We start from the raw sequence: 60948 nt of genomic DNA on the forward strand, positions 1-60948 counted from the left end.
CCCCTACAAATGCAAATCAACACCTGCTCTGCAAATGAGAGATTTACAGTTGTCTGAGGCACTGAGAGTTTAAGTGTCTTGTCCAAGGTCATCCAGCCAGTTTGTGCCTAAGGAGACTTGAAACCAGGACCTCTTAATTCCAAGGCCAGTTCATTACTTTATCCCATATGCCACACTACTTCTTTTGGGTTTCAAAAGGTGATAATAGTAGCTTACATTTATGCAGTGCTTTACAAGGTATTTTCCTTACAACATTGTGTTATTACCTCAATTTTACAAATGAGGAAACTGAGGTTCTTGACTTGTTCACGGATACCAGCTTGTAAATGTCAGAACCAGGACCAAATCTAGGCCTTTTGACTCCAAGTTCACTGCTCCTTCTAATAAATAAACGCACCCACACACCCACACAACACATTTGTACAGCTAGGTGACACAGTGGATAGAGCACCAGGCCTGGAGTCAGGAAGACCTGAGTTCAAACTCATCCTGAGACACTACAGGGTGACCACAAACTAGCTGTGTGACCCTGGGCAAGTCACTTAATCCTGTTTGTCTTAGTTTCCTCATCCGTAAAATGAGTTGGAGAAGAAAATGGCAAACCACTCCAGCATCTTTGGGGTCATGAAGAATCAGATATGACTCAAACAACTCAACAACAACAACACACACACAATATCTTAAAGGTATACTCTGTTTCCAGAGTATCTCAGAATCAAAACATCAACTAAGCTGACAGTAAATAATGAGAGATTTCAGGGAAATTATATAATAAATTCTCCCCAGTTGTGTTAAAAGCACCCGGTGATACAGTTTGGGGTTGCTGGGCACCCTGAAATGTCAGGGTATGGGGGGGGGGGTCTGCCTGGAATGAATTCATGAACTCAAACCTTCTTCCAGTCAAAATGGCAAGGTTTACTGTAACATCAATAGGAGCAGTGAAATACTGGGGTTAAGACTGATGCTTATATACAAAAAAAGGACAATGAAAAGATCTGGGTGGGATTAAGGAGTGGTAGATAGTCTGGGGTGGTTCAGATGTGACAGTGGAAGGACTATTAAGTGTCTGAGGTGGGTCAAGAGCCATTGTGAAAGGACTGTCAAGTATCTAGGTGGGCTGGAATGGGCCAGATGCCTTGGTTGAGATGCCAGTGATTTGGGCTGCTGATATACGTGGAAAAATTCAGGGACTGGGCTGCTTTCAAAGACATGGTCTTCTCCTTTTAGGGGTCCAGGTCCCATCACCCCATCACCTAGTATTAAGATGCCAGAAACTTGTTTGCTTACACTTGGTCAATAACTCTTCCAGATTAGTGACCTGGTGGTCAAGTCTCTAGCGTTCAGGGTGCTGGGACCCTAAAATAGCGACGCAGGTCCTGCCTTGAAAGAATTTGACCCAAGCGTTCTTTCAGCCAAAGACAAGGTTTATTAGAATACCAATCAAGGTGAGCATGATTCTAAAAATCTGTCATATTGACCAGACTCTTAAGGAATCTAAGCAATTTAATGGGGGTCTAGATGAACCTTATACACAGAAAGATTGTGGGAAGGATTGAGGAATGGCATTAGGCTGGGTGACTGGTTGGTAACAGAAAAGGACCAGGAAGGGCCAGGTGAGCAAGGCAAATGCTGAAGGGGTCTAGATGGAATTAAGGATGGGAAATGGCTAGGGCCATGGGGAGGTAACAATGGAGGGCTGGGCTATGTTAGAGGTAACAGAATTGGGAGATTGGGTATAGTCACAATGAAAGGTCAGTTGGATTGATGGATACCTCAGCCAAACGCCAGAGACTTGACCATGTGGGAAAGTTCAAGGAAGCTGGGGAGAGGGGTTCCAGGGTCTATACCCTGTCAGGGTCCCACAGCTACAAAGTGACAGAATTGGCCTTGGTTTCCTACTGGACAGCACCAGGGCAGCAGCAATGAGAATTACCCAGATGAGGCAAATAAACTAAAGGACAGAACCTTCTACCCTCATCCCTGAATAGAAATTTTCATTTTGCCAGAAAATGTGAAATTAAAGCAAATTGAGTGAACTGTTTGCTAAATTTAAGCTCTTATCTATCTTAGGATCAAACTTCTGTTGGCCCTGGTCTCTACTTCTGGTTAGCCTCCTCAGACTTGGTGGATCTTGATTTTGACCCTACTTCTGACTCAAAAGAATGCTTTCCATCTCCATTACCTAAGACACTGTTACTGACCTGGGCTTTAATCAGGGGTGGGGGTGGGGAGGTATGCTGGAACAAACACAAGCTGAGCTGGTTGTTAAATTTTCAGCGTGAGCATTTACAAATGGGAAATTGGCAAACACTACAAATCAGGGCTTGATTTATTGTTTTGTTGATTATCTAACCTTTAGAAAGCAGAGAAGAAAATGTTAATAATGAGCTTAAAAATGTGTCTAGCTTGCGCCAACCTGTGTAGGCTGTTTTTGGCTGAAGCATGCCTCTGCTCTCACAAACCAGGTTTGAGCCAGCACCAAGGTGAGCTGATCCTTTCAAGGTGAGCTGAGGGGAGAATGCAGTTAGGACTGGAACAATCAATCCATCCTACTCCATCTGGCTGCCAACAACCAACACCAACAGCCTGAAGAATCAAAGGAGCAGGGCCTGGGAATTGAGATTCAGCCTCTCACCAGCCTGTAGCCTGAGGACTTCCAGGTAGTATGCCCCTGCCAAATAGCACAGCTGGGTCACTTCCTCTTGATCCTTGTTGACCTGACCCCAAGTAGCTTCTTTTGCTTTCTCAATTGCAAATCTTGTTCTGTTTCTGACTTCCTGGAGATTACAAAGACCAATTTGCATTGTCCGGCCTTTTCCAAAGAGAAGCTGGATAGCAGCCAAGACTTAAGGAACAGACCATTCATTTCAATTTGTCATTAAACTTTCATTTAATGGAATATCAGCGTTTCAGGGCACTTGATCATCAGGGGGCCCTGATAAATTGAGCCCTACCCTGAATCCAATGGAAGAAATTATGGGACTTAAGGCCCTTTTAGACTTTACCCTTTTTTACACCTTAAGTGGGCACCCTGAGAGGCCTATTCTCAGATTATAAAGGTCAAGAAACGTGGAGTGGTCCATTTGCAGATGAAAAGGTCAGGAAGTGGCTGAGATGAAGCAGACAGTTTCCTTTGCCCACTTACTGACTGAGATAACAGGACAGAGGAGGGTTTAAAAGCAAAGGGGCCAGTCTTGCTCAGCTGCCAAGTTCCTTGGCTTTCTTTATGTCTCAGACAAAATCTTACCTGCTGGAAGAAGCCTTTGCTAGACCTCCCTGATCTTAGTGCCTCCCCTCTGAGATTACTGCAGTTTTTTCCCAATCTATATCTTGTCTGTACCTAGTTGTTTGCAGGGACTGTCATTTGCCTTTGTATTCCCAGTGACTGGCACACAGTAGGTCCTTAATAAATTTTAGTTTTTTGACTGAGTCAAGGTTAGTTGTCTGCCTCGTAGATGGCAGACCCCAGAGCTGAGACTCCTGTTGGCCCCTAGAGTATGGGCTGTAGTTCTTTTGAAAAGGACATGGTAGTTCCCTAGGCCAGGATGGCAGCTGAGACCAAAGCTCCAGCTGATGCCGATTAGAGCTAAGAATTAAAGCAGCATCCATTGGACCAGCATCTAGCAGCAAATGCTAAAGCGGAGTGTGATGGAGAATGCAAGGCCAGTGCTGAAGGCAGCTGTGTGAAATGCATCAGTGCCCCTGAAGCCCTGCAGTGTATTCAGGAGTAGAATTGCATTTCTTTGCAGGTACCTTGACCTCATGTTCCTTCCTTCTGTGACTCTACTTGTGAACTCTCTGTTTTCACTCTTCCCACTGCCTTTATATGTATTTCAACTCTAGGTAAATGAAGAAGATGTTACATTGTTTTAGTAAATGTCTTTGCTTTGAGTTAATTGTATCCTCTGGCTGAATAGAAAAAAGGTAAACACACCAGTGGGGGCTTTTGAGGTATACTTTTAGGCGTGTAGACCTAGAATACTTGGGGTATTTGGTGTAGATATTTCTCAGGGGACCAAACCTAAAATTGAGCTAGAGCTGGGTGGCTCAGAAGTATACTACATCAGTTAATGCTTCTCTCTGACTCTCACATTCATAGGTACATTCAAGGGAAGTTCTGTGAAGGCTAGTTAGATTTAAGGGAGGTGACAGGGCCACCTAAAAACACAAGCTGGGCCAGCAGGGATATCTGGGTTGTTTCCGTGGCTACTTTTCTTGTGGTGCTGCTAGGTTTCCAACAATATGGTCATATTCTCTTACTGAGTATCCCTTATAAGTAATGGCACAAAATTATAAAACATTTGACAGGAGCTAGGGATCGATTTGTGGCTATTAAATAGAGTAAATCATGGCAGATCACACAGGGACTGAACCATGACTTGACAGCATTTTTATGATGTAGTGGAAAAACAAACCAAGACTATCCCATGCCCAAATTTCTGTAGCTATAGAGATACCTCCAGTTTAACTGAAGTCAAGTAAATGAACCTAATTTAAATAGGTTTAAAATTAAATTTTTTATTTAAGTTTAAAAAATAAAATAGAATAGCTAGTTTTTATGTTAATTTATTTAAGAAGAAACTATTGTCCCAAAATTAAAGCCTTGCAAATGTACTTCACTATGACGATGAGGTGGAATGGCAAATGCTAATGGGGACATGAACACTCTAGGCAGGGCATCTTTAAGTTTTTCCACTCCAGACCCTTTGAGTACTTCTTAAACTGTGGGTCATGACCCCAATATGGAGTCACAACCCACAGTTTAAGAAGGGCTGCTAGGGCATCCAAATAGGGTGTTGACTTCATGGGAGGAGGTGTTATAATGAAATTACAAGTTTTTAAAGGGGCCCTTGGGGGAGGGAAGAGGGAGGGAGGGGAAGAGAAAGAGAAAGAGAGAGAGAGAGAGAGAGAGAGAGAGAGAGAGAGAGAGAGAGAGAGAGAGAGAGAGAGGGAGAGAGAGAGAGAGAGAGAGAGAGAGAGAGACAGACAGACAGACAGACAGACAGACAGAGAGACAGACAGACAGAGAGAGACAGACAGACAGAGAGAGAGAGAGGGAGAGAGAGAGAGAGAGAGAGAGAGAGAGAGAGAGAGAGAGAGAGGAAGGGAGTAATCAGTAGAAAGGAGTCCAGGATGGCACAGTTATGGAGCCCAGAATCTCAATTGTAAGGGACATGAATCCAAAACAAACCATACCAGAGTAAGAATCTCCTCTACATCATGGTGGACAAGAAGTCCTTAGCCTTTGACTGAAGATATCCAATGAAGGGAAAGCCATTATCTCTTAACATACCCTATTCCACTTTTGGATAGTTGTAATAATTAGGGTGTTTTTTCCCCCCAGATGTTGTTGTTCAGGCAAGTCCAACTCTTCATGACCCCATCTGGAGTTTTCTTGGCAATGGTACTGGAGTGGTTTGCCATTGCCTTCTCCAACTTATTTTACAGATGAGGAAACTGAGGTAAACAGGGTTAAGTGACTTTCCCAGGGTCACAAAGCTAGTGGGTGTCTGGGACTGGATTTAAATTCGGAAGTAAGTCTTCTTGATTCCAGGCCAGGTACTCTATCCATTTTACCACCCAACTGCCCCAATACAGATCCTAAATTTACCTTACCCACTTCTCCAGTTCTCCTCTCCTGGGACAAATAGAAAAAATCCAATCTCTCTTAGGAGATAGCCCTTCAAATGCTTGAAGACCAGTTATTTTGTTATCCCTAACTCTTCAACAGGTCAAATATCTCCAGTTTCTTTAACATACCTTCCTAAGTCATGATCTCCATCTAGGCCTTTTACTATCCTTGTTGCCCACCTTTGGACACTCTCCTCCTTCTAATGCCTTTCCTAAAATATTGTGTTCTGAACACAAGCTGAAAACGAACTGAACAGGATAATTCAGATAGATCTGGTCTGGGTAACGATACTATCACTTGCCTGGTCCTAAACCACAGCTTCTTAATATATCCAAGATTGCCTTTACTTTTGGGGCCGCCTTTGCTGACTCATAATGAAAATATGCATAAAATCACCAGATCCCTTTCTAACCATGCCTCTCCCTCATCTAGTATTTATGAAGTTGATTTTGGGTAGGGGCACTCAAGTATAATTGTCCCACATTTCCAGGTTGTGGAGATCTTTTTTGGCTCCTTCCTCACTGTCATCCAATGTCTTACCTATTCCTCCTAGCTTTGTGTTGTCAGCAAATTTTAGAAGTGTGCCCCTGTGGTTTAGGATCACCTGCTGGGAGCAAGGGCCTCTTGAGCCAAGGACAAGGCACAGAAGCCCCCAGGACAGTCCTGAGGAAACCCTCATTAAAAGCCCCAGAATGAAGGGTGAGAAAGATCTGAGAGGGCAAGTCCCAGAACAACTGGATTATAAGCTCTATCAACTAAGGGTTATTTTGTGAACTTTGTGATAAGTCTTTGGGAAGAGCTGGCTATAACATGAACCAATAGCTAGAGGAAGAATAAAAATAAGACAGCTTAGAAGACATTGTTTAATAATTCAAACCTGTGCCAAGCTGAGTAAAAGAAGACCATGTCCCTATACTTTGCTGAAGCCATGGAGATTCCTTCATACTGTAGTAAAATAATTCCCTTACATGGAGCACATTTGTGCTATACTACAGTGGACACTGTGAAAGGAATAGGCACATCAAAGAAAAGAGAGAATTATAAATCTCAGGGCTTAGTGACGTAGCAGCAGAAAGTTCTGCAAAGATAATCAAGCATTATTAAGTGCTTCCTGTGTGTCAGGCAACTGTACTAGGTCCTGGGGATACAGTCACTATCAAGGAGCTAGCCAAGTTGCTCTTCCCATTTAGGGCCTTTCTTGGAAATACCTATTTCATTACAGGCTCTCTGGTCAACCAAGCTATGAAAATATCTATTCAAAGTACAGAACTCCAAAGTTCATTCAAATCTGTAGATCTTCCTAGAGGGTTACCTCAAAAATTAGATTAATTGGATGCTTTAATATTGGGTTAGTAAAGCATTAGTCAAGAATACTAGGCAATGGGGCAAAGCCAAGATGGCAGAGCAAAGGCAGGACCTTGCCTGAGCTCTCCCAAATTCCCCTCCAGGCAGTTTTAAAATAATACCTCAAAATGAATTCTAGAGTGGCTGAACCAAACAAAAAGTTGGGATGAAACAATTTTCTAGAAGGTCAGCAGGAAAAGTCTGTCTCCCTACAGTGAGAGTGGAGAGTAGTCCAGTGCAGGCTGGCCCAAGCAAGCCAACAGCTGGCCTTGGGGGTGACTGAATAGATAGCTGCAACTTCCAGAGATCTCAGACCACAGATGGTAAAAGGGTTGGACAACTGGTCGGAAGGAGATTACAGGAGACCCTTTGCTGGCACCAGGTACAGGACTCTGTTGTGTTGCCCATGTACAGTTCCTGGTGGCAGTCCCAGGGTGAGAAGGAACACTAGCACACTACAGCCTGTGGCCACAGGGGAGCAGGAACCTTGATCACAGTTCCAGAGCAGAAAAGAGTGCTTGTGGTTGCTCACAGACCAGAGCATAGACCAGGAGAGCAGTAACCACACCTGTCTTTGAAAGAACTGAAAACTTACCGAACCCTTAAACTAGCTCAGAAAACAGCAGCACAAAAAACCTGAATCTTGGGACAGTGAGGTTAAAAGTCAAGAAATATGCTGGGGAAAATGAGCAAACAACAAAAAAGGAACCACACCAAAGAAAGTTATTATGGTGACAGGGAAAGTCAAGACACAAATTCAGAAGAAGACTACAAAGTCAAAACAGCTGCAATCAAAGCTTCAAAGAAAAACGTGAATTGCTCTCAGGCCCAAAAAGAATTCCTAGAAGAGCGCCAAAAAAAAAATTAAAAATCAAATAAGAGAGGTAGAGGAAAATTAGGAAAAGGAATGAGAATGATACAAGAAAATCATGAAAAAAAGAGTCAACAGCTTGGCAAAGGAGACACAAAAAATACTGAAGAAAATAACACCTTGAAAAACAGAATAGGTCAAATTGTAAAAGAGGCACTGAAGAGAAAAAAATCCACTGAAGAGAGCTCCTTAAACAATAGAATTGACCAAATGTAAAAAAGATGTACAAAAATCCACTGAAGAGAAGGACTCCTCAGAAAACAGAAATAGCCAAATAGAAAAAGAGGTACAAAAATTCCCAGAAGAAAAGAACTCCTTAAAAAGTAGAATTGTCCAAATGGAAAAGGAAGTACAAAATCTTACTGAAGAAAATAATTCCTTAAAAATTAGAATTGGGCAAATGGAAGCTAATGACTCCACGAGATGTCAAGAAACAATCAAACCAAATCAAAAGAATGAAAAAATAGAAGAAAATGTGAAATATCTTATTGGAAAAACAACTGACTTGGAAAATAGATTGAGAGGTAATTGAAGAATTGTCGTACTACCCAAAAGCCATGATCAAAGGAGCTTACACATCATATTTCAAGGAATTACCAAGGAAAAACTGCCCTGATATTCTAGAACCAGAGGATTTAAAATAAAAATTGAAAGAATCCACCAATCACCTCCTTGAAAGAGACAACAATGAAAACTTCCAGGAATATTATAATCAAATTCCAAAGCTCCCAAGTCAAGGAGAACTATTGTAAGCAGCCAAAAAGAAACAATTCCAATATCTTGGAACCACAGCTTCACAGACTTGGAATACGATATTCCAGAAGGCAAAGGATCTAGGATAAGAACCAAGAATCACCTATTCAACAAAACTGAGTGTAACCCTTCGGGGGGGAAAATGGATATTCAATGAAATAGAGGACTTTCAAACATTCCTGATGAAAAGACCAGAGCTGAATAGAAAACTGGGCTTTCAAATGTAAGGCTCAAGAGAAGTGTATAAAGGTAAACAGGAAAGAGAAATCATAAGGGATTCAATAAGGTAAAACTGTTTATATATTCCTACATGGGAAGATGATGCTTGTAACTCCTAAGAGCTTTATCATTATTAGGACAGTTAGAAGAACTATACATAGACAGAGGGCACAAGTGTGAGTTGACTACGCTGGGATGATTATCTAAAAAAATAAAATTAAGGGATGAGAAAGAGGAATGCACTGGGAGAAGGGGAAAGAGAGAGGTAAAATGGGGTAAATTATCTGACACAAAAGAGATGTGAAAGAGCTTTTACAGTGGAGGGGAAGATTGAGGGGTGAAGGTGGCAGGCAACCCTTGAACCTTACTCTCATTGGAATTGTCTCAAAGACAGAAAAACATACACACTGTTGGATATAAAAATCTATCTTACCCTATCATGAAGCAGGAGGGGAGGGTGGAAGAGAAGGAGGAAGTGATAAAAAGGAGGGCAGATTGGGGGAGGTGGTGGTCAGCAGCAAAACAATTTTGACAAGGGACAGGGTGAAAGGAGAGAGGATAAATGAGAAAAAATAGGATGGAGGAAATACATAGTCATCATACCTGTGAAAAATATTTTAGAGCAAGTTTCTCTGATAAAGGCCTCATTTTTCAAATATATAGAGGTCTGAGTCAAATTTATCAGAATACGAGTCATTTCTCAATTGATAAATGGTTAAAGGATATGAACAGTTTTCAGACAAAGAAATCAAAGCTATTTATAGTCATGTGAAAAGATGCCTAAGTCTCTATTGATCAGAGCAATGCAAATTAAAACAACTCTGAGGTTCCACTTCACACCTATTAGACTGGCTAACATAACAGAAAAGGAAAATGACAAATGCTGGAGGGTATGTGGGAAAATTGGGACACTAAAGCACTGGTGGTGGAGTTGTGAACTGATCTAACCACTCTGAAGAACAATTTAGAACTATCCCCAAAGGGCTATAAAACTGTACATACCTTTTGACCCAGCAACAGCATCAACAGGTTTGTATCTCGAAGAGATTTAAAAAAAAAAGGAAAAGTACAATATGTACTTTATGTACAAACATGTACTATATGTACAAAAATATTTATAGGGGCTCTTTCTGTGCTGCCAAAGAATTGAAAACTGAGGGGATGCTGATCAATTGGGGAATGGCTGAACAAGTTGTGGTATATGATTGTGATAGAATATTACTGTGCTATAACAAATGATGAGCAGGATACTTTCAGAAAAACCTGGAAGGACTTATATGAACTGATGCAAAGTCAAGTGAGCAGAACCAGAAGAACATTATACATAGTAACAGCAATATTATACAATGATGAACTATGAATGACTTAGCGATTCTCAGAAATACAATGATCCAAGATAATTTTGAAGGACTTATGATGAAAAATGCTGTCTGCCTCCAGAGAAAAAACTGATGATGTCTGAATGCAAATTTATGCATACTTAAAAAAACAGTTTATTATTCTTTTTTTTTTCTTTTGGGAGGGGTGTATGTTTGCTTTCACAACGTGACTAATATGGAAATGTTTTGTATGACTACACATGTATAACCTATATCAAATTGCTTGCCTTCTCAATGAGGGGGGAGAGGAAGGAGGGAGAGAATTTAGAACTCAAAGTTAAAAAATAAAACAAATGTTAGAGATTGTTTTTTATATGTAATTGGAAAAAATACACACACACACACACACACACACACACACACACAAAGAATACTAGGCAATGCCTAAAAAAAGGGAAGACTACTTTTACCCTCTTGTGATTACTCCTTAAAGTTCTGTTTAGCCAACCATGTAGCTCAGGGGTGGGGAACCTGCGTCCTCAAGATCACTTGGGACATTCTAAGTCCCTGGGTGTGTCCTTTTGACTGAGTCCAAGTCTTACAGAACAAACCATTTTATTAAGGGGATTTGTTCTGTGAAGTTTGGATTCAGTCAAAGGGCCACACTTGAGGACACAGAGGGCCACATATGGCCTTGAGGCCACAGCTTCCCCATCCCTGAGTTTCTAGCTGTTCACCTAGTTTTTCCTTTAACTCATTCTATAGAAGTCATACACAGATCCTGTTCTATTCTTTATGAAATCCCTCTTGCTATTCTGTAAGATACAATTTCAGACACTGAGAAGCTGTCTTTCCACCAGTGTTTGTTCTTAGCCTAATGTATTTGAATTGCTGTAGGCCACTGATAATAGAGATAATGCTTCTCTGCTGTTTTGTGCCAAGATTTTCTTTTAGTATCTGACCAAGTCTCATAGACCTCTCTTTGATGTGTTGACATCTCATGCCCAATAGTTCCTTTACTCCCACGCTACTTTATACTCTTTTCACAACTAGTCATCAGCTATCCTCTCAGATATCTCTCAGTTCTTAATCTTTGGTCTGAGCTACACATTCATTGCATAATTGATGGAACAAAAAAGATTAAGGGGAAGGGAATCTGAGGAATCCAGCTGTTTACGTGGCTTTGCATTAAAAATATCTCTGGATGGTCACTGTGTAGTTTTGCTGAACTGCTTTCCCACCTTTCCCCCACCCCTTTCTTTTTTAATCAATTACAAGGTATATCTTTCTGAGGAAGAGAGAGAAAAATGACATATCTAGAAATAAATTTAATACAAAAATGAAAGGTACCAATAAAAATCACATATACACACATGGATTCATACATATATACACACACGCCTGGAGTATACACGGCAGCCTTTGGGTATATGTAAGTTGAATTGACTTTTTCAGGTGGATCCTATCATTTCTCATTCTCCCTTCACATACCAAATTTGTCACTCCATTTTAGCTCTTAGGGCCCAGTGAAATGATAAAGAACTTATTAGGGACACTGGCCCAGCATATATATTATGTCCTCTCCTCGGTTTCTATTTATTTCAATATTTGTCATTTTTAGGGACCAACCTCAGACAAAAGCGTGTGGATTTAGAAGATATCTCCAAAATGACTCCGTGGAGATGGCCTCCAGTATCCTTTGGTTTGCCTCAAAAGCATCATGTAATACAATTTTCAATTCATTTCAAACACATTTTATTTTAAAATATCAGAAAATTAACATTCAGCAATGGTGTAATACAAAAATGCACTAACAATGTATTCAAAATACATCTAGTTGAAAAGATGTGCTCTTTGAAAAGGTAACCCACAAGGAGAGAATTTAGAAATGAGTCTGTCAAAATGCTAAAGCAAAACAAAACTCCAGTCACTTGGTGGTTATACTTCCTATGAACAGGTATATTATAATACCGTATACATTTACATGTATACAGCACTTTATAATTTCAAAATTCCTAATAAGTTATTTTTTATGAAATGTGTTAAAATATACATCTGTTGTCACATTTGGAGGGGCAGGAGGACACTTTCCATTTCACATATGTAGAATTGATTTCAATTCATAGTACTGAAAACAGTAAACATTGACATTTATCATCAAGCTTTTGCAACATGGTATTATTTACATGATATAAATTAGACAGTAGTATCTTTCATTATTAACATTATCTAATACCCATACATAAGTCATTTACAATCACAAAATTCCTGTTTTCACCTTTAAAGAGCTTATAGTCAAAATCCAATAAATACTATTTAAAAGATCCACATCCCTAATCCTTGGAAGGGCAATGTCAGGACAGAGATAATAAATGTTGAAAGATTTCATAACAGAAGTCAGGTTTTAAAGAATCATCTGAAGAACAAGGGAGTGGGACACCTGTTATACAAAGGTATTTGCAGGTTTTCCCATATCCTTAAATGACAGAGGAGTAACTGCAAAAGGCCAGAAAGAATAGACTGAAAAATAGCAAGTACTTCATAGTCTTGCGTCCAGCACTCAGCTCACTGTAAAAGCTTCCCAGACATGACATATTCGACCTGATTATCCAATGTCTAAAAGAGGTTAATAAGAAAAGAAAGTGCAGCTACTGCATTTTTGTACTTTACTCGGTAGGCAACGGGGAGCTAGAGAAGGTTTTTTGAACAGCGGAGTGATATGATCAGAGCTGTGAATTAGGAAGATTAATATGAGAAACTGTGCAGAAGGAACTGGAGAAAGGGACATGTTGATATTATCCTCCTTCTAAGATTATATAAATTCCTTAAGGGTAGGACCAGGCATCATCTATCCTTGTATTTCCCCCTGTGCCTAGCACAGTCTGTTGCATTTAATAAACCACAGGATCATTGGAATTAGAGCTCAAATGAATGGCTCTGTGTTCCCATTTGTATGTGTCAATAAAGTGATTGATCAATAAAGGAATTTCTCAATGCACAGGTTCACCTCAAGAGAAGAGAAACTGATCTAGGTTATGGACTGCAGATTTAGAACTGGAAGTGACTTTAGAAGCCATCTAGTTCTCCCCCCTCATCTTACAGATGAGGAACTGAGGCCCAGAGAGGTTAAGGGTCTTGCCCAGGTCACACAGCTGGTCTGAGGCGGAATTTGAATCCCCGTCATCCTGATTTCAAGACTAGCACTTTATCCACTGCCATGATCCACCACTCCCCCATCTTGGTTTCTGTCTCAACAGCTGTCTATTTCTCATTGCCACCAATAGACATCAGTAAGCTCTGGGAATGAGACAGGCCTTTGCCCACTTAAGTTAGTCTAATTAGTTACAAAAGGAACCTCTGGCAGAATCACTGAAGTATCTCAGAGGGTGACTTATTTTTAGGATCAAAGGCTTTGGATGAGCTATATTTGGTCAAAATGCTTGGAAGGGAATGTGAAAAAAAAAAGAAAGGAGTAAGGGAGAAAGAGAGGGAGAGATGTCATCTCACTTAGCAGCAAGCAACATGTCCCATAAAATAAATCAAAGTGCATTTCACGTATGATTACGGAACAAAACCCAGAAATAACTATACATGTAATAATACAGTCAAGTATCACCATTACAATCATCCAATTAGGTGGTTTTTTGGGGCATAGATAACTACTTCTGTAGGTAGTTACTGAGGCAGCCTTTGAACTAAGAAAGAACACTCAAAAACACTGACCTAAATTCTGCAACTTTGCAAGGGGAGTTTGGTAAGACTCTCTAACTTTTCCTCAATCATCTTACCTTCTCCCACATTTCCCTCCTTTCCCTATCACAGCTACATAAAAATAATTTGCATTTTAATTACTTATCTTAATGAAAACTCCATTAACCAGCTCCAAGGAGCAGAAAGTCTCAGCACTATTACTACAAATCCTCCACTCTAGTTTGACTCTGATGTTACCAAATGGAATGAATCAGTTGTCCATGGACCCTGGGTTCTCAAAGGCCCATGAGACCAGGAGACAAACTCTGGAAGATTCTCATTTAGCTTTGACCACAGCTGAAGGACAGACTTTGTGCTTGTCATCTTAAGTCCAACTTAGGAAAGTCGAGAGAGGTTTATCACCAGAGGATTGACCACCACATGAAGACTACAGTAAGTACTGGCTGGGAGAGGCTATAAGATGCACTAGTGGGGAACTGTCCACACTAGTATCATCATGGGTCACTGAAGTATGATATAAGAACTTCAGAAATTTTAACTGTTCGCTTGGAAAACATTTCTTCATTTTGTAGTTACACTAAGGGGGTAAACAGAGTTTCTAAAGTTTTAAAACTTACCTACTTGAAATCATAGATTCAGAGCTGGAGTGGGCCTTAAAAGGCATTGAGTCTAATCCCTCTTCCCCATTTTTATATCTGAGGAAACTGAGGTCCAGAAGGTGAAGTGATTTGCCCAAGGTCATATAGAAGTGCAAGTGGCAGCACCAGGATTGGAACCTGGGCCCTCTGATGCCAAATCTATTGCTCCATGGTATCACATTCTGGAACAACTGCCATGGGCATAATAAAAATGATCATCTAGTTGTTTACTTTATTTTTTTCTAGATATTTACTTTAGAAAGCTGCCATTTTCCACACCTCCTTTTGCAGAAAATTCACAGTGACTCTAAGCATGATAGTTCCACAAGCTATATCAAAAACATAGAAGGCGTCTATTCTAACAAAACTGCACCTTGGCCCTGGATTCCCAAGGTTAATTCTTCAAAACATCAACTAACCCTTACGTAAGTTTAAAAGGAATAGTTGTGAATAAAAAAATTGTGCTGTCCAATGGTATCACAGAGTAATGTGGGACATACAATCTCAGGAACACCTTGGATCTTCAACTTTACCCGCAGAGTTTCACCACCACACGTGTTCATTTCAGCAGTTTTTTCAGTCACCCTGAATATAAGGTGAGCTAAATTATGATATGGCAGGAAGTTGGACTTTTCTTTGAGCTCTTCTGAGGTAGTAGACAGTCCTCCCTCCTACCCTTTTAAAAGTTTTTTAAAAAACTAGGCAACTGAAATGAGAGAGAAATGGAATGTTAATTACTGGACTTAAAGACCATCCAAAATGCATTGTTGCCTTCTGTGTGCTCTGGCCAAACTTCCTTCAGCAGTACTTAATTAGTAGCATGTATCTTCAGACCACTTGAAATGTAGTAATTAGATACTACTATGAAGGTCTCAGGGTCACTATAAAAATACCACAGAGGAATTCGATGGGAAGTTTCCCAAGGGCATGATATGCCTCATTATTATAACTTGCCCTTTGACGCCTAAATATTTTGAAAGTCACAAAAACTCTATCCAGTGGAATTGCGATAGGTGTGATACACACAAGCAAATTACCACTATACACCAGCTTATGACAATCTTCTTTCTATCCCCATGTATCAGACATCTTTCAAAATATGGGAGAATAACATTTATATAATTATAATGATGTTATATATCATCATATGTTATATTAAAAGCAATCATCACTTCATCACGATATTTCTATCATGGTGGCTCTGCAGTGATGCAGATGTGGGACTTCCAAACATAAATAATTTTTCTGAAGATAAACGGACCCACTCTCTCTGTTGTTCTTCAAGCTTTTCAGCCAAACATTTTATTAAAACTGGGTCCACCTTGGAGTCAAATTTATTGGCAAACCAGTGTCCGTATTTCATAAGCCATCTTAATTCAGCTGCCCCATAGATACATACACTACGGAGATGAGAGCCAGTACAGGGTGGATAGAAATGGTCTTCCAGGTAATTCCATTTGACCAGTCGGGTTTTACTTTGTAGATCTGTGACATCTTGTGCTGATCTGGAAATCTCCCCAGGTATTCCTGGTACTCGGATCATGGTGGCCCAGAAATGCTCATCTGGGGAGTATGTATCTTTAGACCACTCAAAAAAGTCCTTAGCGAGGGGGTTATTGAAAGTATAGTTAACGAAGGCTCGGCTTAAAACAAAATAAGCACTACCCACAAAAATCTCAATGTTGTGGGGTGGAGCTTCCTTGGAAATGTTTGTCCTTACAGGCATTAGCATGTAGTCATAAGGCACAATTTTGAGTTCATGATGATAAGTGAATCTTTCCTTTTTGCTGTTACTTGGCTTCACTGACTCCAGCATATTTGCCCCATTTAGTTTCTTCAACTCAGTTACTAATTCAAAATTTGATTTTAAAGGAAAATCTTGTCCACACAGGTTAATAACATACTTCCATGGAATGTGGGATTTCAACAGGTCAGATAAGCAATTAAAATCAGCTTGGAGCCTGGATATGTGAGCATATTCCACTGTCTCTAATTTGGAAGCAATGAAAATGTTGGAAAAGCACCTGGCTAAATTGTCCATGGCTAGTTTGAAAGTATTAGGTGATTTCTGATCATAATGGATACAATAAACATTGTGACTGTTGTATATTGCATGGACTAGCCTTTCAACCATGATAGCATCTTTGTGAACTACCAAAGAATAAGCTATTGGGAATTTTTTCTCTGCCACTGAAACAGGTTTCAGATGGTATCTTCTTATGGCCCGATAGACCTTACAATCTCTGGTCATTTCTACGACATCTTCATCATCTAAATCAATGATGTCTTTCCTCCTTATCTCCAATGTCTTGCCAATCTCCACAGGCTCTTGCTCATAAATATGGGAACAGTTAATTTTATACCAGGATTCACCTCTGACAAAAGTATACCTGTTTCTTACATATGATGACATGCTTAAAGATCGTTCGACTAAGTAAATGCCTTTTCCGGAGAAGTAGGATCTTTTCACGTTTAAAAGTTTCAGTAAAGAGAACAACCATAGTGTCAAACACAGGATGAAAATCTTCTGTCGCAGAGGGTATTTAGAAGAACACATGTATCCCTTCATTCTGTAAAAAGAGAGAAGAATTCAGTTGCAGTAGTAAAGAAAATTAGATACAAATGCATGCTACAGTATCCTAACCTAGATCCCTAGCATACTACTTAGTAGATGCTTAACAAATATTTGTTGATTTATTGAATGAATTTACTAACTCTTTTGGATAATTTTTTCCTGATGTTTAAAACTTTTAATTTTGCTTTCTTGTCTTATTTCTATAGCTACCTATAGAAATTATTAAAACTATGTAAAACATTAGTGGGAATAGGGGTAGTCTTATTTTACACCTGTTTGTATTGGGAAAACTTCTGTTATTTGCCATTACAAATAATGCTAGCTCTTGACTTTAGATATGTACTTTTAATCATATTAAAGAAGAGTCTTTCTATGCCTATATTTCCCAAAAAATTGTGTTGCATTCTGTTAAAAGTTTTTTTCTGTGTCTACTGATATAATTGCGTAGTTTTTGTTGTTTATATGATTAATTGTGTTGCTTTCCTATTAAATTATCCTTGCATCCTTGGTATGAATCCACTTGGACTGACTATCTTTAGGGGAGAAGCACAATAAACATAAACTGATGATGTGACTATTTTAACCCATTCCATTAGAAACAATGAATATCAAAACTGACAACTAATTTATAGTAAGTAATCACCAATACCCATTATTTAAAAAGCAGACTGCAAGTTTCTTTCCCTAACCTCCACTTAATTTTCAGCTGAGGAATCTCTAATTTGACCTAAGGCACTACAGGGAAGCCAATCAAATAAATTATCTCCCATAAGCACAAGAAGCACTTGTGGCAGAATCCTTCCAAGTCCACTCTTAGGCCCTCTCCTTCCTCCTTCCTCTTACTTACATCCCTTGAATGCTTTATGAATGATGACTATGTCCTATAATTTATTTTATAGGCTTCAGAGACAGAAAACATCTTAGAGACCATTAGTACAAACCTGATATAAGCAGACGACCAGGCTACACGAGCAGCAAACTACTCAAGATGAGCATTCCAAGTGAACTATTTATAATCAAATTAGTCTTTATATGTTGGGGTTTTTTTTTTTGTGAGGCAATTGGGGTGAAGTGACTTGCCCAGAGTCACACAGCTAGGAAGTGTTATTTGTCCGAGGCGGGATTTGAACTCAGGTCCTCCTGACTCCAGGGCCGGTGCTCTATCCACTGTGCCACCTAACTGCCCGCTAGTCTTTACATGTTTTTAATGATATTAACAGTTACTATGCTTTGTGGTAATTAGGTACACTCAAAAAGCAGTTTATATAGATGGCTAGGTGCTATTGCTTTTAAGCTGACAAATGACACTTTCCATTTTTTCTCTTCTTACTGTGTTAACAAACAACAAACTAAGCAGGTACTCTGCACAACCCCGCTTTCTGCTGTTTCTCCACTGACTGCAGTATCCTTAATTAGATTAAATGAGGACGAAGATAGTTAACAGCTATAGATAGTGCTTAAAGGCTTGCAAAGTACTTTTCAAACACTGTCCCATTTGATCCTTATTATCTTGTAAAACTGGTGCTATTATTGTCCCCATTTTACCGATGGGGAGCCAGTGCCCTGCCCAAAGTCACAAAGCCAGCAAGTGACAGAGGTGAGATTCAAATCAAGATTTCTTCTGACACTGCCTCTTGGGAGTAATAATATTTACATTATCTACCTCGAAGAGTTAGTATAAGGATATAACATGCTTAAGTTATTATATATTACTAGTATGTCATTACACAGATGAAGAAACAGGGCTAGAGAATCTGTCAGTCAATCAATAAGTATTTATTAAGTGCCTAGGCTCTGTGTTAGGCACTGGGGAGATAAGTATAAAGAAAGATGCAATACCTACTTTCAATTAGCTTACATTCTAATGAGGAAGACAATGAGGACATATAAAAATAAATTTACATGCAAATTAAAACATTTCTGTGATTCTGTCTCACTCTCATCAAGTAGCGAAGATGACAAAAAAGGAAAACAATAAATTTTGGAAGGGCTGTGGGGAAACAGGTATATTGGTTCACTGTTGGTGCACCAGTGAATAAGTATAACCATTCTGGAAAGCAATTTAGAATTATACACAAAAAGTTACTAAACAGTGCATTCCCTTTACCCACCTATAACATTGCCAGGTCTATACCCAAAAGGGATCAAAAGAGAAAAAGGTCCTATATGTACAAAAATATTTAAAATAGCTCTTTTTGTGGTGGCAAAAAATGAGAAACTAAGAGGATTTCCAACAATCGAGGTATAGTTAAGCTGTATATGAATGAGATGGAATATTACTGTGCTGTAAGAAATGAGGGAATAGATGACTTAAAAAGACATAGAACTAACAAAGTGTGAAATAAGCAGAAACAGAAGAATAATTTATATAACATCAATATTATAAAAATAAATAATTTTGAAGATTTTTATAAATAAAGAGTAGAGTGAGCAGAAACAGGAAAACAATTTTACAGCAACACATTAAAAACAACTTTGAAATCTGTAAGAACTATGATCAATCCAATGACCATTCATAATTCCAGGGGAATTATCTATTACAAAGAAGTGTGGTACAGAATGACACACATACACATAGCCACTGAGGGAATGTTATGCTTGAGTATGCATATTTGTAACAAGGAATTTTCTTTTTTTCTTTCCTTTTTTTTTAATGCAGTGAGGGGTAGAAGGGAGAAAAAAATAGATTTCTGTTTATTTTTTAAAATAGAGAGGTGGTAGGATACTACAGATATAAAATATTGCATGAATGAGGTCACCATATTATTAATTTTGCTTAAATGTTTTGTTTTGTAAAGATTGCTCACAAAGTAGGAGTAATCTGTAAATGTTTAGAATGTAAAAATTAAACACATCAATAAAACTGAAAATGTATATGCAGCATAAATATAAGGTTAGTAAATGCAAATATATTCACAGTAGTTAAATACAAAGTAATTTGGGAGGGAGGATACTAGCTGTTGGCAAGTGTCAGGAAAGGCACCTAAGCTGCGGTAATGAGTCAGGTAAGGGGGAAAGCATTCCGGGCATTAGGGATGGCCAATCCAAAGCCCAGGAAATGGGAGTCAGGAGACATAGTGTCAAGTGTGAGTAACATTAGGAAAGCATATTTGGGTGAATGAAGAGAGCAGAAAGTAGAGTAATTTCAATGAGACTGGAAAGATGGGTGGGGCCCAGGTTGTATAGGGCTTTAAAAGCTATAGAAAAGCCTCTCTATTTTATCCTAAAGGCAATAGGAAGACCCTGGAGTCAGATGAAGGGGGAATCACATGATCAGATTTGTGCTTACAGAAAATTACTCAGGCAGCATTGTGTAGGATGGACTGGAATGGTGAGAAACTTGAGGCAGGGAAGCTGTTGTAATAATTTAGGTGAGAAGTGATGAAATTCTGAACTAAGGTGGTAGCTGTGTGACTGGAGGGAAGGGATCAGATTCAAGAGATGTAGAAATAGCAAGATTTGACAACTGATTGGATATATGGAGTGAGGGACAGTAAGGGAATCCAGGATAATGCCAAGAGTATCCATCTGGGAGTCTGGAAGGATGGTTTTACTTTTGACAGAAAGAGGAAAGTTTGGAGGATGGGAGGGTTTAGGGGGAAAAGATGAGCTCTGTGCACTTAGCAACACATTTCTCATGTGGCTGTGCACGGGAGAACTTGTTTGGAAACTATGTTCAAAACCAAGAATATTAGCAACATGGTGCCTGAGAGTAGACAGTTTAGGTTGGGGCTGGGGACAGAAATTGGTATTCGAAAAGAATAAAATTCCAGTGGCATGCAAAAGGCATTCTATAGATTTATGACATCTCCCCCACTCATACAGGCTATATTCAGGTTGAATCAATCAATGAGTATTTACTAACCACTTTTTTCTATGGGCCAATCCTAGGTCAGACTCTGTGAGCTGTATAAGAGAAACATGAGCATGACTGCTATCATTTTATGAGGTTACCAAAAATAGATTTAACAGAAAATGGAGAAATCAAATTTTGGCTCCATTTAATCAAATAATTAGAATTACTGAGCAATCATTGTGCTAGTTACTTTGAAGGATACAAAGAAGACTTTCTTTGCCTTCTGATAATTCTCCAGTCTAGTTGGAGACACAGAGTGGTACCTTTCTTTGATGCCAGCTGAGTGCTTATAATCTGCCATCCCAGAAGATCATCCAGTGGTTGCTGGGTGGGTTATTTTCATGGCTACTAGGAAAGAGGAGTTAAAAAGTTTCCTCTCACAGTTTAGAAAACTTCTTGTCCTCTGGGTCACATTCCTTTCAAAGACAGAAGCATACAGGTGTACCGCTATCACATAGCAAAGCAGTATAATTACTGTTCTCAACTTTTCACCTTTCCCCCAGTAAAAAGGCCCATGCAGTCCAGTAGCTACTATATAGTAACCTATTGTTCCTTCCTGCCTCACATATTCATAATTCTTGGTTACAGTTTCAATAACAAATGAAAGTATTATTTAGTCTTAACTTCTATTGTCAAATTGAAGTGGACCCTGGAAACAATTATTTGCATACTTCAACATAAACAGTCTGAATTAAGCTTACATGTGAAGGAAGCGACTGTGTAACAGTATTTTCTCTACACTATCTAACTTTGTAATTTTTGCTTACCCATTTAGAGGAAACCTGGTGCTAAGAGTTTGAAGGGATCTTAGAGATCCAAATCAATAATCATTTAAGCACCTGCTTTGAGTAAGGCACTGGCATTACAAAGATGCAGGAAATGCATAGTAAAAGGAAAATAAAGAATAATCAGATGAGTAGAAGAGCTAAGAGAGAAACGAGAATATTCAGGAAGAGAGGGTGGTCAAGAGTGTCAAATGCTGCAGAGAGGTTTGATCACTGGGAACTTTGGAGAGCAATTTCAGTTGAGCAAGGAAGTGTTGATGGCCTGGAACAATACTGAGGGAAGGGCTGGAGGTCATAGTGATGATAATGCCAGAGCCTTGCTCAAAGCAGTGTTTAAATGATTATTGATTTGGACCTCTAAGGTCTCTTCAAGCTCTTAGCACATCGGTTCCTTTAAATGGGTAAGCAATAATGACAAAGTTAGACAGTATAGAGAAAATACTACCATATAATTCTTTTCTTCACATGTCAGCTTCATTTAGACCTTTTATCTTGAAGTATCCAGATAATTTAGGAGTAAGACATAGGGAGACATGGAATGCTAAGGGATTATGGCAGCATAAAGGGATTTCAGAATTACTGATAAAGCAAAAGGAACACTTATAAGTAAAGGGTGAGTGTGGTTTTGGTGGAATGGAAGAATAGAGTAGATCATAGGAACTGAGGGGATTAAGGAGCCCAGAGTGTTTGGGGGAACGTAGTAGAGAAGATTATGAACCAAGTATTAAGCTCCTTGAAAGGAACAGAGAATGACCTAGGAACCAGTAGATAATTGCCACCAGGATCCCAATTCAGTGATAAATTTGGATCAAGTGAACCTCAGAGGAATACAAGTTGCTGAGTGTCAGAGGGAAAGTCTGGAAGTGGCAATGGGCTATAAGGTCCCTATAGGACAGTGTATGAGGGAAGAATGGAGAGGTATGAGAGAAATTGTGACTAGTATTAGAAAAGATGGCTGGCCAAGAATGCAGTGTCATCCAGGAAAAGCAGGCCTGTGAGTGGTAGTGTTGCTGTTCAAGAGGTTGGGACCCCTCAAAGACTGAAGTACATGACGGGTCGTCTGGAATGAATTCACAGACTCAAGCGTTCTTTAAGTCAAGGTGGCAAAAAGTTTATTGTTACGCTTTTCAGCAAGGATTCTTAAGGATCCTGTGATCTTCAAGGGGTACAGTTAAAGTTTATATAGGATAAAATACAATAAAACATGTGCCAAATATGCTAACTAGGTGATTCAGGGTGGGATTAGGGAGTGGTTAAGGAATGGTCATTTCTTAAAAGAACATGCACTTCTTGTACCTACTGCTCAGGCGTTTTACCCCAGAGTTCACTAGGAAAAGCCCACAAGGGGGTGGAGGTGTGGTTTTAGGCCTGCTATGTCACTAAGTTAACTAGAGTTCAGGGATAACTGAGAGTTGTCCAGTCTGCCACCAATCAATGTCTTGTTTGACAAGATAGATGTAGGGAGTATACATATGTCTTAAGTCTAGAATACAAATAATGAGAAGTCCAGGATGTAGATAATGAGGTAGGGCAGTAGTATAGATAGTCCAGTGGTTAAGAATATCTTTATGACCCAGTGCAAAGCCAGTTTAAACCAATAATTCCTTCAGGTGCTGTTTGTAACTGCACCAAGGAGAGAGATAAGGGTCTTGCTGGGGCCCAGTCATGAGTAATTGCTAGGTACAGTGTCCTTGGGTTGGGGAGAAACTGTCAGGGATAGTGTTTCTGAGGCTAGGGAGAAATTGGGGTCCAAGTACAAGCACCCAAACAGAAGCACCCAAGCACTCCATCAGTAGAAGATATAAGGAACACAAGAGGAAATGGGTCAGAAAGAAGAGTTAATTGTGTTAGTTACAATGTATTGATTATGGAACCAACATGAGACAGTGGAGGGGTAAAGTTGATGTGAGTAGGAATGAGAGAATGGGAAATGATTTTTGCTTAGACAGCAAGGGATTCTGTGTCATAGGAACTGGAAAAGTAAGAGGTCAGAGCTCCTTATCAATCAATCAACAAGCATTTCCTAAGTATGCGCAAGAGTCCTTACATACAACTTATTCTGTTGCTAGTGCCCTCCCTCTAAAACCTGATTTATTATGTAAGTAATTTTCAGTGTACCTGTTGCTGCTGTTTCTCCTTGCTCCTGTCCTCCAACAGAATGTTTATTCTTTGGGGGCAAAGACAATTTCATTTTTGTCTAACCACAGTGACTAGCACAGTGCCTGGCATATAGCAAGTGCTTAATAAATGACTGGTTGTGTTTTTTTTCACTCATTCAAACAAGCATTAATTTTTTTAAATTTAAATTTATCGTTTATTAATTTTGGGCATTGTTTTCTTTTTTACATTTTTAGTTCCAAATTCTTTCTCAACTTTCCACCCCTCCCGCCCCACCACTGAGAGACAAGCGATATAACCAATTATACATGTTAAATCATGTAAAACATATTTCCACATCTGCCATATTTTTTTTAAAAAAGCAAGAAAAAGAAAGTGAGAATATTATACTTCAATTTGCACTCAGAGTTCATCTGTTCTCTCTCTGAAGGTGGATAGCATTTTACCATCATGACTCCTTTGGAATTGTCTTGGATCACTGTATTCATCAGAACAGCCAAGTCTTTCACAGTTCATCAATACAACATTGCTGTTACTGTGCACAATGATCTCCCAGTTCTTCTCACTTCACTTTGCATCAGTTCATATATGTTCTTCCAGGTTTTTCTGAAATCACTCCCCTGGTTATTTCTTATAGCATAGTAGTATTGCATCATAATCATATGCCACAATTTGTTCAGCAATTCCCCAATTGATGAGTATCCCCTTGATTTCCAATTCTTTGCCATTACAATAAGAGCTACACTATAAAATATATTTGTGTCTATAGGTCCTCTTTGTTTTACTTCAGTCTCTTTGGGATACAGACCTAACAGTGGTTTTGCTAAGTCAAAGAGAATGCACAGTTTTATAGCCCTTTGGGCATAGTTACAAATTGTTCACCAAAATGGTTGGACCAGTTCACTACTTTACCAGTAGTTTACTAGTGTACCTATTTTTTTTTATCCCCTCTAGCATTTGTCATTTCTGATAGGTATAAGTTGGTATTTCGGAGTTGTTTTAATTTGCTTTAATGCATTAGAAGATTAATGCTTTAGGACTATAGATAGCTTTGATTTCTTCTTCTGAAAATGTCTGTTATATCCTTTGATCATTTATCAGTTAGGGAATGGCTTTATTTTTTATAAATTTGATTCATTCTATATTTGAGAAATGAGGCCTTTATCAGAGAAAATTGCTGTAAAATTTTTTGATATTTCATTTTTTATGGTACCATTTGGCATAATGTAATTTCCCTGATTACCTCTTTTAATGAGGTCTGTTTTGGCTTTTGCTTTGTCTGAGATCATGATTGCTTCCTCTATCTTTTTTGCTTCAGCTGAAGCTTATTCAATTCTATTCAAGTCCTTCATTTTAATCTCTTATAAACAGTATATTGTTGGGTTCTGGTTTCTAATCCATTCTGCAATCTACTTCTGTTTTATGGGTAAGTTCATTCCATTCCCATTCCCAGTTATGATTATTAACTGTATATTTCCCTCCATCCCATTCTCTTTCTTTCTTTCTCTCTCTCTCTCTTCCCTCCCCCTCCTCCATCCTTCCTCAAAAGTCTATTTTGTGTCTAACTGCCTACCTTATTCTGCCCTCCTTTTATCATCCTCCTACCCTTTCTCTTATCCCCTTCTCCTATTTTCCTATTGGGTAAGTTACATTTCCATACATAATTGAGTGTGTGTGTGTGTGTGTGTGTGTGTTCTTCCCTCTTTGAACTAATTCCAATGACAGCAAGGTTCAAGAACTTCCTGCTATCCCCTGCCCCATTTTTCCTTCCATTCAAAAGCTCTTCCTTGAACACCTTTCTCTTCCCCCTTCTCCCAGTATATCCCTCTTTCTCATCCCTTCATTTTTTGAGATCTTTCCTATATAATCAACTCATACTCATGCCCTCTGTAAAGGTAAACTCCTTTTAACTGCCCTAATAATGATAAATTCTTAGGAGTTATAGGTATCATCTTCCCATATGGGAATTTAAACAGTTCAATTTTATCGAGTCCCTTAGGATTTCTCTTTTATGTTTACCTTTTTATGCTTTTCTTGAGTCTTATATTTGAAAGTCAAATTTTTTATTTTGCTCTGGTCTTTTCATCAGGTATTACTGAAAGTCCTCTAATTCATTAAATATCCATATCCCCACCCCCACCCCACAGAATTACACTCAGTCTTGCTGGGTAGGTTATTTTTGGTTGTAATCTGTGCTCCTTTGCCTTCCAGAATGTCATATTCTGAAACTTCTGCTCCTTTAACATAGAAGCCCCTAAATCTTGTGTGATCCTGACTGTGACTCCATGACTTTTGAATTGTTTCTTTCTGGCTCCTTGAAGTATTTTCTCTTTGACCTGGGAGCTCTGGAATTTGGCTATAATATTCCTGGAAGTTTTCATTTTGTAATCTCTTTCAAAAAGTGATTGGTAGATTCTTTCAATTTCTATTTGCTCTCTGGATCTAAGATACCAGGGCAGTTTTCTTTGATAATTTCTTGAAATATGATGTCTAGGCTCTTTCTTTGATCATGGCTTTCAGGTAGTCCAATAATTTAAAATTATCACTCCTTGATCTATTTTCCAGATCCATTCTTCTTCCTATGAGATATTTCACATTTTCTTCTATTTTTTTCCATTATTTTGACCTTGTTTTATTGTTTCTTGATGTCTCATGGAGTCATTAGCTTTCAATTGCCCAACTCTAATTTTTAAGGAACTATTTTCTTCAGTGAGCTTTTATACCTCTTTTTCTATTTGGCCAATTCTGCTTTTTAAGGAGTTCTTCACTTCAGTGGATTTTTGTACCTCTTTTGCTATTTGGCCAATTCTGTTTTTTAAGGTATTATTTTCTTCAGTATTTTTATACCTGTTTTACCAGCTGTTAATTATTTTTTCATCATTTTCTTGTATCACTCTAATTTCTTTTCCCAATTTTCCCTCTACTACTCTTTAACTCTTCCAAGAATTCTTGTTGAGTTTGGGTCCAATTAATATTTTTTTCTTTGAGACTTTTTTTTTTTGGGGGGGTAGCTGTTTTCACATTGTTATCTTCTGAGTTTATGTCTTGGTCTTCCCTGACACCATAGTAACTTTTTATGGTCAAATTCTCTTTTGGTTGTTTGCTCATTTTTCCAGCCTATTTCTTGACTTTGAACTTTGTGTAAAAGTTGGGCTCTGCTCACCTGGGAGTGGGGAGGTACTGTCCCAAGCTTCCTGGGCTATTTCTTTTCTTTCTTTCTTTTTCTTTTTTTTTTTTTTTTCTTGGTGAGGCAATTGAGGTTAAGTTACTTGCCCAAAGCCACTTTTGCCCAGTGAGCTAGTGAGCATTACGCATCTGAGGCTGGATTTTGAATTCAGGTCCTCCTGACTCCAGGGCTGGTGCGCTATCCGCTGCACCAGCTAGCTGCCCCCTTCCTGTTGCTATTTTCAGAGCTAGTTCTGAGAGTCTGCAAGGGTTTTTTTGTAATCCTGGGAGAGGTATTCTGATCTCTTGATCTGTGCTCGGGTCTTTACTCAGAAAGGGATCCTGGTGCCCTGCAGCCATAAGTGCTAGTGCTTTCTTTGCTTTAGAACTGTGACCAGGGCCCCTGATCCCTTGTGACCACCCCCTGGGTAGTCCTCTCCATACTGGAACTGTGACTCAAAACCATGTATGGGCAAGACTTGCCAAGCAGTGCCAGCTATAGTCAGTGCCAGCAAAGAGTCCTCTGTGATCTCTTTCTGAGTAGCTGTCAGATCCCCTTACTATCTCTAGGCTGAGAGCTCCTGAAGCTGCTGCTGGTGCTTCGGCCACTATTGCTGGCCACATGTCTGGGTTCCTAACAGGCCTCCACCCCAGTATCACAGATTTTTCCTGCTGACCTCTTAAGTTTTCTTAGGCTGGTAAAATGTCTCACTCCAATTTTTTGGCTCTGCTGCTCCAAAATTTTATTTGAGGTATTATTTTAAAGTTGTTTAGAGAGGAATGTTGGGAGACTTCAGAGAGATATCTGCCCCTAGTCTGCCCATAAATGCTTGTTGAATTGAACTAAAATTATCTTTTGTGACATTTCTTTAATGAAACACTGGAAGCTACAGAACTGAAAGCTATATTTTTTTTAACCTCTTACTGTGACTGATGTTGGGCAAGCTAGGTGGCACAGCGGATAGAGCACTGGGCCTGGAATCAGAAAGACTCAACTTACTGAATTCAAATCTGGCCTCAGACACTTCCTAGCTGTGTGACCCTGGGCAAGTAACTTCATCTGGTTTGCCTTAGTTCCTCATCTGTAAAATGAGCCAGAGAAGGAAATGGCAAACCACTCTAATATTCTTTCCAAGAAAACCACAAAATGGGGTCACAAAGAGTCAAATGAACCTCAAATTACTGAACAAGTGAGTAATGTTTATTTTGCTACTATTTTTGCTGAACAATATTAAGTGTCTATTATTCTCAGTGCCTGGAACATAGTAGGTGCCTAATAAATGCTTATTGACTGATTATCACATTTCTTTTAAAGGATATGCCTTTAACAAAGACTTATTAAAAGTACACTTTCTTTTCTTGCCTGTAAACTGATTTTAAAACTTAAATTTCCATGACTAAATAATTTTGAACATACTACAAACCATAAACCACCTGGAAATAATTCATTATAACCACCTCTTACAAAATCAACTTTGCCTCACTACCACAAATTGCCTGGAGGTTTTTATATTAGCATATGCACCTGATTTCCTGGGCTTTGCTACTAGAAATGTCCTGATTGTCACCACTACACTACATTCTAAAGCTAGTCAGAGGCATACTTACAAAGCCATATATCTATAAAATAAGGGATTGAATGCCCCTTTCTGTGAGTAGTTATGTTTTTTCAGACTGTGATTCTCTCGGGATTTGTGTACATTTTCAATATAATTTTGCTGTCCAAATATAGAAATTTCTAGAACATTTCAATGGTTTATGAGGACAATGGGATAATATTTGAAACCAGATCTGCCCTAGAAACTCTGGGATTCATGGCTGCCATAACTATAAAACTATGAGAAATGGATTCTATAAAAACAGTAGGGCAGGCAGGGCAGGATGTTATAGCACCAAATGAATTCACAGACAGAGTCAAGTGAACATGGTTGTTTCTGATATTGAAAGCAACAAGCAGACTTGCCTGAGAATACTAAAAGGATTGACTAGACTTAAAAAGATGTACACACACACACATACACACATACACACAGCCACATATATATTGAGGTTGAGAATCCTCATAAGGAGTTTCATATGCCAATGAAATCACAGGTCTGGTTTAAAAAACATATACACACATGACACACCCTTACACATGTGTGCATGTTTGTATGTACATATGTGTACATGTACTCTTACCAGTCCTGTGACTTAATTTTAATAAGGAATTCCTGATGAGGGAACTCCCTTTACCAAAGCAGACCTATACCCATTCTGGAAATTGAAATATACAGTTATCTGGAGATACTGTGGGTTGAATGATTTGCTCAAGGTCATATAGCCAATACATATCAGATGCAGCACTTGAACCCGTCTTCTGATTCCTATGCTGATTCTCTATCCACTAGTCCACTGGGTGGGTGTGTATGTGCATGCACACACACACACACACACACACACACACACACACTATGCATATTGCCCACATGCCAGGAAAAAATTGGGTTTTTCAGTGTTGAAAAGTTCACATGGTGCTAAAAGGTGAGTGTCTTCAGACTGGTGGGGCAGAGGTTAGTACTCAGGTGGACATCCTTCCTAGAAGCTATCCTAGCTCTGGTTTTATTTATCTCGGGAGACACAGACAGCTTTGGAATGGCTAGTATCAAGGCCAGGCATCAGATAGGTCAGCGACCTCTGGCTGAATGACTCCACTGTGGAGCTAAGTTCTAATAGGTTTTTTGGGACATCATTGCAGCACTGGATATTTCTTTTCCTTTTCTTTTTTTGTATTTTTATTTATTTCTTTTTCAACATTCACTTTTATAAGATTCTGAATTCCAAATTTTTTTTCCCTCTCTCTCCCTCCCTTCCCTTACACCTCCCCAAGATGGCAAGCAATCTGATACAGGCTTTACATGTACAATCATATTAAACATATTTCCACATTAGTAATGTTGTGAAAGAAAAATGAGAACAAAAAGGGAAAACCATAAGAAAGAAAAAACCAACAACAAAAAAAAGGGAAAATAGTATGCTTCAATCTGCATTTAGACTTCATAGTTCTTTCTTTGGATATGGATGGCATTTTCTGTAACAAGTCTTATGGAATTGTTTTCGATCATTGCATTGTTGAAAAGAGCTAAGTCTATCAAAATTAGTCATTGCACACTGTTGCTATAATTGTGTACAATGTTCTCATGCTTCTGCTTAATTCACTCAGCATTAGTTCATGTAAATCCTTCTAGGTTTTTCTGAAATCTGCCTGCTCATCATTTCTTATAGCACAATAGTATTCCATTACATTCACATATCACAACTTAACTTGTTCAGCCATTCACCAGTTGATGGACTTCCCCTCAGCTTCTAATTCTTTACCCCCAGAAAAGAGCTGCTATAAATATTTTTATACATGTGGTTCCTTTTCCTTTTTTTTAATGATAATGCTGGATCAAAGGGTATGTACAGTTTCATAGCCCTTTGGGCATAGTTCCAAATTGCCCTCCAGAATGGTTGGATCAGTTCGCAACTCCACCAACAATGCATTAGTGTTCCAATTTTCCCACATGTTCTCCAATATTTGTCATATTAGACAATCTGATAGATGTGAGGTGATACCTCAGAGTTGCTTTAATTTGCATTTCTCTAATAATAGGAATTTACAGCATTTTTTCATGACTATAGATGGCTTTAATTTCTTCATCTGAAAACTGCCTATTCATATCCTTTCACCATTTATCAACTGGGAGATATGTCTTTTCTAATACTAAGCTTCATCAATGTGTTGATAAAGTTCATGCCATGCTTGTGGAAAAAATAACCTTCTCCCCAAAGGCCAGTCAGTTAGAAGGTCTTAAATCCTGGTTCACAAACATGTATATGTTTGGGGGTGGGGTGGGGAAAAGTGGTGGCAATAGGGGAGCAATAAATAGATAGAATTTCTCCATTGGCCAAATTTAAAGTGGAACATGTGTGATAAGTGTAGAGCAAAGGTTCCCAAACTTATTTGGCCTACCACTCCCTTTAAAAAAATTACTCAGCACCCCCTTGAAAATCTACTTTCTTTAACCTTTTAATGTTTTTTAAATTTACATAATTTCAAAAAAATTTTTAATGTTGTATCTTAAATTTAATAATTTATTATAAATTTGTGTTTTTCTCCTGCACTGAAATTTTATTGATGCAATATTGTGTCATGTAACCATATGGTATTGTATTGTAAACAAGTCATTACATGCACATATTCCTGCCAATGCATGCTGACAATTCGAGCACACACTAGCCTGCCAACACTTGCTTGTTAAGACCTGTCAGCAGACTTGACCACTGACATAATCACTATGACTTTAACTCTGTTACAAAACAGATGAAACATGTACAAATGTCTTTTCAACATTTTCATATCTTCTCTTCTTTCTTTATGCTTCCACTACCCCTTTATTTTTATTCAAAGCCCCCCAATTGCACCTGAGGCTACTACTGCCACCACTGCCACTCCCCTCATCATTCCAGCAACACCCCCCCATGGGACGCCCACTTTGGGAACCTATGAGCATATCACAAACCCATTTATCTTATCAACCCAATAATGATACACATTGGATAAAATGAAAATGGCAAGTCTCTCAAAGACAAAGCAAGTCCTACCAATGAGCACTCAGCCTCAGTCAGAGCAGAGAGTTAATCAAGGAAGCTCCTTTCCTTTCTTAAGAAACATTCAAAAACCCACTCCACATTATGAAAAATTGCTGAGTTTGTCTGCTGACTTGCTGCATTACAAGAAGAAAGGGTACCTCACCAGGCAATTTTTCGTAATTTGGTTGGCAAATGTAGTTCTTGTGCAATTAAAAGAAGCAGCTGGGTACTAACTTAATGGTCTGGGGGTATTTAGGAAAGGGAAGATGCAAAAACAAGGGAAGGGAAGGAAAGGACCTCTCAGATTTAAAGCCTGTGATAGGCAGTTGAAGTCTTTTCACTGACTTTTAGACCATTGAGGACCTGAGCATTTAGCTCACCCTAATCTGCTATTTCAGACCTTGGCCCCTTACCAACTTCCTGTTTCTTCCATTCTGTGATAGAGTGAAACTGCCTCTGATCATGACACACAAATTCTGCAAGAAATGAGATACCTACATAAACTTATGAGTTCTTTATTTTCTTAAAATTTATTTAACATTCTCATGAAAGGTTTAACTTTAGTTGCCTTATATTTTAAACTCAGTATCTAACTATATGGGACATCTTCTATATTCATAACAGCAATGACTCATATTTATGTAAACATTTTAAGGTTTGCTAGAAAGAAAAAAAAATATTTCTCGAGTCTGACCCTGAATGAGGCCAACCTGTACCAAAAACCAGAGGTAATTAATAGATCTCAAGGGATTTATGTGTGTCTGCTTTGTAGGAGGTGCTGTTTCAAGATGTAATAGAAAGGATTAACAAGGTAAAGAAAGAATTATTATACTAGAGTCAAGAAGAAGAGGACACCAAAGCAAATAAATCCAGAAGACTGGACACATGTTGTAAGATGGGGGTCCAAAGGAGAAGCAGTCAGTGGAGGTCTGGAAACACCATGAAGGGAGCAACAAAGACATTTTTAAAAAAAAATTTAAAATCTTTTTGTAAATGGCCAAATTGGGGTAGCAACCTGCCGCAGTGCATAGAGCACCAGGCTTGGAATCAGGAACTCATCTTCTGAGTTCAAATCTGGCCTCAGACATTTACTAGCTGTATGACCCTGGGCAAGTCACTTTACCCTGTTTCCCTCAGTTTCCTCTTCCGTAAAATGAGCTGGAGAAGGAAATGGCAAACCACTCCAGTCTCTCTGCCAAGAAAGACCCAAATGGGGTCATGAAGATTTGGAAACAGCCCAATAACAACAACAACAACTTTAGTAAATGGCATGGCAATAGCCTTTTGTAGGAGTAGAAGGTTATATTTTTACCCCGTTACATCTGCACCATTTTTGGACCTGGACAACATTTTACACAGGTTTCCACATTTCCTTCCATTTTATTTATTTTTTGAAACTGAATTAACTTAAAGGCCGAGATGGGGAACTTGAGGCCTCAAGGCCACATGTGGACTCAAGGCCACGGGTTCACCACGCCTGGAAATAGATATTAACCTTAAAAAAAACCAAAGAAACCCCAAACTAGCATTTACAGAGTGATTTAAGGTTTGCAAAGTGCTTTACCTTTGTTATCTTCTTTGATCCTTGCAATCACTCTGGGAAGTAGGTACTAGTCTTGTTCCCCATTTTGGTTCAATCTTTTAAGCTGTTTTCCATTCTTTGTGACCCCATTTGAGGTTTTCTTGGCACAGATACCAGAGTGGTTTGCCATTTCCTTCTCCAGCTCATTTTACAGATGAGGAAATGAAGGCAAACAGGGTCAAGTGACTTGCCCAGGGTCACACAGCTAGTAAGTGTGTGCCCCATTTTACAGATGAGGAAATAGAGACAGACAGAGGCTAAGTGACTTGCCCAGGGTCACATCCACAGTAAATATCTGAGACTAGATTGGAATTCAGGTCTTCTGACTCTAGGCCCAGCACTCTATTCCTGGGGACACCAGTGTTTTTTACCTTTTTACCATGAAAGTATTTTTGGAGTCATGCAAATGAATCTTGAGAAGTGTTGGAGAGTTTTATGATTCCCCCCTCTTTTTTGCATTCTTTTTGTATTTCTAGCAACACGCCTATGAAATGTCAATCTTCAAATGGAAGTGGAAGTGATTTTTAAAAAGGAGGCTGATAAGTTGTGTTGAGCCAAGTTCTGTCATCAATTACTCACTAGTGTGAGTAAATCAATGAGTAACTGATGACAGAAAAACAGACAAGTAAGTAGTGGCAAAATTTGGCTCAATAAAAATTGCTATTTTAGAATTCTTTCTTGAGGGAAAAAAAATCCCTCAGCATATGTAATTCCCCCTTTGTCCCACCTTCAAATTTGGAAATTTTCATTGTCATAAATGCCTCTATATAAAGACTGATCTCCATAGAATTTGGGTGGGTTTTATGTTCTTTATTGTGGCCAGAATTTAGTATTTTAATTTATTAATATTGCCTTTGAGGAGGGATTGTTACCCAGCACCTAGCACACAGTCAGTTACATGATATTGAAGGTGGTGGTACAATGCCTGGAATTCTACATCTAGAGTCAGGAAGGCCTGAGTTCAAATCCTTCCTCAGACATTTGTTATGACTTTGAGCACCTTTTCCAGCCTCATTTTCCTAATTGGTAAAACAGAGTTAATAGCACCTATTTCACAGGGTTGTTGCTAGGGTCAAAAGAGATAACACAGGTAAAACACTTTGCAAACCTTCAAATGCTATTGAAATGCTAGCTATTATTTATAAATGTTTGTTGATTGATTGCCAGAATTTTCTTTCTAACTTAAATGGACAATGAAAAAGCACCATATATAAAACAGCCAATAATGAAGGTATTACTGTTGTTCAGTCATGTCCAACTCTTCATGGCTCCATTTGGGGTTTTCTTTGCAAAGACATGGGAGTGGTTTGCCATTTCCTTCTCCAGCTCATTTACAGATGAGGAAACTAAGGCTAACGGGGTGAAGTGACTTGTCCAGGGTCACACAGCTATTAAGTGTCTGAGGCCACATTTGAACTCATCTTCCTGACTCCAAGCTAGGCATTCTGTCCACTGCACCACCTAGCTGCCATAAAATTTTTCTTTACAATTATTCAGAATTTGTTTTCCTATTAGTATTCTTTTAATTTACATTATTGTAGCCATTGTATATATTACCTCTCTGGTTCTTCTCACCTTCTATATCAGTTTACACAAGTATTCCCTTGTTTCCTTGACTTCCTTCTAATCATCATTTCTCATTTCATAATAACCCGTTACATTCAAATACCACAATTTGTTCAGCCATGGCCCACATGATGAATACTCACTTTGTTTTCGGTTTTCACCACAGAAAGTGTTGCAATGAATATTGTGATGTATATTACAAGACTTTCCTTTCTGTTTTTTGCACTCTTACTGGGGTATATGTCCAGGAGGGAGACTGATGGTCAAGGGGAATGAACCATTTAATCACCTTTCTCATATTCTCATACTCCAAATTGTTTTCTAGACTAGACCAACTCACAGTTCCTCTGATGCATTAGTGTCCCTGTCTTCCCATACTACTCTAGTACTGTTGTTGTTGGAATAGATGACTTCTAGAGCTGGTTCCAACTCTTAAGATTCTATGAGTCCATTAAAACAGGCATGATTTTCCCTTCCAAGTACATTTTGTCTTTTCCTGTATTTTTATATGGACTGGAATTTTGTACTCTGTTCGGTAATCGTTTCTGAGCTCATCCAGAAGCAAGAGTCATACACATCTGTAGTTCCCAGGGTCAATGCCGAATCCCTTCTTATGAACAGAAGTTAGCCTTAGGGTCACTGTCTCATTTATTTAATAAGAAGTAACACATCCTGGCCTGTAGGTCCACAATTTCATTCTTTAGTTCTTTCAGCTCTTGGTGGATGTCATCTGGTTCTAGTGATTTATTTACTAGCAGGTACTTATAGTAAGGGCAGCTAGATGGCACCATAGTGCACAGAGTACTGGACCTGGAGTCAGGGAGACTCATTTTCCTGAGTTCAAATCCCGCCTCAGACACTTACTAGCTCTGTGACCCTGGGCAAGTCACTCAACCCTGTTTGCCTCAGTGTCCTCATCTGTAAAATGAGGATAATAGTAGTCCTTACCTCCCAGGATTGTTGTGAGGATCAAATGAGAAAATAATTGTAAAATGCCTGATACATTTTTGTTGTTCAGTTGTTTTTCAGTCATGTTTGACCTTTTGTGACCCCATTTGGGATCTTCATGGCAAAGATATTGGAGAGGTTTTCCATTTCCTTCTGCAGCTGATTTGAAATTTGGATTCAGTCAAAGGGCTGCACTTAAGGACCTAGAGAGCACAAGTTCCCCACCCCTGGATTTAGGGGCTTGAGCTCTGCTACCTATTAGGCAACTTGTGTGACCTTGGGCAATACACTTAATCTTGCTGAGCCTCAGTTTCCCCATCTGTTAAATTAGGCACTGCACTAGATGGGCTCTAAGCTCCCTTCTACCTCAAAACTTATGATGCCACAACTGAAAAAATCTTTGGTAGTTCCTTTCAGAACTATAATTCTATGGCTTATCTGTTCAATATTTCAAAGTCAATTAATTTCTTTAAAAGGCTTCTGCCAACTTGTGCTGTTAAAATCAGATGAAAATCAACTGAGACTGTGCTCTGCAGAAGCCATAAACAGTTTTTCTCTAAGACCAAATCTTTAGCTGTGATCATTTCCCAGATATTGCAAACTCACAATGACTTGTTTTCTCATCCTTATTGGGTAAAACCATCTCCAAGGCAGCCAAAACCATGCTGAAGATACTGTCATTCTGCCAACAAGTAAACAAGGCATCCCCTTTGACAAAGCTTCTCTTGGGTCCCTGAAGGTCGACTGATAAATGAAGACAAAACCCTGCCACGGGTACCTATGGAGGAATCAGATGACAGCCTTTGAAAAGGTGTTTTTGCCCAAGGCATCTGCAACTGAAGAGTATCAGGCCTAGGATCATTCCCTGAAGGTTATCATCTGCTTCACACTGGAGACTGAATGAGCAACTCTCTTTCAAACACAAATTCAATAAAGAATCCCTTTACCTACAAGATTTCCAATGGTGTCCTAGCGGAAAAATATTGAGCTTAAAAACTCATTTGCCAAACACAAGCCTTCCATCACTGTTTTTCAAAACGGTAGAAATCCTGAGTGAAGAAACACAGTGATACTTATAGGAGGGGTGCCGTGGTGATGGATCAGGGCAGCCTGCTGGGGTAGGGAGAACACTGGACTTGAAATTGGGAAGAGCTGAGTTCAAATCCTGTTTTAGACACTTGGCCAATGGCAGCTGGATGGTTTAATGGATAAAGTACTAGATCTGGAGTCAGGAAGGCTTATATCCGAAGCCTGCCTCCCAAATCTGCTCAGGGGAGCTTTAGGTCATGTAGTGAGTGGATAAATGCTAGACGTGGAGTCAGGAAGGGGTGGGTTCATTTCTTGGCTCAGACACTTACTAGATGCTTACTAACTTGGACTGTGTCAGTTAAGCTAACAACCCAGTTTCTTTATCTGAAAAATGAGGACACTCATAGCACAGTGTGTGGCACATTGTAACTCCTTAATAAATACTTGTTGACTGAATGGGAACCAAACAAGACAGGCCTGCACAAGCTGCTGCCCGCCAAAGGACTTTCTCTACGTACAAAGGATGTTTTACGTTTTTCACTGGCTACCCAAAATCCTTTGGTGTGCCCAGATTGAAATAGGATAATACATGTAAAGTACTCTGCAAATCTTAAAGCACTCTGTGTTGGCAATTATTATTATTATTGCTGTGTGACCCTGGATAAGTCACCTAACTTCTCCAGGCCCTAGGAGTTGGACTCCATGACTCCTAAGGTCCCTTCCAGCTCTGATTCTTTCTTCCTATAAGAATGGGGTGTGTGTGTTGTGTGTTACGGGGAGGGGGAGGGCAGGAAGTTGAATTTGGGAAGAGGAAGCAGGTTTTCCCTTCACCAACAAATTAACAAGCATTTATTCCATGTGGCAGGAACTGTTCGGAGGAGATGAATGCAAAAATGAAATATTCCTGCCTTCAGGGAGGTTCTGTTGACTCAAACAGCCTATCATTTGTCTGAGCTCTCACAGGAGTAATCAGGAAGCTTTTACTTTTTGTTGGAGGCCAACACAGCAGCAGGGACCTGCCCAGGCACGCAAACATCTCTGGTCTCACAACTGCAGTCCCTGCTCTTCTGGCCAGAATGACAGAAGACCCACTCCCAGAGGCCCAGGAGCACGAGAGGCCTCACAGCTCCCAGAAGGAAATCTACTTCTCCCTGCTGTGACTTCTTCCCCCGGGGTGATCAGAGCAGCTTAGTTGAGCGGAGCCCCTAAGACTTCTTTTCCTAGGATGAACCTGAACATTACGGGATAGTAACTAAACCTGAGATTTCATGACACCGGGGACTACCTGATGAGGACATTCTCTCTAGAGACATCAAGGAGGCAGAGAGAAAAGAGTGCTGGAGCTAGCGTCAGAGAGACCCGAGTTTAGCCTCAGACATGTATTAGCTATGCGACCCTGGGCAAGTCACTTACCTCTTCAATCTCTTAACTGTAAAATAGGGGTAATACTAACACCTCCCTCTTAGGGTTGTTGTGAAGATCAAATGAGATATCTGAAAAGCTCCTGGCACACTGTAGATGCTTAATAAATGCTTATTTCCATCCTTTCTTCCTACCAATCTAGGTCAATATCTTCTTTTGCAACTTAAGAGTCTTGGAAAGCTGCTTGCTTAGGATTACACAGATAATTTGCATCAGAAGTAGGACCTGAGCCCTTGTCTTCTTGGCTCCAAGGCTACTTTTTTTTTTTGGTGAGGCAATCAGGGTTAAGCGACTTGCCCAAGGTCACACAGTGTCAAGCGTCTGAGGCCAGATCTGAACTCAGGTCCTCCTGACTCCAGGGCTGGTGCTCTATCCACTGTGCCATCTAGCTGCCCCTTCCAAGGCTACTTTTTAAAAATAGATTTTTATAATATATTTTGTTTTTTCATCACTTAGATTTCCCCACTATACCTTCCCTTAGTCCCTCTCAGAAAGCCATTCTATATCGCAAATAATTTTTTTTTTGGCTAAGCAATGGGGTTAAGTGGCTTGCCCAGGGTCACACAGCTAGTAAGTGTCAAGTGTCTGAGGCCGGATTTAAACTCAGGTCCTCCTGACTCCAGGGCCAGTGCTCTATCCATTGTGCCACCTAGCTGCCCCAAGAATTTTTTTTTAAAGAAAAAGAAAAGGGGAAAAAAATTTCAGCAAAACCAATGAATATACAAGAGAAAAATCTGACTGAAATACAATATTCCCCACCTATGGACCCACTAATTCTACAATGGAGTATTGAGTGGCATCTTCCCGTAGCTCTTTGGGGCCAAGCTTAATCTTTATATTTTCACCATATTAGTTTTTACTGTTGTGTGGTTATTTCCATTTACATTGTGATAGCGATTGTTGGTGTTGTTTTCTGGCTCTCCTAACTTCACTTCTCATTAGTTCATGTAAGTTTTTCTGTGCTTCTCTGTGAAACCAGCATCTTAGCTGCTAGGCGACACCACTGTTCATCAAGGGGATGCCCCAGAAATGACTTCAGGCTTGACCAGGACTAGAAATAAATGTAAATCAGCGTCTGGGGATCAGTCTGGGTTCTCCAATTCAAAGAAGCATGCCCAGATGTTTGATTAATGGGCTTCACAACTGCTATGGTTTGCTTCACTGTGATGATCCATCTATAGCATGTCTAAATTTACTAACCCATTCTGACAAGCTACTTTATATGTTTCTGAGTTCTATGGATGTTGTTTTTCAGCCATGTCTGTCTCTCTGTGACCCCATTTGAGGTCTTCTTGGCTAAAATACTGGAGTGGTTTGCCATTTCCTTCTCTGGCTCATTTTATAGATGAGGCGACTGAGGCAGCAGGGACCTGTCCAGGCACACAAACTTCTCTGGTCTCACAACTGCAGTCCCTGCTCTTTTGGCCAGAATGACAGAAGGCCCACTCCCAGAGGCCCTCTTAACCCCATTGCTTAACCAAAAAAAAAAAATTATTTGCGACATCGAATGGCTTTCTGAGAGGGACTAAGGGAAGGTATAGTGGGGAAATCTAAGTGATGAAAAAACAAAATATATTATAAAAATCTATTTTTAAAAAGTAGCCTTGGAGGGGGTAGCTAGATGGCAAACAGGGTTAAATGACTTGTCCAGGGCCACACAGCTAGTAAGTATGTGAAGCCAGATTTGAACTCCACTCTCCCTGACTCCAGGCCTGGCATGCTATCCACTGCTCTACCTAACTGCTAGATAATACCTGAATTCTGGAAAGAAAAAGAAACCAGGATGACTTGTCTCACATCCTCATTCAGTCTGCCAACAATTTTGCTATGTGACACTGGACAAATCTTCAATTCTTTGGCCCTTAGGTTCCCATTGTTTAGAATGTGTCTTGGAAGAGTACTGGGGCCATGCCGGTAGAACAGAGGATTTCTGATCTTTCTTTCATTTCTAACATGCTCTAATTTCAGGTTTTAGAAGTACAATTCTCCAAACACAAATAGTACATGTATGCATATACACATAACCACATGCAATGTTGAAACTATCCTAAGAAGCTTGTGAGTAAAGAAGTAAAAATTGGGCAACAAGAGAGTAAGAGGACTGTGGCATCTGGCTAAGGCCATTTGAGAGCGTTGGGAAGTGTTAGACTCTAAGTGTATGTGGGAGGAACAAAACTGGGGTGCGAGAAAGGGCCCTGGAAGTTGGAAGAGTTGCTGAAATTGATGAAACAAAAAGAAGAGAGAAAGCAATTTTTTATTTTTCTTCCTATGATCAAATGATTGGTCATAGTGACTCACGCAGGCACACATGCAACGCACACACGTAGGAAGTTTGATTATTCTTTTAAAAAATATAAGAAAGCACACTTTGGGCACCATTTTGTATTTGCTCATAATTTATATAATTTTTATATACACATGGCCATGAGGTCTCTGGTACATGAGCAAGTAGAGTAAAACACTAAGAATAGCAGCCAAATTAAAAATAATAAAAATTTAACAGATCAGGGAAAAACACAAGTTCTTCACGGTGTTCAGAAAAATTTTGTTTTGGATTACCAGAAGTATAGGGTCTTGGGCAAAAATTACTTTGCTGGATCTGTGATCTCAGAGACTTGCAATAAAGCTTCATTTCATCTAATTGGTTTATTTGAAAATTCTGAACTTAACTTAAACAAAATGGAGCATTTTCATATACAAAGCAGGACAGAAAACAAGAACAGTACATGAAACTACACATTTTGATTATATATAGCTCTTCCTCTTAACTATATAAAAATTTTAACATATAACTTTCAAGGCTGTCCTAATCTGTGTTTCTTTCTGGCCTTCCTTCTGTTTTCTTCTACTTATCAGGAAGAACTGAGTTAAATCCATCAGCAGAAACTTACTTAGCCACTATGGGCTAGTCATTTAAACTTTTTCAGTCTCAGTTTCCTCATCTGTAAAATAGGAATAATAACAGCATAATAACACTTCACAGGGTTGTTGTGAGGTTCAAATAAAATAACATACATAAAGTAGTTTGCAAACCTGGAAGCACTATATAAATGCTGGCTATTATTTTTTAAAAAAATACTTCAGTGACCCTCTTCTTTCTTTCCTTTTTTCTTTTGACAAGGCTATCAATACCACCACCCCTACCTTCCTCCACTGAAAAACAAAACCCAAACTGTTGTAACAAATATGTATAATTAGACAAAATAAATTCCTACTGTGTCCATGTATGACATCTGTACACTGAGTCTGTCACTGTTCTGTCAGGAGGTAAGCAACATGCTTCATCATTAGTTCTCTTGAATTGTGTCTTTCAAAATTATCTTTTTATATTGTTATATCAAACAGTTTCTTCACCTGTAAAATGAGCTGGAGAAGGAAATGGCAAACCACTCTAGTATCTTTGCCAAGAAAACCCCAAATGGGGTCACAAAGAGTCAGACATGATGAAATGATGGAATAACATATAGCTATAACATTGTTGTTATGGTATAAATTGTTCTCCAGGTTATGCTTGCTTTCTAATAGTTTATAAATTAGTTCTTACAAGTATTCCCAGATTTTTCTTTCATCAGCCATTCATCATCAACCATTTCTTTCATCATTTCTTATGGCATAGTAACATTTCATCATTTTCATATGCTATCATTTGTTCAGTCAATCCCTGACTGATGGCATTCCTCTCCTTCTCTGGTTTCCAATTCTTTGCTCTAACAAAAAGAGCCACTACAATTGTTTTTGTATATAAGAGTTCTTTTCCTCTTTCTTTGAACTCTTTGGGGTACAAGCCCAGTGGTGCTATGGAGGGGTATGCCCCATTGAGTATCTTTTATAAAGTCAGTTATATATTGCTTGCTAGAATGACTGTCAATTTACAGCTCCACCAACAAGGCATTAATATGTTTGTTTTCCTATTGTTCCTCTAGCAATTGTTATTTTCCTTTTCTTGCCAGCTTTGCCAAACTGATAAATGTAAGGTGGCATCTCAGCTTTGTTTTAATTTGTATTTCTCTAATTATTAGTGATTCAGAGCTTTTTTCACGTCTGTTGGTAGCTTAGATTTTCTTTGAGAAACACCTTTCACATGTTTTGACCATTTACTTCTTGAGAATGGCTCTTGTTCATATATTTTAATTATTTCCTTACCTATCTTGAATATCAGAACTTTAGCTTTGAAACTTGCTGCAAAGCTTTTCCCCAGTTAATTGTTACTCTTCTAATTTTAACTGCTTTGGTTTTATTTTAACAAATTTCTGAGAAATAATTTATATGACATAAATTGTACATTTTATCTTCTAGAATCCTCTCTATTCTTTGTTTACTGATGAACTCTCCCCATATCCAGGTATTTCCTTCTTTGCTCCTCTAATTTATTTATGATGGCACCTTTACCTCTTGTACTCATAAGGAGTCCATTTTGGCATATGACATGAAATAATGGTTTAAACTGGGGTGGAGAACCCGCAGCCTCAAGGCCACATGTGGACCTCTAGGTCCTCAAATGCAGCCCTTTGACTGAATCCAAACTTCACAGAACAAATCCCCTTAATAAAAGGATTTGTTTGGTAAAATTTGGGCTCTTGAAAACTTTGGTCAAAGGGCCACACCCAAGGACCTAGAAGGCCACATGTGGCCTTGAGGTAGCAAGTTCCCCACCCCTAGTCTAAACTGAATTTCTGCCAGATGGCTTTCCAGTTTTATCCACTAATTTTGTTAAATAATGAGTCCTTACCCAAATAGTTAGGGTTATTATGCGTATTGAATACTTTGCTAGTCTTTTTTTTTTGTTTCTGTATGTTGCATACCTAATCTGTTCCACTGATCAACTTTTCTATTTTTTTTTTAACAAATGCCAAATGACCTTGATAATTACTGCTTTGTATTAGAGTTTCAGATCTGGCACTACTTAGTCCCCTTCCTTCTCACTTTTAAAAATAATTTCTCTTGAGGGTTTTGACCTTTTGTTCTTCAAGATGGATTTTGTTGTTATTATTTCTCGCTCTATAAAGTAATCCTTTTGTGTTTCAATTGTTATGGCATTGAATAAGTAAATTAAGTAGTATTGTCATTTTGTCATACTGTTACAGCCTACCTACCCACAAACAATTGCTATTTCTCATATCATGGTGTTCTTTCCTTATTTCTGTAAAGTAACCCCGCCAATTTAGAATTCCTGAAATTGTCATCATTTGACTATGGAGGAGCTGAACCTAATCTTTCTGTTAACTTTTTGGGGAAGAAAGCAGGGTATATTAAGCAAATTGTCAGTGAAAACAAGATTGAAGGAACATGCTGTGTTTTTCAGTGTTAACAGCATGGTGCAGTGAAAGAAGAAAAGGGCTGGGAGTTTGAAGAGCAAGGATCTAGATGTGGCTCTTCCACACGTAAGCTGGGTAGTCTTAGGCATGTCAAGTAAACACCTTCCATGACTCAAGTTTCTTTTAGAATAACGGAGTTACACTAAAAACCTCCATGGTCTCTTCCAGATCTAGCAATGAATGGGCATCAGGGAACATTTTTTGATATCTACTTTGTGGTAGATCTTACCAAAGGATTCAGAGCAGAAAGGAACCTTATAAGTCATCTGATCTCATCTTTTCCTTTTACAAAGGAGTTCATTGTACAGAGTGATGCTAGATACTAAGGATATAAAAAGAGGCATAAGAAATGGTCCCCAAAAGGATCAGATTTTACTTTTACACTATCCATTTATATGCAATTAAGTTAACAATTAGGTACACAGAAGAGAACAAAAGAAAGCCTAGAATAAAGCACAGAAAAACTGAGTTGCTTTGAAAACAAGTTGTAGGTTTTATAACATGAGTTTTTGTGAAATGGAAATTTATTATTTTATATTGAATCCTGTCATGTTCTGCTGTGTACATGGAAAAGGTTTTTTTTTCTTTTTTTGTTTTGCATTTAAGTTTAAAATGAATTAAAAAAATTTTAAATTACACACAGTTATATATTCTTTTTTTAATATAAATTTATTTTTAGTTTTCGACATTCACTTCCACAAGTTTTTGAGTTCCCAATTTTCACCCCATCTCCCCCTCCCCCACCCCAAGATGGCATGCATTCTGAATATCCCTTCCCCTAGTCTGTCCTTTCTTCTATCTCTCTCCCCTTCTCTTATCCCCTTCCCCTTCTATTTTCCTGTAGGGCAGGATAGACTTCTGTACCCCATTTCCTATATTTCTTATTTCCCAGTAGCATGTGAAAACATCTTCTTAAACATATGTTTTTAAAACTTTAGGTTTCAAATTTTCTCCCTTCCTCCCTCCCCACCCACCCTTACTGAAAAGGTAACCAACTCAATATAGGTTGTACATGTGCAGTTATGTAAAACACATCCATACTAGACATGTTGTGAAAAACTAACTCTATTTCCCTTAATCCTATCCTGCCCTCCCATTTATTCTATTCTTTCTTTTGACCCTGTCCCTCCTCAGAAGTATTTACTTCTGATTACCCCTTTCCCAATCTGCCCTCCTCTCTATCATCCCCCTGCTCTCTTGTCCCTTCTCCCCCTATTTTCCTGTAGGGTAAGACAGATTTCCATACCCAATTGAATGTGTATGTTATTCCCTCCTTAAGCCAAATCCTATGAGAATAAGATTCACTCATTCCCTCTCACCTTCCCCTGTTTCCCCTCCACTGTAAGAGACTTTTCTTTTCTGTTTTTTTTGTGAGATAATTTACCCCATTCTACCTCTCCCTTTCTTCTCTCTGTATAATCCTCTCTCATCCCTTAATTTTATTCTCCAGATATGACCCCTTAATCTTCAACTCACCCTGTGCCCTCTATCTATCTATTACATATACATACATATAATTTTTTTCCAACTACCCTAATACTGACAAAGGTCTCATGAGTTATAAATATCATCTTTCCATGCAGGAATGTAAACAGTTCAATCTTAATAAGTCTCTTATGATTTCTCTTTCCTGTTTACCTCTTCACTCTTCATGTTCCACTTGAGTCCTGTATTTGAAAGTCAAATTTTCTATTAGCTCTGGTCTTTTCATCAGGAATGCTTGAAAGTCCTCTATTTCACTGAATGACCATTTTTTCCCCTGAAGGATTATACTCAGTTTTGCTGGGTAGTGATTCTTGGTTGTAATCCTATCTCCTTTGCCCTCCAGAATATTATATTCCATGCCCTGCGGTCCTTTAATGTAGAAGCTGCTAAATCTTGTGTTATCCTGATTGTGTTTCCACAGTACTTGAATGTTTCCTTCTGGCAGCTTGTAATATTTTCTCCTTGACCTGGGAACTCTGGAATTTGGCTATAATATTCCTAGGAGTTTTCCTTTGGGGATCTCTTTCAGGAGGAGATCTGTGGATTCTTTCAATTTCTATTTTGCCCTCTGGTTCTAATATATCAGGGCAGTTTTCCTTGATAATTTCTTGAAAGATGATGTCTAGGCTCTTTTTTTGATCATGGCTTTCAGATAGTCCAATAATTTTTAAATTCTTCTCCTGGATCTATTTTCCAGGTCAGTTGTTTTTCCAATGAGATATTTCACATTGTTTTCTAATTTTTCATTCTTTTGGATTTGTTTACTGTGTCTGATTTCTCATAAAGTCACTATCTTCCAATTGCTCTATTCTAATTTTTAAGGAAGTATTTTCTTCAGTAAGCTTTTGGACTTCCTTTTCCATTTGGCCAATTTTGCTTTTTAGGGCATTCTTTCCTCATTGGCTTTTTGGACCTCTTTTGCCATTTGGGTTAGGCTATTTTTTAAGGTGTTATTTTCTTCAGTATTTTTTTGGGTCTCCTTTAGCAAGCTGTTGACTTGTTTTTTGTGATTTTCTTGCATCACTCTCAGTTTTTCCTCTACTTCCCTTACTTGCTTCTCAAAATCCCTTTTGAGCTCTTCCAAGGCCTGGGACTGATTCATATTTTTCTTGGAGGCTTTGGATGTAGGAGCTTTGACTTTGTTGTCTTCTTCTGGTTGTATATTTTGATCTTCTTTTTCACCAAAGTAAGATAATATAGTCTGACTCTTTTTGCGCTACTTGCTCATGATCCTAGCCAATGACTTGAGTTTTAAACTCTTTGTTAAGGCAAGAGTCTGCTTCCAATGTGGAGAATGTACTGCCCCAAGCTTCGGGGGATTTGTACAGCTGTTTTCAGAGATACTTGTAGGGACCTGTAAATTTTCAGTTCTTCCAAGGTGGTATGATAAGGGGCGAGGTGTTTACTTCTTTCCTGGCCTGTGACTACAAGTACTCCTTTCTGTCCTGTAACTGTGAGGAGGGGCTCCTCTCCACAGCCACTACAAGCTCCACCAAGCCAGTGCTCCTCCTCACGTAGCACCACCACCGGCCAGACCTGTGGCCTAGATCCAAACACGGGCAAAGCAAGAGATTCCTGCCTCAGCACTGGCAAGGAGATTCCTGCAATCCCTCTCTGATCAGCCACTGGATTCCCCCTCAGTCTGTGGGCTGGAAGCTTGGGAAGCAGCTCCCCCGCCCAGGGCCATGCTCTTGGGGAATGGAGCTGAGACCCCGCCTTCCTTTCTCAGCACTTACAGAAACAGATTTTTCCCACCTTCTAAGTTGTCTTTGGCATTGGTGGACTGAGGAGTCTGGAAATCTCCACAGCTGCCCACGATTCAGTCCTCTGAGGCCTGCTCCAGGTTCGCTGTGGCCTGCACGCCTATGCTGCAGCCTGTGCTGCGCTCCCAGCCCAGCACAATACACCTTTCTGATCAATCATCCAGGTTGTCTTGGGCTGGAAATTTGTTTCACTCTGTCTTTTTGTGGGTTCTGCTGCTTCAGAATTTGTTTAGAGCCATTTTTTATGAGTATTTGGAGGGGTTTGGAGGAGAGCTCAAGAAAGTCACTGCTTTCACTCCGCCATCTTGCACAGTTATCTATTCTTAAAGAAGGCCTGACCTTGGATTTTTTCCCCCAATTTTAATTTCTACTGTGTTTAATGGATAACTTAATTAAATTCACCAACCATTTATCAAGCACCTACTATTTGTAAGGTACTTTGTTAGGCAGATACAAAGATAAAATCCCAAATTACCCCAGCCCTCAAGGAGTTTATATTCTCCTGGAGATGACAACCAATAAACTGGTAAGTAAATAAAGATCACAGATCAGGCACCTGAGATTAGTCCTGATGAAATCCAGTAGATTCTTAAAGGTAGAAGAAAGATTGAGTGCATTTTAGGCACCAGGCAAAAGGATAGAGTTGCGGACCAGGAAGTAGGTCAGTTTGGCTAGAAAGGAAGAGTACATGAAAGTAGTTGTAGTAGTAGTAGTAGTAACTGATGTGTGCTGTTCAGTTGTTTCAGTAGTATCTGACTATTTGTGATCTCATTTGGGGTTTCCTTGGCAAAGATATTGGAGTGATTTGCAGTTTCCTTCTCCAGCTTATTTTACAGGTAAGGAAATTGAGGTAAACAGGGTGAAGTGACTTGCCCAGGGCCACCCAGCTAGTAAGTGTCTGAGGCTACATTTGAACTCAGGAAGATGAGTCTTTCTGACTGTAGGACAGGCACCCTATCCACTGTACCACCTGGCTGCCCCAAGTATATGAAAAGGAGTCATCTAAAATATGTCTGGAAAGATAGACCGGAGACAGGCTGAAGAGTTTTCAAGATGCCTGGGTGAAAGTGTAGCCAAAATTTACCTGTTTTTGTCTCTGCCAGGTATCATGTGATCTTTTTTCAGATTTCCTAAAGACATAATCCTCCAGTCCCCTTTCATATTTCTTCCTGGGTTCTCAAATTTGGGGCTTAAAGATTATTATGTTAAGTTTCATTTACCAGTTTTATTTTATGTTATGTACTTTTTTAAGTCTTCAGAACTCAATAGACAAATTATGATATTCAACTCAGTTATACAGATATTTATTAAGTGCTCGCTATTTGCAAGTCCCTGCGCACAAGCTGATACTGAAAGGGGAGTAATTAAGGACAAGTTACTTAAGGTCCCTGGATATCAGTTTCTACATCTGTAAAATAAGGAGGTTAGACTAAACAGTGTGTAAGATCTCTTTCAGCTCTAACAATTATGATCATCAGAGAGCATTTTTGGAGGGGACAGCTAGGTGGCACAGTAAATTGAATGTCTGGCCCAGAGTCAGGAAGACTCATTTTCCTGAGTTCAAATTCAGCCTCAGACATTTCATAGTTGTGCGACCCTGGGCAAGTCACGTCACCCTGTTTGCCTCCGTTTCCTCATCTGTAAAATGAGCTGGAGAAGGAAATGGCAGACCACTCTAGTATCTTGCCAAGAAAACCCCAAATGTGGTCACAAAGAGTCAGATATGACTGAATAACAACACTCATTTTAAAAAAAATACATATATTCAATTATATACCAGAACATCTATAAACTAAGATTAACTGCAGAGGAAAGATTAAAGAGAGTAATATGAAATTAGAATAGAAAGGAGGAAATCAAAGGAGTCTTCCTGTAAAAGGAAGCATCTGAATTAGCCTTTGAAGGAAGAAAAAGATTTTGCCAGGTAGAGACAGATGAAGAAACTGAGGTCCAGAGACATGGGTGACTTCCCCAAAGTCTCACAGGTAACAAGTGACAGACCTAGTGGCATACCCAGGCACCCTGATGCCAAATCCAGCACTCTTTTTACTCCTCTTTCAATGGAACAGAGTGGGAATTTTCTTTGAAATGAACATAGTATAATCCTTGTCTATGGGAGGTGTATAAATGTAACGCAGCAGAGGTTTTCTTACTACTAACGTTAAGGGTTACTATTAAACTTTATTACAAAACCTTAATTACTTTCTTACTTTGGAAAGACCTTAGGGAACAACACTAAACTGTGTTTCGATTGTTTTTATTAAAAATAAATATTGGCTTAGAGTGCTATACATGGCCACCATCAAACAACAACACATAGAATGAAACACTCTATATTTTAACAGACCAGAAAAGACATACTACATTGCATTTATCCCTTAAGCAGTTATCTATGCACAGTCAGAATGGCAACTTATCAGATCAGAATTTGTAATAAAAAGGAAGAATAGAAATTTTAAGAGAGATAAGATATACAATTAAGATTTAACCTTGAATTATTTAAACAAATTATTAAAAAATTTAAAAATGTGAAAAGAACAATAGAAAAAGCACTGACATTAGCTATAATAACTTCATCCAGAAGTTAAACCAATATAAATTGCTGTAACAAAGAGAACAAAAAACAAAACAAAACAAAACCCCACCTAAGTAAGCAAATATTTGAATTGCTGGCTAAGTGGAGAGAGAGATCTGGTAAATACAAAACCAGGTTAAAATACAAACACACCTTTAAAATCTTACAGAGAAGGATGATGAATGATTAAGGGCAGTTTCATTTCATCAAACAGAGAGAAGCAGTGGGAGGTAAAACCAATCTGAAGAAAGTTTTGCAAGATATCCAACCATGCAAAGTCATTTCATGGAATCTTCCTCTGATTGGTAAGTTATGGTTTTTCATTTGAGGAAGCACCTATGCTAACCATCATACTCTCTTCAAACTGGGATCAGTCAATGTCTCCCCAAGGACCTTTGGGCACCTTCTCACCCTTTCTCCTCCTCCCATCTTTCCACCTCTGCTTCTTTACAACAGCAGGGTCTTTCTTTTTACTTGTATTTGAATTTTCAGCACTTAGCACAGTGCCTGGTTCATAGTGAGGATCTATTTATCTATCTACCTACCGATCATCTATTCATTCTCTTCCCCCCCCCCCAATGTAAAGCAGACTACAAACAGAAAGAAAATGGAAAAGATTGTTTTCTCCAACAAGGAGAGTGGAACCACCACACTGGGACCCTGACATCACAGTCCCTGAGGGACTCACAGAGGAAGTACAAATGGGACTGAGGCAAAAACAGACCAGAAAAGCAGCTGGAGTAGATCAAGTATACACAGAGATCTGTGCTGGTGGCAATACGATTGTGAGGGCACTGAGGGCCTGATTTACAAAGTATACCAAAGATATGGGGAAAATTTTGGACTCTACTGATGGCAAAAAAGAAAAGAAAAAAAAGTGAGAGAAAACATCAACAACTACAAACTTATATTGGAGAAGGAAATGGCAAACTACTCTAGTGTCTCCTCCAAGAAAACCCCAAATGAGGTCACAAAGAGTTAGACATGCCTGATCAACGACAAACAAACATATACCAATTGTCCTATCTGTATAAAATCAGTCTGAGTCATCTATACATGAATTGAGGGCATCCTCAATGAGGATGTTTGTAGGGGACAAGCAAGGCTTTCACAAACAATATTCAACAACTGATCACAATTGAATCAAAGAGGAATAGAATAAGATACCATTATGCTTATTGTTGGTTGATTAAAATTCAACTCAGTAGAACAGAACACTGCCTTACTAGCTCCTTTACAGCATGGCCTTTCCCATTCACATATGGAGATCATTTAATATTCTTTTGAAAATTTAACAACAGAAATAACCCTGTTTATGGACCCTGTGATAGTAAACATCAGGTGAGGCAATTAAACACAGAGATATAGGCTCAAGGAAAAGTATTCACCACTGCAATAGAGACAATCCAGCACTGAATCCAAGTGGAGGAGAGATTCCTCCTCAGTGAGGTCTTTAGATACTTTTTTTTCTTAAATTACATTGTGTTAACGCCACCATGAGACACCAGAGTCTCATGGAAGAAATCTGTAATCACTCAAAGGAGTTTGGTCTTCCCTTCCCCATGGGAGAGACCAAATAGATTGCCCATATTTCATCATGCATCTGAATGGACACCCCATAGAGCTTGTCTAATGGCATGTGTATCCGGGGCAGCCAATACAGGTAGCCAATGAGCTGAGCACAGACTTGAAATGGAGAACTTTCAGGAGACTGTGAAGCACTTAGATTGACCCTGAGCTTTTCAGAACAGCAAAGGCTAAACTTTTCAATACAAGTATCTCCCTGGTGTTGTCATATGTCATCAAAACCTGTAACACCACATCTTCTGAAGAAACTAAAGATGAGTATCACATAAAGGGCAATAGAAAGGTTCATGGCAGGTGTGAGTAGGCTGTCACTTATAACTAATGAAGAATTCTGAAGAATAGGAATAAAGGATGTCATTAAAGAATTATATGACAGAAAGAGCAGATGGACTGGTTTAAGAGCAAATCATGATAGGTAGGTGGGTTGCCAGAGTTTTCTACTGGCACCTTTGAGATATCCAGAGAAAACAAGGAAAGCTTCCAAAACATTGGGTGGACCCTCTGTGCCAAACTTTGAGGAAGACACAGACAAAATTAGTACAGGATGGGGCAGGTATGGATAGGTTGCTATCTGCTTTGTTGGAAGGAACTCCCAAATAGATGAGATCCATTTGAATAATGAGTTAAGTTCTGGTTCAAAGAATATTGTTTATTGTTTAAAAAAAAATTCAAATTTCCCCCTACTAAGTATAAATGTTAGAAGTGATTTAATTCTACAAAGACAGCTACCACAGAAATCAGGAACAATGAATTAAACACCAACAAGAGGAAATTTTAATGACATAACTTTGTTTTGCCACTTTGACATAGAAGATTATAATGTAATGCTCAGTTATGCCATCATCCTGTACCCCTTTCTGTGCAGCTTTTGAAATTAGGTAATTAAACATGCTTAAAAATCCACTAAGACCCAAGTATTTACCCCCCAAAGTAATAATACCTGTGTCAAATTGAAGAAATCTTTCCCTTTCTCAACCAAAATGAATGTTTCCTGTTTCAACTTTTCACACGATATTCAATACAATATCACTTTTCCCCCCCTCCTGGGCTCATTTCTATGTGCTAATTACAATAATCACACAATAAAACACTGGCAAGACACTACCACTTTTCCTAGTAATTTCACACAAAGAAAAGTAGTTATAGACACGGCAAGTAAAAGCAATGGCTCTCTGGAAGAATCCACTTATTTTAAAAGATCTTACCGTTTTGAGAAGTTATTAAAGGAGTTTTAAAAAGCTGCTTAATTCTAATGTATGATTTTACAGTCACAGATGGTCTAATAAGTATTATACGTCTGATTTTTTTTTAAAAGAGTGATGAAAACCTGCTAAATCATATATAACACTTGAATAAATTCTCCTCTTCAAACACTGGAGTTGTAAATTCTCTAAAATGAAGGGGGGCTTCTCTCCTTTCACAGCTTTGACCCTAAATTTTCCCTATTAGGCCGATCCTGGGAGGAAAATAAACAATTCCCATTCATGAAAAACTTAAGGTGAAAATTAAAACCACGACTTTGCCTCACCCAACTCTCATGATCGCTGAAGGTCACAACTGCAAGAGGAAGGCTGTGAATTAATGCACTCATATTTCAGCTACAGAACCTATGACTCAGGTACCGGTCCTGTCACTGAATGCATATTTGGTGAGGAATCCTATACCCAGCTTACAGGATCATAGATTTAAAGGTGGAGGCCACCTAGTGATGAGGAAACTGAAGCTTGGAGAAAGGCTGTGTGACTAGCTCAGGGACACATAGCTACTGTTAGAGGCAGAATTTGAGCGCAGGCGTTCCTGACTCTAAGTCTGGAACTTTAGTCACTACAGTGCTATGCCTTCAATCCCACCCTTCTTCTCTAGGTTCCCTTTCTCCTTCCCCTCCTCCGATCTCATCCCAAGGTTCCAGGCAAGTTAGAGACAGGAACCCAAGGCTAGACCTCAATGAAATTAGAGAGAAAAAGCCATCCATCGGGGTAGCCACTTGAAGCCAGGGGAACTACTTCCTGCCTCCAGTTTCTGATTACTGAATTATCTTTCCCAAAAGAATTAACTACATCACAACAGTCAGGGAGAAGCAATGACTACTTAAAGAAACACTTCCTAATCCCTGACCCTCCTCCTCTCTCAAAAACAACAAAGAAAACCCTTAGTATAATAATTCACCTGCAATTCAGCATTCATATCTGAAAGGTGTCAAAAAGGTCCCTAAATCTTCCACCCCACCCGAACATCAGTGGGTTTACAGTTCTTTCTAGGAAGAAAGGATGAGGTTCCTGCAGGGGTGCGTTTCTTGGAAAGAACTGATTCAGTCAGGGGGGCATTCATCAGGTGTTCTCCAGGCTCTGAAGATGAGTAGATAAAGAACGAATCCGCACTTCCACTCCCCCTCCTCCCCGCCTCCAGCCCCTGCCGGTGAATCAGGGGGCAAGCTTTGAAACACTGAATAGCAAATGCACTTGTTCAGACCGCGAGAGAAAAGCAAGCAGAGAAAAGTGGTCATTCATGCTCCGGTGAGTGGCGGGTTTCAGGAGCCTCAGGTGGGAGGTGTGGCTGCCAAAAACATTTTTTTTTGACAGCAAGTTAGCCAGTTAATTGGCGTGCAAGGGAAGCCCTTTTGTTAATTTCTCTGCTGTACCGTTTACTCCCATCCCTCACAAGGTGCCCTCGAAATCCCAAGCCAGAGAACCTTGGGGCTGTGCGTTCCTGCAGCCCCTGGGCCTCAGCAAACGTACACACAGCCTCTGCTGTCCCCGGGGCTCCGCGAGCTAGCCTGCCCTTCCTTTCGTTTCCCTTCTCCCTTTTTTCCTCTTTCCCAACTGCGGGGAGCTTTGTGTAGCCCGTGCGCGGGGGTGGCTGGCGGCTGCACCCGGCAGAGAAGTTGCTCCACTTGGAAGCGTCGCTAGTTCTCTACCGGCGGGCAGCCTCCTAACCCCGGACACAGCTGCGGGCCGGAGCGAGCACAGCAGGCGCTGGGGGGTAAGGACACTCAGTAGGGCCGGCTTCCTGCCCCACCAGCCTGCGCTCTCCGCGGTACCACTTCCCACCGCGCCTCCCGGCTGGTAGTGCAGGGCCCGGGGACTTGGTCACAAGGAGCCCTCAGGTGCGACCAGGGCAGAAATGGCCAGGGGAAGGAAGGACAGAGTAAGGCAGCGTAGGGCAGCGCAGAGCACAGCACCGCACCAAAGTTTTCTGGGGAGCCAAAAGCCAAAGTCTTGAGGGCTAGACCCTGGAAGGCGTAGTAGGGGCTTCTTGCCAATCACCGGGGCCAGCTGGGGCTCCCTCCCCGCTCCTGCCCTCGGAGCTAACCTCCTGGTTGCGGGAAAGAGGGATCCTCCTACTCCTGGCCCCTGCGACCCCAGAGGAATGGAGAGCGAAAGGGAGCGTGCGTTCCTCCTTCCCCTCCCGCCCACTCGAGCACCACCCTCACAAGATGACTTACGAAAGCAGGTAGTGGCAACCCCGAGCCCCGGGTTCCTGAGGCTGCAGAGGTAGGCGGCAGGCGGGGCTCCGCTTCTCCGGCAGGCTTCTCCGCTGCGACAGCGGCCGCCACGGCGCCGGCTCTCTCCCGCCCTCCCTCCGTCCTCGGTGCGGACTGCGAGGGAGCTGCTTCTGTGTCTTCGCCTGGGGTGGGCGGGAGGCGGCGGGGGAGCTCAGCGGACCCCATGACGTGTCGGAAAAAAGGAGGGGCACCGGGCGTCTCCTCCTCCTCTTCGCCTTCTCTCGGCCGCTGACTCTGCTAGGGTGCACTAATGGGGTCACCCTAATAGAAAGACACGTGCCCGCCCCCAACTCCTAGCTAGACCCTGCGCCCTGGCCCTAAGTCCACCACCCACCCATTCAGTCTCACCTGAGCCGGACTGCACCACCTCCTCCTCCCTTTCCACTTTAGGAGAAAGTTTGAAAAAGCATCTTTTTGCAGTTGTTAACTCCCTTCCCCCGACCCTCTCCCAGTCCTTTGTTACACACCTCGGCTCTGTTTTTCTCCCATTGACCTTTAGGGTCGTTAGGAGGACCTTTTTTTTTCTTAGCAAAGAGATCTTAGGGAAGGACCCAGACACACCTTCAAGGTCTCAGATCTGCGGGTGCTGGTGAGCTCTGCCTTAGGTCCTTCTGGCAACCCAGAGCGCAGCGAATCTGCAGCGGCCGCGGCAGTGGTTTTTGCCACATGCCGCCGGAGTCTCACCGGCTCATTTAATGGACAGCCACGGGCAGTGCGGAAACAGTCCAAGTAACCACTGCAGCACTGAACTGGGACCTGCTAGTTCTGGAGCTGGAGAGTGAGAGCCCTTCGGATTCTAGTTTCTATAACCTACTTTGAGATAGGAGGATAGGGGTCAGGGCTTGAGAAATGGGGAGGAGGAGCAGGACATAAGGGGAAAGAAGGAAGGAAGCGGGTCTCTGATTGAGTCTGCCCTCTCAGGTTGAAAACCCTTCACTTTGGGGAGAAGTGGATGAAGATAAAAGCCGAAGGACAGCGCCTATTACTAAACAATTGTTTTCAGCTTCTACCAGCTATCTTTCTTAACCTACCCGTACTTCCAGTCCCAGAGTGGGGTTACAATAACTAACTTTTCAATATTTACCTATGCAGGCAACCAAAGTGAGGGCAGAGAAGTCTGGAAGTTTAATTAATGGACTCTAAGGAATTTAAACACATTAAAGAAAATCTCTGGAGAATTTTAAGTTCTTCAGGGCCAGTGCTGATTCTCTGCATTCTCAGACTGTAGTAGACTGCTTTGCAGTATATGCTAGCATTTAGTGAGGGTTTTTCTCCCCTAAAGCCAAATTTGCCCATAACATATATATACATATACATATATATACATACATACATACATATATATATATTTGAAGTTTCTTCTTCACATGAAGGACAGTAGGTAAGGTGGTGTGGCTTCTAGAATGGCATCCCTTGGAGCCTTATAAAGGGAGGGGGCCCAGCAGGGAGACCAATTAGGCAGGGACCCAGGGACTCCATAAATAGTCCATAAGTAGCATTATCTAGACCAGCACTTTGCTCACTTGAGGAGACCCAGACAGCTCCTCTTTGGGAGAGGAAGGGACCATTTCCAGCTCTCCTTTGCCAGACCCTAACTTGGGTTCTTGGAATAGATCAGAAGGAAGAGATTCAACATGCCTGTTCACATGTTTCTTCAGCTCTACTTTGCCCAGGCCCAGCAGGATCTAAGACTTGCCTATTTTTCCCTCTACCTCCTTTACAAAATAGGCCTCTTGAGGGTGCTATTGTTGCTGTTTCTCTTCTTCAATTCACCTTGGGGGGGGGGGGGCAAGGGAATTGGTGAGAACATGGGCAGGCACTCAGCTTAATTCTGTCCCAAAGTCCATCATGGATCCCTGATGTTCCCTATACATTCTTTTTCTCCAGAAGACTTCAGCCTTTTGACAAGTTTGCCTCCACTTATATGTATTTTAGGTAGAAAATAAACCTTCTTTGAGTTCTTGATCAATGCCTGCTAATGATTGTTGCAACCAAAGGGAAAGGGAAGCCTGGAAGCATTTTATTTGTGTGCATTATGTATGCCTCCATATCACCATGAACTATAGACCTTCCAGGCTAGGGTTTGGGCTTATCCTCCAACTATCTGTCATCTTCTCTAAAAAGTGGTATAGTAGATGTAGGGGTCAACTTCCATAATGTCTTCAGGTACCAGCTAAGGGACTCAGAAACTCCTTAATTCTCAAACTCACCAGGTTTCCTCCAAGACTGGAAACATCCATCTCAGGATTGCCATTTGGCCACCTATCCTCAGGAAAGAATTATAAAGCAGAGAAAGGCAAATAGGGCTTTGAGATCCAGTCTTAAGCCACCTTAGACCAGTGCATGTGCTGGCTGCCATGTACAAGCAGCTCAACTTTTCTGCTGGGGATTTATGGCAGTGGAGTTAAATTGTGGTTAGAGTTCAGGCAGCTGAGGGCTGGACCACTATGCTAGATGGCCAGCTGCTTCAGAAACATCATGACTGTACCACAGGACTATTCTATCCCTTATAGGAAATCCCAGAGAGAGGGATGTTTTAAAGAGAGGAAGAAAAAAAGGGGGAGCAGGAGGCCCTGGAGGAGGGGAGAGGAAAGTCATCAAAGGACTATTTTGGGTTTGCTGTATTAATCCAAAAAAGTTTTTCAGCACTGAGCCAACAAATTTTTAGTATTATTATATGTTATTGTTCAGTTATATCTGACTTTGTGACCTCATTTGGGGTTTGCCATTTCCTTCTCTAACTCATTTTACAGATGAGGAAACTGAGGCAAACAGAATTAAGTGACTTGCCTAGAATCACACAGCTAGCAAGTAGCTAAAGCCACATTTGAACTCAGGAAGATGAGTCTTCCTAACTCCAGGCGAGGCACTCTATCCATTGTTCCACCTAGCTGCCCCAACAAATATTACCAACTGGAAAGGACCAGGGTAAAGATGTTCCCAGAAGGGGCCCAGCTCCCTGGGGTATAGGCTAGCCAGAATTGATTGGGGTAGGGGGGCTCACTTGATTATGTCTATTACATATGTATTATATAACTTTTCTTCAGCTCCTGGATAGGAGCTTCCTAGAGTCTGACCAGTGACTTGTTCTGCAACAAGCGATCTGGATTGGCTGATGCTGCCCTGAAAGGCACTTTTTGTTTCTAGTAAGACTAGTGTCCTTCCCATATCTAGACATTTTTGAAATGTCAGTGGAGTTTACAATATACTTCACAGCGCAGGCAGCTGAAGCCTGAGGCACTGTACTAGACAGGCTGCTTGTTTCAGAAATAGGGCTGAACCACAGGACTGCTGGTTCTCATCTGCTTTTTTTGTTTGGTTGGTTTTTTAGGCAATTGGGGTAAAGTGACTTGCCCAGGGTCACACAGCTAGTAAGTGTCAAATGTTTGGTCTGAGTCTGAATTTGAACTCAGGTCCTCCTGACTTCAGGGCTAGTGTCTCACTTGCTCTTGTACATCCTAGGGTACAGTAAGCACTTTCAGCCTTGTGACCAAGAGTATTTCTTTTCCAGCATCTTGTAATTTGAGACCATGCACTGATAAGCTAGCCTTACAATCTAATACAGTCCTTGATAAGTACCAGCTCTTGCTGTCAGTCAGTCAATAAACATTAAATGCCTCCTATGTGCCAGTCGATGTGCTAAGTGCTGGGGATACAAAGAAATGCAAAAGACAGTCTGCTCTCGAGCTCAGAATCTAAATGGGGAAGACAACATGTAAACAATTATGTACATACAAGATATAGATGGGATCAATTTGTATTTCTCTGCTTATTAGAGATTTTGAATATTTTTATGTAATTCTTGATAGCTTGTTGAATTTGTGTTTCTTTTGAAGAAAGCTGTTCCTTATCTTCCCCTAAATGCCAGTGCCCTGCTTCCCTAATGACCCTGTATTTACTTTAAATTTATTTATCCTGCATGTACTTATATATGTACTTGTTGTCTCACCCCAGTAGGATGTAAGCTGCTTGGGCCGTTTCATTATTGTTTTTGTATACCTAGCTCCTAGCAGAGTACTGGGGCACAGAATAGATGCTTAATAAATGCTTGTTGATTGATCTATTGATGAAGCCATAGATGGCATGCTCATCAGCTTTGAGGATAACATGAAATTCAACTTTATTTTCAGTTCTAGAGTCTCTTCCTCCCTCATCTCCTCCCCTACCCATTGAGAAGGCAAGAAATACAAAAGCCCATTATAAATATGAAATTATGCAGAAGAAATTTCCATATTAGCCATACTCTGAAGGACAAAAAATGAACAAGAAAAAGAGTGAGAGAAAAAATATGCTTCAATCTGCACTTTGAGCCATCAATTTTCTCTCTGGAGGTAGATAACATTTCATCATGAGCCCTTTGGAATTATGGTGAATCTTTGTGTGGATCAGACTTAGTCTTTCACAGTTGATCATGGTTACAATATTGCTGTTATTGTGTAAACTGTTCTCTTAGTTTAGCTTATTTCACTCTGTATCAGTTCATGTAAGTCTTCCAGCTCTCTCTGAAACCTTCTCCATCTTCTTTCTTACACCATAATGGTATTCCACCATGTTCATATACCATAACTTATTCAGCCATTCCCCAATTGATGGGTATCCTGTTCCCAATTTTTTGCCACCACAAAAGAACTACTATAAATATTTTTTTTACATATGGGTCCTTTTCCTTTTGTCTATTTGGGGTATAAACCTAGCAGTGTTATTGTTGGATTAAAGGGTATGCACAGTTTGATAGTTTTTTGGGCATAATTGCAAATTGCTTCCTAGAATGGTTGGACTAGTTCAAAACTCCACCAAGAGTGCATTAGTGTGCCTATTTTCTTACATCCCCTCCAGCATTTGTCATTTTCTTTTTCTGTCATCTTAGCCAATCTAATGGGTATGAGGTGGTATGGGGACGACATGAAATTGAAGGTGTTAGATAACTTGGAGAACAGAATCAGAATCCAAAAATACCTTGACAAACTACAACATTGGATCTGTAATCAAATTATGTCCATATGCATATACATGTATAGTGCTTTGTAAACCTTAAAACATAACTAACATTTGCGAGCTATTATTTCATAAGAAAAAATTTAATAGAGGTTAATATAACAGACTTAGAGGGATGGATGTCTTCAGTGGGTTGGATAGATTCATTATGCTGGATCTCCTGAAGAATGTGGGTAATAATAATGATAGCTAGTATTTATGTAGTGCTTTAAGGTTTGCAAAGCTCTTTACAAATATAAACTCATTTGATCCTCACAACAACCCTGTGAGATAGGCTCTATTATTATCCTCATTTTACAGATGAAGAAACTGAGACTTAGAGAAGCTAAGGGATTTGCCTAGGGCCACATAACTAGTAGATGTGTGTACTATACAACCTAGTTGCCTCTATGAATTACACATGATGAGAAGGTAGGGAAAGATATGGATCTGTGCTATTGGAAGGAGTACCTGCAGCGATGAGGTTATAGATCTCTTGAAATATTGAACTAAATGTAAATTCATTCACTTGGATTCAAACAATATTGTAGTATAGAATGGTAAAAGTCACAACTGGAAATGGTTCATGGGATAAAGACCTGGGCTTTTTATTTCACTATGAGTGACCTGGCAGCTAAAAAGTCAATGTTATGCTATACCCATGGTTCTCAAACTTTTTAGTCTCAGGATTCTTTTACACTCTTAAAATAACTGAGGACTACTCCCCCTACCATGAGCTTTTTGTTAATATGGATTATATCCATCAATGTTTACCATAATATTAGAAATGAAAATATCTTAGTATCATTATGAAAATAGTTTGACTTCATGGACCCCCTGAAAGGTTCTCAAGGAGCCCCAGGGTCCCTTGGACCACACTTTGAGAACTGATGAGCAACAGTAACAGTATTATAGAGTCCAGAGCAAGGGAGATGACAGTCTCATCTGACTCTGCCCTGGTTACACCACACCTAGAATATGATATTCCATTTAGGTGAGGACAGACATTATATACATGGACAAAGGAAGTGTCCAGAATGGGGACACTAACCCACTCCTACATCCACCCCGTTGTCAGGTATTGTCAGTTCTATCTCAGTGATGTCTTTCCTATGTAATCCTATGATAACCATTCGTGCTGATAGTCCCTCATTACCTCTCTCCTAGACTAAGGATTTATCCTCCTAATGGGCTTCCCTTCTTCATTCTCACTCTCTCATCCTACATGTACCCTGCCAGATTAATATTCCTACAGTATAGCACTAATTGGGCGACTAGGAAGCATGTAGATGGAGCACCTGGCCTGGAGTCAGGAAGATCTAAGTTCAAATTCAGCCTCAGATACTTACTAGCTATGTGACCCTGACTGAGTCACTTAAACCCTGTTTGCCTCCATTTCCTCATCTGTAAAATGAGCTGGAGAAAGAAATGGCAAACTACTTCCAGTACCTCTGTCAAGAAAACCCCCAAATGGGGTCATGAAGAGCCAGATATGACTAAAATGACTGAACAATAGCACTAAATGTGATATTCCACTGTTCTCCAATGCCTACAAAAAAAGTCCAAACTGCTTACATTGGCATTTACAATCCTCCACAAT

The 60948-nt window shown here is 39.9% G+C and overlaps 1 protein-coding gene and 1 long non-coding RNA gene across 2 annotated transcripts; one reads left to right on the top strand and one right to left on the bottom strand.

Moving 5' to 3' along the window:
- Nucleotides 1–2547: 2547 nt before the first annotated feature.
- Nucleotides 2548–14108, top strand: LOC110216580 (uncharacterized). Its single transcript, XR_002326814.2, has 3 exons — nt 2548–2660; nt 11760–11830; nt 14019–14108. It is a non-coding gene; the product is annotated as an uncharacterized LOC110216580 (long non-coding RNA).
- Nucleotides 11449–54526, bottom strand: GCNT4 (glucosaminyl (N-acetyl) transferase 4). Its single transcript, XM_020998426.2, has 2 exons — nt 54315–54526; nt 11449–17057 (listed from the first exon to the last, which is right to left on the bottom strand). Exon 2 carries the CDS (start codon nt 17054–17056, stop codon nt 15656–15658), a length of 1401 nt encoding a protein of 466 aa, XP_020854085.1. The 5' UTR covers nt 17057; nt 54315–54526; the 3' UTR covers nt 11449–15655.
- Nucleotides 54527–60948: the final 6422 nt, after the last annotated feature.

The sequence above is a fragment of the Phascolarctos cinereus genome, unplaced genomic scaffold (assembly GCF_003287225.1).
Source record: "Phascolarctos cinereus isolate Bilbo 61053 unplaced genomic scaffold, phaCin_HiC Scaffold_4;HRSCAF=312, whole genome shotgun sequence".
Taxonomy (NCBI): domain Eukaryota; kingdom Metazoa; phylum Chordata; class Mammalia; order Diprotodontia; family Phascolarctidae; genus Phascolarctos; species Phascolarctos cinereus.

Coding starts and splice junctions, on each gene's coding strand:
- GCNT4 (XM_020998426.2), bottom strand. CDS start 17,056: ATGAAGGGATACATGTGTTCTTCTAAATACCCTCTGCGACAGAAGATT.